The sequence below is a fragment of the Bufo bufo genome, chromosome 1 (genome assembly GCF_905171765.1).
Source record: "Bufo bufo chromosome 1, aBufBuf1.1, whole genome shotgun sequence".
NCBI classification, from domain to species: Eukaryota; Metazoa; Chordata; class Amphibia; order Anura; family Bufonidae; genus Bufo; species Bufo bufo.
Genome location: NC_053389.1, coordinates 91,617,687 through 91,689,775, shown reverse-complemented (window position 1 = coordinate 91,689,775; position 72,089 = coordinate 91,617,687).

Genomic DNA, 72,089 nt, shown 5'->3' with positions numbered 1-72,089 from the left:
AGCCCTTAGGCTGAGTTCACACTTCAGTTATTTCCATCAGTTATTGTGCGCCAAAAAAGATGCAGGTCAAAAACACAGAACAGGAGGAAATCTTTCCATTTAACCTTATCTCTGAGTAGCCTTCACTACTGGTTTAGTCTCACAATAAATGTGACTGTTGATACAGTACTTCAGAATTTGGGGCCCCACTTTGAATTTCGCCCAGGGCCACATTTTGTCTAAAACCTGCCCTGGTCCCAAGGACTGGAGTGGGTCAGTGTGCTATCAGCAATAAATGCAGATGGCACATGGGTGAAGTCTAAGGCCTCTTTCATACATCCCTGTCTGTGGAGCTGTCCGCGACAAGACGGCCAGCGTTACATCTGTGAAGAGCCTGTTGTTGGTTCGTGTCCCTGTGTTTTTGCTGTCCATGTGTCATCCATATTCCATATGCACTGCTAGACTCAAAAAGATTTCCAGAGCATCTCCAACCAATGGTCATCGAAAACAACCGACAGAACACAGATGCCATCCATATTCTGGCAATAGTTTTCATAGACCCATCTGCATCATGGACTAAAGTAGTGCATGTCTCTTTTGTTTTTTTCACTTATGCCAAAATCTCAGACTCTTCTTCTGCCATTCAAGATAGCCGCAACGCTTCTCAGACTGCCTGATACATACTGTACATCTGGTAGCCCAATACACGTCCTGCTGCTCTTGAATTTGCCAATGTTGCTCATGTGAACAATTCTAACCTGCTTTTCACTCCACTTTTAAAGTAGCGAGGCTCACCAAACATTGCATCATTTATGTCGCATCAGTTGACCGAATATATGTATGTATGGAACCAAATATGCAATAAATGTCGAACGCAGGTAAAATTGTGTCATATAGGACTTGCTAAATGCCCCCCTCTGTTTTTTTCAGTTGTTTGTTCCAAGTATCTGAATATTGAGGTCTGAATCCTAGTTTTCTATGTTAAATAAAAATAGTTTGTATAAAATGCGAAAAGAGGAATAAATTGTACTAGAGATTTTGAAAGCTACAAATCATGGGCACAGCTGTCCAGTTTACGAATAAATGGATGTACTGTTTAACAAATGGTTGTTTAGAGGTCGCTTAGCCCAACCTGGCACTTAACTGCTTCAGTTGTTTATCAGGTACCTACCTTGTCAACTGTGATTATAAAAATAAAACAGGTTAGTGGTTCTCACACCAGAATGTCTTTGCAGGCTACATCAAGAGTGGTCCTAATTGCATTTTTAGTACATTCCTTTTTACAATTATGTAACAAAGTACTGCTTTTAAGGGAAAAACAGGCGCTTTTGTTGTCACTAACACTGAGAGTGTCAGACATTTGAGCAGCAAGAAATTGCATTAACGACTTATTATTTTAACACTGAGGGAAAAAAAGTTTTCACTATGTCAAAAGGACCTTTACAGCAATTACCTGGGTTAAAAGAAGCACATACACAAAGAAAATGGATGGGGTGTGAGGAAGGTGAATGAATTACCGGAAAAGTTTGTTTTGTTGATTTGATTTTTTTAATTTGCATTAGTATTAGTGTGTGTATATATATATAAACCTAAAGAATTATTAGGAACACCTGTTCTATTTCTCATTAATGCAATTATCTAGTCAACCAATCACATGGCAGTTGCTTCAATGCATTTAGGGGTGTGGTCCTGGTCAAGACAATCTCCTGAACTCCAAAATGAATGTCAGAATGGGAAAAAAAGGTGATTTAAGCAATTTTGAGCGTGGCATGGTTGTTGGTGCCAGACGGGCCGGTCTGAGTATTTCACAATCTGCTCAGTTACTGGGATTTTCACGCACAACCATTTCTAGGGTTTACAAAGAATGGTGTGAAAAGGGAAAAACATCCAGTATGCGGCAGTCCTGTGGGCAAAAATGCCTTGTGGATGCTAGAGGTCAGAGGAGAATGGGCCGACTGATTTAAGCTGATAGAAGAGCAACGTTGACTGAAATAACCACTCGTTACAACCGAGGTATGCAGCAAAGCATTTGTGAAGCCACAACACGCACAACCTTGAGGCGGATGGGCTACAACAGCAGAAGACCCCACCGGGTACCACTCATCTCCACTACAAATAGGAAAAAGAGGCTACAATATGCACGAGCTCACCAAAATTGGACTGTTGAAGACAAATTTTGCCTGGTCTGATGAGTCTCGATTTCTGTTGAGACATTCAAATGGTAGAGTCCGAATTTGGCGTAAACAGAATGAGAACATGTATCCATCCTCTGATGGCTACTTCCAGCAGGATAATGCACCATGTCACAAAGCTCAAATCATTTCAAATTGGTTTCTTGAACATGACAAGGAGTTCACTGTACTAAAATGGCCCCCACAGTCACCAGATCTCAACCCAATAGAGCATCTTTGGGATGTGGTGGAACGGGAGCTTCGTGCCCTGGATGTGCATCCCTCAAATCTCCATCAACTGCAAGATGCTATCCTATCAATATGGGCCAACATTTCTAAAGAATGCTATCAGCACCTTGTTGAATCAATGCCACGTAGAATTAAGGCAGTTCTGAAGGCAAAAGGGGGTCCAACACCGTATTAGTATGGTGTTCCTAATAATTCTTTAGGAGAGTGTATATATATATCTTATATGCCTTAGTGTTGTCCTGTGTCGTGTTGTCCTGTAGTTGGGTGACCGCGTGACAAGCTAAGGCATTACCAGTTTCCTTAAAGGGGTTCTCTGGGCAAATATTTATCAGCTATCCTCAGGATAGGTCATCAATATGAGATCGGCGAGCGTCCAACACCCCTGCCGATCAGCTGTATGAAGGGAAGGCATGCGCTGTGTGCATGTCTGCACGTGCGTCCCCCGTTCTCTTTCTTCCCGCTGCTGCTTTGCCATAGACATAAGGACAAAAAGGAATATTTTTCCTGTTTTTGTTTTAATTAAAGTAAAAAGGTAAATAAATAAAACTCTGACAGTGCAGTGTGTTTTTAGACAGTCTATTTGTTACCGTCTGCTACCACTTGTTTACCCTTAGTTATATATACTGCTCTCCCATCAACAAACACAACTATTAGAGATAGCAAGATATCAGTATAATAGATTACCCAAAATTCTAAATATCATGCTGGAGTGGCAATCCATTCATAAATGGATAAGGTTATTACAGGAAATATGATTTGTTATTAGGTACTATAGTACCCGGCGGTACTTATGACAAAGAAACGTGGTCCTACCGTTCAGATGTCGTCTGGTTCCAGGATGCAGCTGTTGTCCAGGGAAGCAGAGATAAACTTCCTTATAAGGTTAAAGATGCTGCAATGTAACGTTGGATGGAGAAATAAGTCCCTATTGTGGTCCTATGGTATGGATCATAGGCTAGGCCTAACAGCTTTAAATGAGGGCAGCCTAACCACAGGGCACTTGTCCTTAAAAGGGCGACCCTGTCTGGAACCTTTCCCTAAAGTACTGGCCCTGGTTAAGCCCTATCCTGTTCCCTACAGGCACGTTTTATTTTCATTAAAGAAAAATCATCAGGGGAAATAAACAGGACAAAAGGCAAAAAATATGCTGGCAAGAGAATGGTATAGTCAAAAATACATAAGACCCAATAACCTCATCCTCACCAGGTATGAACAGGTTCAAGATAAATTAACCTATTCTGAGAATTCTGAGATGCTTCAGGTGCAGTGGCTGTGTTGTAAAAAAAGGGGGTCAGTCAGCACATCCCATAGCACCGCATTATTGCAAATGCTATACCAGCAAGTTAGAGATATTTGGCAAATCATTTTGTACAAAATTATCTGAGCCCGTCTGCCGAACGTCAAGGCAATCTCTAGTTAGACGGGTTCCTAACACTATATACCTGTTATGTGCCATGGCGGCTAACATACAATTCAGAAGGTGTAGGTTCCACTCACATGCTGGGCTCACCTGAATTTTTGTCATTTTCGGTGCCAAAATGGCCTCCATTGAATCCAGGGAAGACATGAACCAGCATGCACGCTGGGCCCACTCCACACCACCCCCGGCGCCACATGGTCACCAAGGACTGCAATGAGAGTCCACACACACTATCTCTCTCCTGGTGCCAGTGGCTGTGTTGCCTGTAGTACTATAAGACCAAGCAAAACCTTCTATAGTACCAACTTACGACGCACTTTCCGTATCAGGGACTTTATCACCTGTCGCACTCGCGGTGTAATCTATAAAATTATGTGTGAATGCCAAAGTGAGTATGTTGGCAAAACCCAACATGAACTGCGCAGACGTGTGGGTGAGCATCTGGGGGACATCGCCAACAAAAGAGATACGGCAGTGTCTAGACACGTGCATGAGTTTCATCAAGGAGACCCCCAGGTGTATTCACGTAACAGGCATTGAGGTGGTTAAACCACCCACCAGAGGAGGTGACTGGTATCAAACATTATTGCAACATGAAGCACGTTGGGTTTTCCTGTTACGCACGGTCTCTCCTTCAGGAGCCCATCCGCCTCAAGGTTGTGCGTGTTATGGCTTCACAAATGCTTTGCTGCATAGCTCGGTTGTAACGAGTGGTTATTTCAGTCAACGTTGCTCTTCTATCAGCTTGAATCAGTCGGCCCATTCTCCTCTGACCTCTAGCATCCACAAGGCATTTTTGCCCACAGGACTGCCGCATACTGGATGTTTTTCCCTTAACACACCATTCTTTGTAAACCCTAGAAATGGTTGTGCGTGAAAATCCCAGTAACTGAGCAGATTGTGAAATACTCAGACCGGCCCGTCTGGCACCAACAACCTTGCCACGCTCAAAATTGCTTAAATCACCTTTCTTTCCCATTCTGACATTCAGTTTGGAGTTCAGGAGATTGTCTTCACCAGGACCACCCCCCTAACTGCATTGAAGCAACTGCCATGTAATTGGTTGACTAGATAATTGCATTAATGAGAAATAGAACAGGTGTTCCTAATAATTCTTTAGGTGAGTGTATGTCAAAAAAATTATTGCTTTGGGGGGTCGGGTGCTGGGGGGGAGGGGGTGACACCATTTTCTACCGCACTGGGTGACACCAGCCCTAGCAACGCCACTGCATAGCACTGCCTCCACAGCAGTCAGGCAGACCTTGGCCCCGCCCCCTTCCTCTCTCTCTCTCTCACCAAGGCCCTGCCCTGTAAATGTGATGGACTCCTCTAGCCTGCTCCTGTGGTTTACTGGTGAGTTCAGAATGTTACCCTCTAATGACCTGACATATGTGCTGCGGGCCCCTCTCTCTGTGCTGCAATAAATGACCAGGGCTGCTAGTTGGCAGACATAACCTGATAGGTAAAGCTGGACAGTCTAGGCTCTGGACTAACAGTAGGGGAGATAGCCTAGAGCATATACAGGACCCCCCTTCCCCCCACCGTAGCTGTTCCCTATCCCCTTTCTATCTAAAATTATGGAAGAAAGGCAGCATTCTGACTTCAGTGAGATAAGTGGATTCCTTTATTCACCCAACAGTCAATGCCATTATTTACTTTTTTACTTTGAATGCAGAGAACACATACTGTATCTCTATGTTCCTGCTGTCTCTATATACAGAGCACTGGTAATAGTGATTCTTTTTAGGTGTTTTCTGATTATTTAAGAGAGTTAAGCAAGTCTCCTGGGCACACTTGCTAAGGAAAGCACACTTAGGCCTCATGCACACAAATGTGCCGGCCGTTCCCTGCGTTGGTGGCCGCAATTTGCAGTCCCCAATGCACGGGCACCGTCCATGCGGTTTCCGCAGATGGATCCAGACCCATTCAACTTGAATGGGTCCGTGATCCGTCCTCACCGCAAAAGAATAAAACATGTTCTATTTTTTTTTGCGTTGTGGAGGCACAGAGAGAAACCCTACGGAAGTTCTCTGTAGTGCTTCCATGGGGTTCTATGGCTCAGTTCCGCACTGCTCCTTCTGGATTGCAGACCCATTCAAGTGAATGGGTTCGCATCCGTGATATGGTGAGCACACAGCCGGTGCCTGTATATTGCAGACGAGCAACGGCCGTCTGCATGAGCCCTTAGGCTGAGTTCACACTTCAGTTATTTGCATCAGTTATTGTGTGCCAAAAAAGATGCAGGTCAAAAACACAGAACAGGAGGAAATCTTTCCATTTAACCTTATCTCTGAGTAGCCTTCACTACTGGTTTAGTCTCACAATAAATGTGACTGTTGATACAGTACTTCAGAATTTGGGGCCCCACTTTGAATTTCGCCCAGGGCCACATTTTGTCTAAAACCTGCCCTGGTCCCAAGGACTGGAGTGGGTCAGTGTGCTATCAGCAATAAATGCAGATGGCACATGGGTGAAGTCTAAGGCCTCTTTCATACATCCCTGTCTGTGGAGCTGTCCGCGACAAGACGGCCAGCGTTACATCTGTGAAGAGCCTGTTGTTGGTTCGTGTCCCTGTGTTTTTGCTGTCCATGTGTCATCCATATTCCATATGCACTGCTAGACTCAAAAAGATTTCCAGAGCATCTCCAACCAATGGTCATCGAAAACAACCGACAGAACACAGATGCCATCCATATTCTGGCAATAGTTTTCATAGACCCATCTGCATCATGGACTAAAGTAGTGCATGTCTCTTGTTTTTTTCACTTATGCCAAAATCTCAGACTCTTCTTCTGCCATTCAAGATAGCCGCAACGCTTCTCAGACTGCCTGATACATACTGTACATCTGGTAGCCCAATACACGTCCTGCTGCTCTTGAATTTGCCAATGTTGCTCATGTGAACAATTCTAACCTGCTTTTCACTCCACTTTTAAAGTAGCGAGGCTCACCAAACATTGCATCATTTATGTCGCATCAGTTGACCGAATATATGTATGTATGGAACCAAATATGCAATAAATGTCGAACGCAGGTAGCATTGTGTCATATAGGACTTGCTAAATGCCCCCCTCTGTTTTTTTCAGTTATTTGTTCCAAGTATCTGAATATTGAGGTCTGAATCCTAGTTTTCTATGTTAAATAAAAATAGTTTGTATAAAATGCGAAAAGAGGAATAAATTGTACTAGAAATTTTGAAAGCTACAAATCATGGGCACAGCTGTCCAGTTTACGAATAAATGGATGTACTGTTTAACAAATGGTTGTTTAGAGGTCGCTTAGCCCAACCTGGCACTTAACTGCTTCAGTTGTTTATAAGGTACCTACCTTGTCAACTATGATTATAAAAATGAAACAGGTTAATGGTTCTCACACCAGAATGTCTTTGCAGGCTACATCAAGAGTGGTCCTAATTGCATTTTTAGTACATTCCTTTTTACAATTATGTAACAAAGTACTGCTTTTAAGGGAAAAACAGGCGCTTTTGTTGTCACTAACGCTGAGAGTGTCAGACATTTGAGCAGCAAGAAATTGCATTAACGGCTTATTATTTTAACACTGAGGGGGAAAAAAGTTTTCACTATGTCAAAAGGACCTTTACAGCATTTACCTGGGTTAAAAGAAGCACATACACAAAGAAAATGGATGGGGTGTGAGGAAGGTGAATGAATTACGGGAAAAGTTTGTTTTGTTGATTTGATTTTTTTTAATTTGCATTAGTATTAGTGTGTGTATATATATATAAACCTAAAGAATTATTAGGAACACCTGTTCTATTTCTCATTAATGCAATTATCTAGTCAACCAATCACATGGCAGTTGCTTCAATGCATTTAGGGGGGTGGTCCTGGTCAAGACAATCTCCTGAACTCCAAACTGAATGTCAGAATAGGAAAAAAAGGTGATTTAAGCAACTTTGAACGTGGCATGGTTGTTGGTGCCAGACGGGCCGGTCTGAGTATTTCACAATCTGCTCAGTTACTGGGATTTTCACGCACAACCATTTCTAGGGTTTACAAAGAAGGGTGTGAAAAGGGAAAAACATCCAGTATGCGGCAGTCCTGTGGGCAAAAATGCCTTGTGGATGCTAGAGGTCAGAGGAGAACGGGCTGACTGATTCAAGCTGATAGAAGAGCAACGTTGACTGAAATAACCACTCGTTACAACCGAGGTATGCAGCAAAGCATTTGTGAAGCCACAACACGCACAACCTTGAGGCGGATGGGCTACAACAGCAGAAGACCCCACCGGGTACCACTCATCTCCACTACAAATAGGAAAAAGAGGCTACAATTTGCACAAGCTCACCAAAATTGGACTGTTGAAGACTGGAAAAATGTTGCCTGGTATGATGAGTCTCGATTTCTGTTGAGACATTCAAATGGTAGAGTCCGAATTTGGCGTAAACAGAATGAGAACATGTATCCATCCTCTGATGGCTACTTCCAGCAGGATAATGCACCATGTCACAAAGCTCGAATCATTTCAAATTGGTTTCTTGAACATGACAATGAGTTCACTGTACTAAAATGGCCCCCACAGTCACCAGATCTCAACCCAATAGAGCATCTTTGGGATGTGTTGGAACGGGAGCTTCGTGCCCTGGATGTGCATCCCTCAAATCTCCCTCAACTGCAAGATGCTATCCTATCAATATGGGCCAACATTTCTAAAGAATGCTATCAGCACCTTGTTGAATCAATGCCACGTAGAATTAAGGCAGTTCTGAAGGCAAAAGGGGGTCCAACACCGTTTTAGTATGGTGTTCCTAATAATTCTTTAGGTGAGTGTATATATATCTTATATGCCTTAGTGTTGTCCTGTGTCGTGTTGTCCTGTAGTTGGATGACTTCGTGACAAGCTAAGGCATTACCAGCTTCCTTAAAGGGGTTCTCTGGGCAAATATTTATCAGCTATCCTCAGGATAGGTCATCAATATCAGATCGGCGAGCAGCCGACACCCCTGCCGATCAGCTGTATGAAGGGAAGGCATGCGCAGTGTGCATGTCTGCACGTGCGTCCCCCGTTCTCTTTCTTCCCGCTGCTGCTTTGCCATAGACATGAGGACAAAAAGGATTTTTTTTCCTGTTTTTGTTTTAATTAAAGTAAAAAGGTAAATAAATAAAACTCTGACAGTGCAGTGTGTTTTTAGACAGTCTGTTTGTTACCGTCTGCTACCACTTGTTTACCCTTAGTTATATATACTGCTCTCCCATCAACAAACACAACTATTAGAGATAGCAAGATATCAGTATAATAGATTACCAAAAATTCTAAATATCATGCTGGAGTGGCAATCCATTCATAAATGGATAAGGTTATTACAGGAAATATGATTTGTTGGTAGGTACTATAGTACCCGGCGGTACTTATGAAAAAGTAACCGTGGTCCTACTGTTCAGATGTCGTCTGGTTCCAGGATGCAGCTGTTGTCCAGGGAAGCAGAGATAAACTTCCTTATAAGGTTAAAGATGCTGCAATGAAACGTTGGGTGGAGAAATAAGTCCCTATTGTGGTCCTATGGTATGGATTATAGGCTAGGCCTAACAGCTTTAAATGAGGGCAGCCTAACCACAGGGCACTCGTCCTTAAAAGGGCGACCCTGTCTGGAACCATCAGGGAAAATGACTTACCTGCTTCCCGGCATCGGCTCCCCGCTAGTGATGAGCGGCAGGGGTCATAATCGAATTCACAATATTTCGCGAATATTTCGTAGAATATTCGTAGAATATTCGCAAATTCGAATATTCATTATATTCTACGATTTTTTTTACTCCAAAAATCGGCAACGTAATGATCGTGTAATATGCAAATTTTCGTATTAAAATTTTAAAATTTTCGAATTTTTATTGCGAATTTTTCAACTTTTAGACAAAGAATATTATAGCACTATATTAGCTAAATTGCTCTATTCGTTTTTTTTTCGAATATTCGCTATATTGCTATAACTTAGTTTTTTCAAATATTCGTAATATTCTAAAACAAGAATATATAGCAATATAGCGAATATTCGAAAAAAACAAATATAGAGCAATTTAGCTAATATAGTGCTATAATCTTCTTTGTCTAATAGTTGTAATTTTTTTCTCATCTGAAGTTCAGATTGGAAAAAAATTACAACTATAAAAAAAAAAGATTATAGCACTATATTAGCTAAATTGCTCTATATTCGTTTTTTTTTCGAATATTCGCTATATTGCTAAAACAAGAATATATAGCAATATAGCGAATATTCGAAAAAAAAAAGAATATAGAGCAAAATTCGCAAACAACACTACTCCTAAAGTCAAGTATATTGAAGCCTTCTTATTGGCCCACAAGCTAGAAGCAGGGAGGGATCATGTGTACTGAAAAAAAAAAATATATATTCGAAATTACGAAATTACGAATATATATCACTATATTCAAAATATTTTCGAATTTTTATCGCGAATATAGGTACTTCAAAAATTTGCGATAAAAATTCAAAATTCGAATATTCGCGATCAACACTCAACTAGGCTCTATTAATGCGAACATCAGGTTTGACATCGCCACAGCCAATCACAGGCCTTTGCATGGTCTGGCTCCCCTTGCTTCTTGACAAATGGTCACATGATGAAAGGGAAGCCGAACACCACCACCGACGGTGACTTCCTGTGGCAATGTCAACCTGGATGTTGACATTGATAGAGCCCAGCAGAGCATCACAGTCACGCAGAAGAAGTCGGCACTGGGACACAGGTAATTCATCTTCCCTTTGCAGGTCCAGCAGAATGGAGAAGTTTGCAAAAAAAAAAAATATATATATGCTGTCTTGGAGTATAAGCGTTTTAAGTGCCCTCAGGTACCAAGGCCCAAATGTTTATTCTACTTCTGCACCTAATATACTGTAGCCAGTGACATTCCTTCAAGGAAAGAGGGCCTGCAGTTGACTAATTTATTTATAAATTCTTTATTTTCAATTTTTCAAAAAGAATACTGTAACAAAATATGCATTTCATGGTCATAGAAAGTCACATAAGAAACCACATAATATCCATTTTAATGCCTTACTTATGAGCAGATATGGGTTCTCATTTTATCGAATACTTAGACTTTCCCATTTAGTAAGGGAAATAGCGTATGTTTTTAATTTTGCGCTTGTCTGATTTCATTCCCTAGACTCTACATTAAAATCATGCAAGGGAACATAAGTAGACGTCAAATAGAGACCATTTGAAATAGACAGAGAGAGGATCAAGGGATCCACAGTCACAGTCTGTCTGCCCCATGGTGTTCTATGGAGCAGGCACATGACTACAATCAGGGGCATTTATATGTAATACCCCAAACCTGGGGTACTCCAATTTGTTTATTGTTATGCTTTGTATTTCACAGTTTGTTTCCTGGCTATCACTACTAGTAAGGAAAGTATGGCAAAGGTTGGGTGGAACAGGGTTAATCACCCTGCTTCTCCCCTCTTAGGAATAGTGGGCAGGTCCTGCTTCTTGCCAAGGAGAAAGTTCCTGTGTAGCTAAAAAGTGGAGAATTAAGATATAAACAGAAGGGAGGGGGGAAGGGGGGGGGGGGGGGGGGGAGAGGAGTATGGAAGGGAGCCTTGACATACATTATTTCTTCAGCTATTGGCATTACTTCTACTAGTACTGTTTCCGTCCGGAGGCACCTCCGCCAGAGATCTCCAAGGGCTCCACACCTTCAGAAACCTATCATGAGTCCTATTTATCCACCCTGTCATCTCCTCAAATTTACAGATTTGGTTGACCTTCGCTTTCCATTCAAGTATGGAGGGAGGGTCTGTATCTAGCCAATGTAGAGGAATTAACATCTTGGCTGCTGCTAGGAGATGCGAAACTAGGTTCTTTTTTGATGGCGCATAATCCGATGCGGGGAGAGATAAAACTATCATTTCTAACTTGAGTTTGAAACTTGGGGTTGTGAGTTTCTGTATTGTTGCTTCTACTTTTCCCCAATAATCTTTAATTCTGGGACATTCCCACCATATATGTGATAATGTGCCTACTCCCTCTCCACATCTCCAACACTCCCTTGTATCAGACAATCCTCTCTTGAAAAGGAAGTCAGGTGTTCTATACCACCTTGTTAGCAATTTGAAGTGGTTTTCTTTTAAGAGTGTACAGATTGAAAATCCATGTGAGTTTGCTAGTACTCTTTTGACCTCTGCATCACTTAGAGTTCTGTTCAATTCCTTTTCCCATTCCCTAAGATATAGGGGTTTCAGTGGTTCTCCCAGGCCTCCCACCAAAGGATAAAGCTTTGCAACCTTTCTTGCGACTGTGATTGGTGAGCACATCAATTTCTCAAAATCAGTCATGGACCTTTGCAGTGGCTACTGCTTTTTCAATTCCCCGCACACAGCTCTAATATGGGACTTCATGAGAAAAAATCCTGATGAGTCTACTATCTCGCTTGGAAGCAAATTGAGGATGGAAGATTCCAGCTCAGGCACGACCTCACTAAACTTAATAGATGTAAAATAAGACCATAACTGCGGTTTGTCTCTGCTGTTTTTATTAAGGAGTTCCGGAATGAGGCTTACCGGCATCAGTGGAGATGGATTAGGTGCTAGGATTTTGCTCATTTCTCTCCAGACCTCTCCTAACCCTATGAGCATGGGGTTTACATCTATATCTCTTTTTGTGTGTTTATCTGGTAGCCATAAATGTTTCTGGAAACTTTGGCCCGCACTCTGTCTGCATATAGCCTGAACATCTGGTTGTCTTTTAGGGTCTACTAGTTCCAGCCATCTATTGAGCTGTATTGCTTTATAATAGCTAGCAACATCTGGTAGTCCTAGACCCCCTTGTTCCTTATTTCTAGTCAGGATTCTATGAGAGATCCGAGGTTTCCTACCATTCCATAGGAATTTAGAAAACATACTTCTTATGCTTGAGAGAAAGGATTTGGGAAGCCATATTGGAACTAACTGCATGACGTATAAAATTTTGGGCATTACATAGGCTTTTAAAATGTTTTTCCTACCCATCCAGGAGAGATAAGGTAGGTTGTAAGTTTGCAGCAGATCCCGTATTTCTTTTATGAGGGGGGTAAAGTTATGTAAATATAAGTCTTTGGTGTCTTTGGGAATATGTATCCCTAAGTATTTAATCGGTCCCTTAGTCCACTGGAAAGGAAGCTGATTCCTCAGGGCCATTTCTTTGGTTCTCGGGAGGGATATGTTTAGGAGCTCAGATTTGGAGTGGTTAACTTTAAAATCTGACAGTGAGCTATAAGTATCTATTTTCTCTATCAAGGGGCTTAGTCCTTTTTCAGGGTCTTTCACTAGGAACAATAGGTCATCCGCAAAGGCAGTGCATTTTAGTTCTCTCTGACCGTATTTGACTCCCGAGATATCTTTTCACTGTCTGACTAACTGTAAAAGTGTTTCCACTACTAATATGAACAATGAGGGAGACAGGGGACAGCCCTGCCTAGTTCCATTGGTGATATTGAAGGCCGGCGATAAAGTTCCATTTACTTTTAGTGTGGCATAGGGATTTCTGTAGAGAGTTAGAATCGCCTGTATAAATGCATCCGGAAAGGCGAACCTCTGCAGAGTCATTTTCATGAACATCCAGTTGACCCTGTCGAACGCCTTTTCGGCGTCGATGCTTAGTAAGGCTAGGGGGAACCCTTTTTTATGTGCTATGTGTATGGCATGAAATATTCTGTGAGTATTATCCTTCCCCTCCCGCCCCTGGACGAATCCTGACTGTTCTGATCCTATCAGATTTGGCAAAAGCTTACTCATTCTGCAAGCCAAGATTTTGGCCCATAGTTTCAAGTCCAGGTTCAGGAGGGAAATTGGACGATAACTGCCACAGTTCTGGGGGTCCTTCCCTTCTTTAGGGATCAAGGTGACATGGGATTCTAGCGTCTGTCTAGGCAAGGAGTCACCCTGTAGCAGAGCGTTACAGACTTCTGTAAATCTAGGGATCAAGATGTCTTAAAATTTTTTATAATATATCAAGGACAGACCATCTGGTCCTGGGCTCTTTCCTGGTGGGAAACTTTTAAGAGTGTTTGTCACTTCTTCTGCCGTTATTGGACTAGTAAGATATGTAGAGTCTTCCTTTGTTATGTTCGGTAGATGCAGGGAGCTCAGGAACTCCTTAATATTTTGTTCTCTATGTAAGTCTCCAGCAGGTGTGCCACCCCCCGCGGAGATTATATAGGGCTGAATAGAATTCTCTGAAGGCCCTGGCTATCTCTGGTGTTTCCTGTGTCAAATTACCATTTAGTTTTTTTATAGCTGTAATATATGTTATATTTTTAGCTTTCTTTAGTAGAGAAGACATCAACTTCCCTCCTTTATCACCATGCGCGTATACTCTATGCTGAAAATTCAGCATCTGTCTCATAATCCTTTGATTGAGAAGGTCACGAAGTTGTAACCTAAGCTCTGTCAAAGCTTTTTGGTGTTCTGTTTTTAGTGAAGCTTTGTGTATCTTCTCTACTTTTGCTATCTTCTCCAAAAGTGTGTCTACTTCCTTCTGTCTCTCCTTCTTAACTCTGGAACCCAGTGAAATAAAACACCCCCTAACAAATGCCTTATGGGCCTCCCATATCATGGGCTGTGTGCGGGTGAATTGATCGCAAAATACTCCAACAATTGGGTCCTAACCTGATCTAAGTGAGATTGATTGAGTAGTAAAGATTCGTTCAGTTTCCAGCTCCATTCTCTGTTCGGTAGGGAGGCCAGGGAGAAGGTCACTGTGCATGGTGCATGATCCGACACCGTGATAGTTCCAATTTCAGCTGACCTACAGTTGGAGAGAAAAGATGCAGAAGTCAAAATGTAATCTAACCTCTGGTATGTCCCATGTGGGCTAGAGTAGAAGGAAAAATCCTTGACTGAGGGTTTGAGGCTACGCCATACATCTATTAGCTGTAGTTCATGAAGCTTCTTGTGGAGCTTGCTAAGGAGTTTTTGTGATATATGGGACTTAGTTGAGGATGAGTCCACCAATGGATCTAGCACTAGATTTAAGTCTGCGCCTAGGATTATTTGAACTTCCGCGAACAGTTTGAGGGTGTCTAGAGCCTGTAGGAGCCAGCGAACTGGTGATTTGTTAGGGACGTAAAAATTTGCTAATGTAAATTTGCTGTTTGCTATTAAGCCCTTGACTAGCAGGAGCCTTCCTTCCGCATCTGAATGTTGCTTTAGAAGGGTGAATGGCACTGATTGGTATATTGCTATGGCAACACCTTTAGAAGCTGATATTGGTTGTGTACTATGAAACCAGTGTGTAAATGGTCGTTTCGGTAGTCTTGGCATTTTCTTCTGACGGAGGTGCTTCTCCTGGAGGAACACAATCTGTGAGCCAAGTTTTTTGAGGGCAAGCAAAACCTGTCCCCTTTTCTGAGGCGTATTAAGGCCTTTTACGTTAAATGTGGAGACTACTATATCAGTCATTCTAAATAAGCTATAACCCTAGTCTCTTAGTTAAGAGTTTCTAGTAATATGCCCACCAGACAGTCGTCTACTGGACAAGTCAAGGTTGGTGAGATACAATAGGGGGAGGTTAGAGAAGATAAAGGGTGGGGGGGGGGAAGAGGACAGAATAAGAGATCAAGAAAGATATAGAAAATAAAAAAGTTGATCAATTACTAGGTTTGGAGCTAGTAAATATATGCTGTCACATAGGGAGAAATCCTCAATGTATGTGGACAGCAGGGGGGGGGGGGGGTAAACAAGAAAAACTTTAAGCCTGGTCGCATCGTCCAGACATCTTAGTAACCAGCTTCAGAACTTTCTTTCTGGTGACCTGTGTATATATATTTATACATAAGCCTTGATGGCACGTATGTCAAACATTTCACCATCTTCTGGGCCAGGAAGTGTTAATTAAGAACAACATACCTTTAACATTAAATAAGACAAAAAGGTAATTGATTGTGTTATACTAGAATACGTCTGTACCCGGGAGTCTCAGATGCAATCCCATGGAAGGACAGGCTCCAGGTTCTAGATGAAGTATATTAAACCCATTATTGAAAACATTGTTAAACACTGTGTATGGTGGTATAAACTCGAACGTGTCCTCACATAGAAGAACTCTATTAGCAAAACGCTCAAGAATCTCATATATGACTCCACATGTGTTAAGGCACTGGGTATCCCTTTAACATCAGCGTATTATCACACACCTAATCTCGTAGTGAGGTGATGGTAACCCATCTGCGACTGATGTCATCTAAAATATTACTTTAACTTACAGATGGGTGCCTTAGTATTCAGAACATAAATAGAACAAATAATGCAGCTTAAAAGCAGACAACTGAAAAAATATAAACCGCAAACATGGCATAGTGAACGCCGGAGGATTATCTAGAGGTGACACTGAGTCTTTAAGATATATGCCGACTCATCTTCTACCCCAGAAATGTGAGGGAAGGATGACCAAAGCGTCCCAAAGTGTCGACTATGATTACTAGTAAGGACTGTTCTAGTGATAGCATTCCTAACATGTCCCTCTTAGGTCCTCAATAATACTGCACCGTATCGCAGCCTTAGACGTCTTCATGTCGGAGGGTCTGTAGTTTCTATCTGGAGTTTGGGTGCCTTGGGGGTCTTGTGCCTCTGGATTTTTTTCCAGGGTTCCGTTTGTAGCAGGGTCGGGAGTGCAGCTGGACAGGACACAGGCAGCCATGAGGGGATATCCATGGGCTGAATACCGATGCGTTCCCACGCACCTTCTAGATCCTCTGGTACATGTATAGCGATGCGTTTCCCGTTTTTGAGCACTGATAGTCCAAAGGGATACATCCATGTATACGGTATCTTCTGCGCCCTTAACGCATCTAGTAGGGGCTTTAATATTCGCCTCTTAGCGAGCGTTGATGGAGCGATATCTTGATAGAGCGCAATATCTGCGCCATCATAAACAATACGGCTTCTCGTGCGCGCCGCCTCCATAACACGCGCTGTGTCTACAAACGACAATAGGCCGCAAACTACATCTCTTAGCCTCTCGTTCGGCTTCGGTTGGGGTCTTAAAGCCCTGTGTATCCGCTCAATGATAATAGAGTCAGCAGAGTCCGGGCCTAATAAATCTTCAAAGATCTCCATTGCAACTTTGCGGAGTGATTCCGCAGCCCAGGATTCAGGTAGGCCTTTTATTCTAACATTGCGCCTTCTGCTGCGGTTCTCCTGATCCTCCAGTAATGAAAATGCTCTGTTGAGCTCAGCTGTGTGACCGTTCAAGCAGTCTGCCACTCCTGCGGCGTGCGATTTCAGGTCTTGGGCCGTGTGTTCCAGGGCCTCGACCCTATAGCCAATCTGGGAGATCTCCGCTTTAATGTCTGCTAGCTCCGTGAGCACCGGTCTCAGCGCCTTGTCCAATGCTTGGCCGAGTACCTTGGTAAGGAATGATTTAGACACAGGCGCCGGATCCCGCTCGGCAGTCGCACCGCATCTGTCACTATCTGCCTCTGAGTCGTCGGCTTCTACTTCAGCTTTGCGTGCTTCGCGCGCCGCGGCCATCTTAGCATTTGCTCCCGGTGAGTGTGAGCTTCTCTTTTTGAGAAATTTCTGCATATCTTGCTGCCCTTTATGCGATTTTGGTGTGTCTGGGGGTTCTAGCCCTCTGTCTCGCCCGTATTTGACCATTATTTCACAGGTCACCGCTTTTTAAAAGGTTAAAGATGCTGGGACGTGGAGGAGCTGGTCTCTCACACAGCCATCCACACCAACGGCCAGGCCTGCAGTTGACTAATTAACCCGCCCCAATTGCATTTAATGCAGGCCCCTGTCTGGCTCCAGTCCAGAGTCCCTGTCATTAGTGCACAAAGCTAAAGGACCTGCAAGGATATTGAGGCAGGTTCGTAGGTGGCAATTCTGCACTCAGTCCATACTAGCCTAGTGGTTGTTTTAGGATGAAGGTGTCTTTGACCCGTTTTCCCTCACATCATAGAAGTGTTTGTAGAAGCTGAATGAAGCAGGTCACTCTGTAGTCTCTTATCTCCTCAAGGCTAACTTGAGGCAATTTGATAATGGTTCTCTCCGTAGAAATCTGTCACAGGAGATGGAGCAATACAGGCTGTGTCCTCTCCACTTTTTAGCTACACAGGAACTTTCTCCTTGGCAAGAAGCAGGACCTGCCCACTATTCCTAAGAGGGGAGAAGCAGGGTGATTAACCCTGTTCCACCCAACCTTTGCCATACTTTCCTTACTAGTAGTGATAGCCAGGAAACAAACTGTGAAATACAAAGCATAACAATAAACAAATTGGAGTACCCCAGGTTTGGGGTATTACATATAAATGCCCCTGATTGTAGTCATGTGCCTGCTCCACAGAACACCATGGGGCAGACAGACTGTGACTGTAGTATGGATCAATAGGGAACCCCATGTACTGCCATACATCTTCACATGGTTTTGCCATGTGCATGCATCCTAATTCCAGCAGGCTGAGTCTATTTTCATTCATTTATCTTAATACTCTGCAAACCATACAAGTACAGTAGTACTGTTTGTGCAGAAATATCCATTATCCTGGAAGGTTCATTTATTACACAATGAGAAAGTGACCTGTCTGTGGTCTGAAGAACACAATGAATATAGCTGCTGAACTCATTGAATCAGTCAATTGACCGTAATTTGTGCCTCATCTACCTTTCTGTACATGTAACAGTGCCAGTAATATAGCTTTGTACTTGAATGAATGGAGGTTGATATACACTTATTGGAATAGATTAACTTTTAGGCTTTGGCTGCTACAATTATCCCCCAACACAAAATTAATTAACTACATATACATATACATACATACACATACACATAAAAGGAATATATTGAACTGATAACGATCCTCTGGATTAGACATTAGAGGAGCACTCAAGATTAGAGTTGAGTGGACACCTGGATATACAGGTTCGGCAGGTTTGGCCGAACTTGAAAAAAAAGTTTGGGTTCGGGACCCGAACTTGACCCCGAACCCGAACCCCATTGAAGTCAATGGGGACCCAAACTTTTGGGCACTAAAATGGCTCTAAAATAGTCCTGGAAAGGGCTAGAGGGCTGCAAAAGGCATCAAAATGTGCTTAAGAGCATGGCAACTGTTCTGAAAACAAATGTGGATAGGGAAATGACTTAAAATAACAATCTAGGAGTAGGAGGTTGAGGAGGCGATGGATGGGTGGATGTGGCGGTGTAGGTTGATGTGGCGGTGTAGGTGGAAGCTGCGATGAAGGAGGAATAGGTAGCCAACACTGATTTGTGTATTTTTAAATTGGGGTATCCCCAAAAATATTGGGACATATAACAAAATAAAACAAAAATGAAGTGAGTACAAGAATGGATGGTTGAGGCTGGTATAAATGTCTATTCTGCACAAGGTACGGACAAGTCCTGTGGGATCCATGCCTGGTTCATTTTAATAAACGTAAGCTTGTCCACATTGGCAGCAGCCTGTGATAATGCTCTCTGCCGTGCTAAACACACGTTCACACTATACACTGGCTGCAGGGCAGGTCAGCACCTCCAAGGCTGACAAAGCTTTTCCACATTTTGGCCATGCTAACCCTGCCTTTAAAGGTGCTGGCGGTGCCCTAATTGAGTTGGCGACCTCTTCCTCCTCCTCTGCCTTCGCCTTGTGCTTCCACTGTGCCCCCGCTGTCAGGTGGGAATGCTATCATCAGCGTGCGCTTGTAGTCGCGCATCTTCCGATCAGTAACAGATGTTTTCACTAAATTTAGTTCCTTGTCAGCAATGCAGAGCAGGGGTTCATTCACGGCAAAAGGGGGTTCATGTCACCCAGCAATAGAACAGAGGATTTTGAGAGATTTGGGCCCCTGTCACCCAGGCACAGCAGGGGTTCATTCACGGCAAAAGGGGGATCATGTCACCCAGTAATAGAACACAGGATTTTGAGAAATTTAGGCCCCTGTCACCCAGGCACAGCAGGGGTTCATTCACTGCAAAGGGGGGTTCATGTCACCCAGCAATACAACAGAGGATTTTGAGAGATTTAGGCCCCTGTTACCCAGGCACAGCAGGGGTTTGTATACGCCAAAAATGGTAAAATGTCACCCGACAATTGAATATAAGAATTTTTTCAATTTAGGGCACTAAAATTAGCACTTTTTAAATTAAAATGGCTCTAAAATAGTCCTTGAAAAGGCTAGAGGGATGTAAAAGGCAGAAAAATGTGCTTAAGAGCATGGCAATAGCTCTGCAGACAAATCTGGATAGGGAAATAACTTAAAATGAAATAAAATAACTAAAGATTACAAATTATTAACCTGCAAATCAGAGAAGGAGGTGAATATGGAGTCGGAGGTTGAGGAGGCGGTGAATGTGGTGTTGTAGGTGGAGGCAGCAATGGAGGAGGAGGAGGTAGCCAACAATGTTTTTTTATATTTTTTATTGGGGTAGGTAGCCCCAAAATATTGGGACAAATAAAAAAACAAAAAACAAAGAATCATTGCACTTGACTTGAGTACAAGAATGTATGTTTGATGGTGGTATAAATGTCTATTCTGCACAAGGTACAGACAAGTCTTGTGGGATCCAAGCCTGGTTCATTTTAATGAACGTGAGCTTGTCCACGTTGGCTGTGGACAGGCGGCTGCGTCTGTCTGTAATGACACCTCCTGCCGTGCTAAATACACGTTCAGAGAGTACACTGGCTGCAGGGCAGGCCAGCACCTCCAAGGCATACAGGGCAAGCTCTGGCCATGTGGACAATTTGGAGACCCAGAAGTTGAATGGGGCAGAACAATCAGTCAGTACGTGTAGTCGCGTGCACAGGTACTGTTCCACCATGTTGTTCAAATGCTGCCTCCTGCTAACACGCTCCATATCAGAAGTTAGGGCCGGTTGTTGCGGCGAGGTGACAAAGCTTTTCCACATGTCGGCCATGCTAACCCTGCCATCTGAGGTGCTGGCGCAGACACAGCTGCGTTGGCGACCTCTTCCTCCTCCCCTGCCTTCGCCTTGTGCTTCCACTTGTCCCCCGGCGTCAGTCGGGAATGCTCTCAGGAGCGTGTCTACCAGCGTGCGCCTGTAGTCGCGCATCTTCCGATCACGCTCCAGTGAGGGAATTAAGGACGGCACATTGTCTTTGTAACGGGGGTCCAGCAAGGTGGCCACCCAGTAGTCAGCACACGTTAAGATGTGGGCAACTCTGCAGTCGTTGCGCAGGCACTGCAGCATTTAGTCGCTCATGTGTGCCAGGCTGCCCAGAGGTAAGGACAAGCTGTCCTCTGTGAGAGGCGTATCGTCATCGTCCTGCGTTTCCCCCCAGCCACGCACCAGTGATGGGCCCGAGCTCCGTTGGGTGCCACCCCGCTGTGAACATGCTTCATCCTCATCCTCCTCCACCTCCTCCTCATCCTCGTCCTCCTCGTCCTCCAGTAGTGGGCTCTGTCTGGCCACATTTGTACCTGGCCTCTGGTGTTGCAAAAAACCTCCCTCTGAGACACTACGAAGAGACTGGCCTGAAAGTGCTAAAAATGACCCCTCTTCCTCCTCCTCCTCCTCCTCCTGGGCTACCTCCTCTTCCATCATCGCCCTAAGTGTTTTCTCAAGGAGACATAGAAGTGCTATTGTAACGCTGATAACGGCGTCATCGCCACTGGCCATGTTGGTGGAGTACTCGAAACAGTGCAACAATGCACACAGGTCTCGCATGGAAGCCCAGTCATTGGTGGTGAAGTGGTGTTGTTCCGCAGTGCGACCCACCCGTGCGTGCTGCAGCTGAAACTCCACTATGGCCTGCTGCTGCTCGCACAGTCTCTCCAGCATGTGCAAGGTGAAGTTCCACCTGGTGGGCACATCGCATTTGAGGCGGTGAGCGGGAAGGCCGAAGTTACGCTGTAGAGCAGACAGCCGAGCGGCGGCAGGATGAGAACGCCAGAAGCGCGCACAGACGGCTTGCACTTTATGCAGCAGCTCTGACATGTCGGGGTAGTTGTGAATGAATTTCTGCACCACCAAATTCAGCACATGCTCCAGGCAAGGGATGTGCGTCAAACCGGCTAGTTCTAGAGCTGCAACGAGATTTCGCCCATTATCGCACACCACCAGGCCGGGCTTGAGGGTCACTGGCAGCAACCACTCGTTTGTCTGTTGTTCTATACCCCGCCACAACTCCTGTGCAGAGTGGGGCCTGTCCCCCAATCACATCAGCTTCAGAACAGCCAGAACAGCCTGCTGATGTTTACCCCGGGCTGTGCTGAAGTTGGTGGTGAAGGTCTGTCGCTGACCGGATGAGGAGGTGGTAGAAGAGGAGGAGGAAGCCGAGTAGGAAGAGGAGGCAACAGGAGGCAAAGAATGATGCCCTGCGATCCTCGGCGGCGGAAGGACGTGCGCCAAACAATTCTCCGCCTGGGGCCCAGCCGCCACTACATTTACCCAGTGTGCAGTTAGGGAGATATAGCGTCCCTGGCCGTGCTTACTGGTCCATGTATCTGTGGTTAGGTGGACCTTGCCACAGATGGTGTTGCGCAGTGCACACTTGATTTTATCCGATACTTTGTTGTGCAGGGAGAGCACAGCTCTCCTGGAGAAGTAGTGGTGGCTGGGAACGACGTACTGTGGGACAGCAAGCGACATGAGCTGTTTGAAGCTGTCCGTCTCCACCAGCCTGAATGACAGCATTTCAAAGGCCAGCAGTTTAGAAATGCTGGCATTTAGGGCCAGGGATCGAGGGTGGCTAGGTGGGAATTTACGCTTTCTCTCAAAGGTTTGTGAGATGGAGAGCTGAACGCTTCCGTGTGACATAGTGGAGATGCTTGGTGATGGAGGTGGTGTTGTTGGTGGCACATCCTCTGTTTGCTGGGCGGCAGGTGCCAACGTTCCTCCAGAGGTGGAGTAAGAGGCCAAGGCAGCAGCAGAAGAGGGAGCAGGAGGGGCCTGAGCCCTTTCTTGGTTTTGAAGGTGCTTACTCCACTGCAGCCCGTGTCTCGCATGTAGATGCCTGGTCATGCAGGTTGTGCTAAGGTTCAGAACGTTAATGCCTCGCTTCAGGCTCTGATGGCACAGCGTGCAAACCACTCGGGTCTTGTCGTCAGCACATTGTGTGAAGAAGTGCCATGCCAGGGAACTCCTTGAAGCTGCCTTTGGTGTGCTTGGTCCCTGTTGACGGTGGCCAATAGCAGGCGAACTGTTTTGGTGATGGCTGCTCTGCTTTTGCACCCTGCTTCCGCTTTTGCTACGCTGTTGGCTTGGTCTCACCACTGCCTCTTCCTCCGAACTCTGAAAGTCAGTGGCACGACCTTCATTCCATGTGGAGTCCAGGACCTCATTGTCCCCTGCATCGTCTTCCACCCAGTCTTCCTCCCTGACCTCCTTTTCGGTCTGCACACTGCAGAAAGACACAGCAGTTGGCACCTGTGTTTCATCATCATCAGAGACTTACTGAGGTGGTATTCCCATGTCCTCATCAGGAAACATAAGTGGTTGTGCGTCAGTGCATTCTATGTCTTCCACCCCTGGGGAAGGGCTAGGTGGATGCCCTTGGGAAACCCTGCCAGCAGAGTCTTCAAACAGCATAAGAGACTGCTGCATTACTTGAGGCACAGACAGGTTGCACGGGGGTGATGTGACAGACTGATTGGCATGGGTTTCAGACGCTACCTGTGCGCTTTCTGCAGAAAACTGGGTGGGAGATAATGTGAACGTGCTGGATCCACTGTCGGCCACCCAATTGACTAGCGCCTGTACTTGCTCAGGCCTTACCATCCTTAGAACGGCATTAGGCCCGACCAAATATCGTTGTAGATTCTGGCGGCTACTGGTACCTGAGGTAGTAGGTTCAGTAGGATGTGTAGCTGTGGCAGAACGGCCACGTCCTCTCCCTGCACCAGAGGCTCCACCAACACCACGACCACGTCCCTTATTAGATGTTTGCCTCATAGTTAGCGTTCACAAAGCAAAGTAAAAAGTGGTTAAAGTATGTTATAAATAATTAACCGCCAATATAAACCCTGATGTAGGGTATTGCACTTTATTAGTTTTTTTAAACTCTATATGACAGCGGTATTTGTGGCCTAAATGTGACACTAACTTATGCACGTCTTATCCCAGATGTGCAGTATATCAGAGGGTTTTTTCACCCCAGTAACCAAAAGCCGTATTTCTGGCCTAAATCTGACAGTCACTGATGCTTGTCTAATCCCAGATGTGCAGTATGTGGCCTCATACACACGACCGTTTTATTCCGTGTCCGTTGTTCCGTTTTTCGTGATTTTCTGCGGACTCATTGACTTTCAATGGGTCCGTTGAAAACTCGGCTAATGCACCGTTTGTCCGTGATCCGTGGTTCTAGTCCGTCAAAAAAATATAACCTGTCCTATTATTTTTGCGGAAAACGGTTCACAGACCCTTTCAAGTCAATGGGACCGCTAAAAAACACGGAGGCACACAATATTGTCATCCGCGTCCGCGCTTCCACGTCCGTTTTTTCTCCTATCATTTGCATGGCAAACCTGTCTTAGATTTTTTTTTACTTTCCTTTATGTCTGGTGATCCTCCAAAAAAAAAGGAAGACACACGGAATTAAAAACGGAAACGGATCACGGAACAACGGAACCCCATTTTGCGGAACGGAGCACAACAACGGTCGTGTGCATGAGGCCTATTAGAGGCTTTTTTCACCCCAGAAACCAAAAAGCCGTATTTCTGGCCTAGTTCAGGGATCCCTTGAGGGTTAGTAGGGACCCGAGGTACCTGAGGATGAGCCTTCCTACCATCAGGGTTGGCTCATTCAGCTAGGAGTCAGGGTCAGATTTAGGCATGTGTTAGGAGGTGACCTGCTCCCTATTCTGTTGTCCTGGCCGAGCAGCTTCCATACGTTTAACATCACACGGATTAGAGTTACCCCCACTCTGATCCGTGACACCGTATTTATTGCCTAAATGTGACAGTCACTTATGCTTGTCAAATCCCAGATGTGCAGTATATTAGAGGTTTTTTCACCCTAACCAAAAAGCTGTATTTCTGTTCTAAAAGTGACAGTGACTTATGCACGTGTAATCCCAGATGTGTAATATAGTTGAGGCTTTTTTCACCCAAGTAACCAAAAAGCCGTATTTATGGCCTAAATGTGACAGTCACTTATGCTTGTCTAATCCCAGATGTGCAGTATATTAGAGGGTTTTTTCACCCGAACCAGAAAGCTGTATTTCTGCCCTAAATGTGACAGTGATTTATGCTCGTGTAATCCCAGATGTGTAGTATATTAGAGGGTTTTTTCACCCTAACCAAAAAGCTTTATTTCTGTCCTAAATGTGACAATCACTTATACACGTGTAATCCCAGATGTGCAATATATTAGAGGATTTTTTCACCCTAACCAAAAAGCTGTATTTCTGTCCTAAATGTGACAGTGATTTATGCACGTGTAATCTCAGATGTGCAGTATATTAGAGGGTTTTTTCACCCTAACCAAAAAGCTGTATTTCTGTCCTAAATGTGACAGTCACTTATGCACGTGTAATCCAGATGTGCAGTATATTAGAGGGTTCTTTCACCCTAACCAAAAAGCTGTATTTCTGTCCTAAATGTGACAGTCACTTATGCACGTGTAATCCCAGATGTGCAGTATATTAGAGGGTTTTTTTCACCCTAACCAAAAAGCTGTATTTCTGTCCTAAATGTGAGTCACTTATGCTTGCCTAATCCCAGATGTGCAGTATATTAGAGGTTTTTTTTCACCCCAGTATGCCAAAGCTGTATTTCTGGACTTGCAGATAGCCTATGCTGATGTACTATCGTTGCATAAAATGGCTGCCGATCATGTATTGATATTGACTAACTGAAGAAAAAAAAGTTTGTTTTCAGCAGTAGTTGGCTCAGGGCAGGCTTAAAAAAATTGTGCACTGCACCCACAAAACACTTTTTCTGTAGATCGCTGAGTACATAAACCAGTTCTTGATAAGATTTCTCCCTGATCTCTCCCTCACAGCAGCTGCAGCCTCTCCCTACACTAATCCGAGCAGAGTGACGGGCGGTGCTACGTGACTCCAGCTTAAATAGAGGCTGGGTCACATGCTGCAGTTGGCCAATCACAGCCATGCCAATAGTAGGCATGGCTGTGATGGCCTTTTGGGGCAAGTAGTATGACGCTTGTTGATTGGCTGCTTTGCAGCCTTTCAAAAAGCGCCATAAAAATCGCCGAACACCGAACCCGAACTTTTACGTAAATGTTCGGGTTCGGGTCCAGGTGACGAAAACCCTTAGGCTCAGTTCAGACCTGAGCGTTTTACAGCGCGTTCCTACGCGCTGTAAAACGCTCAACAAGGAGAAACCAATGCTTCCCTATGGGAATGGTTCTCACCTGGGCGTTTTACAGCGCGTACGATCGCGCTGTAAAACGCCCGACGCTCAAACAAGTACAGGAGCGTTTTTTTGGGCGCTTGTCGCGCGTTCCCGTACATAGACTTTCGGGAACGCGCGACACTGTGTGTACACTTGTCTCTGTATGCGCGATTGTAAACGCCCGTACAATCGAGCATACAGAGCGCTCCTTTCAGAACGCTCAGGTCTGAACTGAGCCTAAAGTTCGGTACGAACCCGAACTTTACAGTTCGGATTCGCTCAACTCTACTCAAGATTCATTTTGGGTTTGGTTCGGACCCAAATCAAATTGGCCCAAACTAAAGTTGCTCCAATTGCCCTGAAAGTTGGTATACTGTATAACACTCTCTAGCCTACTAGGAATCAGAATTTTTAGGAAAAAGTGATATGACTTTTCTGTTAATTTTTATGAATTCCCCCCTCCCAAAGCTCTGGAACACAATGACAGCAATGTTGAATGATGTTGCTAAGGGAGCGGGGGCTATAAATTCATGTTAGCACAAAGGCAGCAACTTGATGGAGGCAGCAGCAGCCTTAAAAGAGATGATGGTCAGCAGGCTGCAGCAGTGGCATGATGGCGGCTGGAGTATGATGGAGGCAGCAGCAGCTGTACAAAACATGATGGTAGGCAGGTTGTAGCAGTGGCATGATGGCAGCAGTGGCAACTGCAGCCATACAGAATGTGATGGTAGGCAGGACGCAGTAGTGGTAAGATGGTGGCGACAGCAGCAGCCGTACAGAAAGTGTTGGTGGTCAGATCTCAGCAGTGGCACAATTGGGGCATCAGCAGCAGCCATACAGGTCGCAGCAGTGGCATGCCATACAGATTGTTATGGTAGGCAGGATGCAGCAGTGGTAAGATGGTGGTGGCGGCAGCAGCAAACATACAGAAAGTGATGGTGGGCAGCTCACAGCAGTGGCACAACTGCGGCAGCAGCAGTTGTACAGAACATGATGGTAGGCAAGTAGCAGCAGTGGCATGATGGTGGCAAGCAGACAGCAACAGGGACAAGATGGAGCACCATTAGCCAGGATACATCTATTTATCGCAACCAGCCGGAGGAGTGTGAAAATATTCTTGAATACATGCTTGGTTCATTAAGACAAAAGTGATGTTTTGGACACTGGCCATGGGCAATTTGGTCTGTTTGGGTGTCACCACGCACCCCACGGCTCTCAAAACCCTCTCCGAGATGACACAGGAGGCTAGGCAAGAAAGAAGAAATAGAGAGTGCTGTCCCAGTCTGCATGCCCAGAAATCCATGGGGTCATGGAACAGGGTATGCATCAGAGACTGGCCATTACATACAGTTGTGTTCAAAATAATAGCAGTCAGACATCACTAACCTGATCAATTGCTGTTTTTGTTAGAAATTATATTTCTACATGGCAAATAATTAACTAGCAGGTGTAGTAGAGTAATATAAACCTAACAGACCCAACTCATGCATGCATGTTGCTGATTCTCTGTAATTTAATCACTTATTGAAATGGGCATATTCAAAATAATAGCAGTGTGGAGTTCAATGAGTGAGGTCATTCATTCTTTGAAAAACAGGTATCAATTATCGCCCTTATTTAAGGAAGGAAGGCAGCAAATGTTGTACATGCTGGTTACAATGCATTTCTCTCTAAAATTCTGAGGAAAATGGGTCGTTCCAGACATTGTTCAGAAAAACAGCTTACCTTGATTAAAAAGTTGATTGGAGAGGGGAAAACATATAAAGAAGTGCAGAAAATGATAGGCTGCTCAGCTAAAAGGATCGCAAATGCTTTAAAATGGCAGCCAAAACCTGAAAGACGTGGAAGAAAGCGAAAAACTACCATTCGAATGGATAGAAGAATAGCCAAAATGGCAAGGACTCAGCCATCAATTAGCTCCAGGAAGATCAAAGAAGGTCTAAAGTTACCTGTGAGTACTGTTACAATTAGAAGACACCTATGTGAAGCCAAGCTATCTGCAAGAAGTCCAAGCAAAGTCCCACTGTTGAAAAAAAGACATGTGCTGAAGAGGTTACAATTTGCCAAATAGCACATTGACCGGCCTAAAGAGACATTTTGTGGACTGGTGAAAGTAAGATTGTTCTTTTTGGGTCTAGTGGCCGGAGACAGTTTGCCAGATGACCCCCAAACACTGAATTCAGTACACTGTGAAGACAGTGAAGCATGGTGGCGCAAGCATCATGATATGGGGATGTTTCTCATACTACGGTGTTGGGCCTATTTATCGCATACCAGGGATCATGGATAAGTGTGAATACATCAGAATACTTGAAGAGGTCATGCTGCCTTATGCTGAAGAGGAAATGCCCTTGAAATGGGTGTTCCAACAAGACAATGACCCCAAACACACCAGTAATTGTGCAACATCTTGGTTCCAGACCAACAAGATTGACGTTATGGAGTGGCCAGCCCAATCCCCGGATCTTAATCCAATAGAAAACTTGTGGGGTGACATCAAAAATGCAGTTTCTGAGGCAAAACCAAGAAATATAGAAGAACTGTGGAATGTAGTCCAATCATCCTGGGCTGGAATACCTGTTTACAGGGGCCAGAAGTTGATTGACTCCATGCAACACAGATGTACAGCAGTTCTCAGAAACAGCGGTTATACTACTAAATATTAGTTAAGTGATTGAAAGGAAAGCAAAATCTTCAAACATTTTTTAGTTTATATAGTGAATCTTTATAAACTTCTTTAGTTTGTAAAGAAGAATACAAACACTGCTATTTTTTTTGAACAGACTAATATTCACTTTTCTTCAATTTTTTTAGAGGAACAACACACATTTAATATGCACTGCTCAAAAAAATAAAGGGAACACAAAAATAACACATCCTAGATCTGAGTTAATTAAATATTCTTCTGAAATACTTTGTTCTTTACATAGTTGAATGTGCTGACAACAAAATCACACAAAAATTAAAAAATGGAAATCAAATTTTTCAACCCATGGAGGTCTGGATTTGGAGTCACACTCAAAATTAAAGTGGAAAAACACACTACAGGCTGATCCAACTTTGATGTAATGTCCTTAAAACAAGTCAAAAAGAGGCTCAGTAGTGTGTGTGGCCTCCACATGCCTGTATGAACTCCCTACAACGCTTGTGCATGCTCCTGATGAGGTGGAGGACGGTCTCCGGAGGGATCTCCTCCCAGACCTGGACTAAAGCATCTGCCAACTCCTGGACAGTCTGTGGTGCAACGTGACGTTGGTGGATAGAGCAAGACATGATGTCCCAGATGTGCTCAATTGGATTCAGGTCTGGGGAACAGGCGGGACAGTCCATAGCATCAATGCCTTCGTCTTGCAGGAACTGCTGACACACTCCAGCCACATGAGGTCTAGCATTGTCTTGCATTAGGAGGAACCCAGGGCCAACCACACCAGCATATGGTCTCACAAGGGGTCTGAGGATCTCATCTCGGTACCTAATGACAGTCAGGCTACCTCTGGTGAGCACATGGAGGGCTGTGCGGCCCTCCAAAGAAATGCCACCCCACACCATTACTGACCGGTCATGCTGGAGGATGTTGCAGGCAGCAGAACGTTCTCCACGGCGTCTCCAGACTCTGTCACGTCTGTCACATGTGCTCAGTGTGAACCTGCTTTCATCTGTGAAGAGCACAGGGCGCCAGTGGCGAATTTGCAATCTTGGTGTTCTCTGGCAAATGCCAAACGTCCTGCACGGTGTTGGGCTGTAAGCACAACCCCCACCTGTAGACATCGGGCCCTCATATCATCCTCATGGAGTCTGTTTCTGACCGTTTGAGCAGACACATGCACATTTGTGGCCTGCTGGAGGTCATTTTGCAGGGCTCTGGCAGTGCTCCTCCTGTTCCTCCTTGCACAAAGGCGGAGGTAGCGGTCCTGCTGCTGGGTTGTTGCCCTCCTACGGCCTCCTCCACGTCTCCTGATGTACTGGCCTATCTCCTGGTAGCGCCTCCATGCTCTGGACACTACGCTGACAGACACAGCAAACCTTCTTGCCACAGCTCGCATTGATGTGCCATCCTGGATAAACTGCACTACCTGAGCCACTTGTGTGGGTTGTAGACTCCGTCTCATGCTACCACTAGAGTGAAAGCACCGCCAGCATTCAAAAGTGACCAAAACATCAGACAGGAAGCATAGGAACTGAGAAATGGTCTGTGTAACCACCTGCAGAACCACTCCTTTATTGGGGGTGTCTTGCTAATTGCTTATAATTTCCACCTGTCTATCCCATTTGCACAACAGCATGTGAAATTGATTGTCACTCAGTGTTGCTTCCTAAGTGGACAGTTTGATTTCACAGAAGTGTGATTGACTTGGAGTTACATTGTGTTGTTTAAGTGTTCCCTTTATTTTTTTGAGCAGTGTATTTTTCTTCATGTTTTGATTTTGCAGTAGAATGTGTAGTGTTTCCAATGCATTTGTGTGTATGGAAATAAAAGCTATTAGAAGGATTTTGAGCTTTATTCCCTTTTTTAAACACACTGATATTATTTTGAACACCACTGTAGGTAAGCCTGAACCTGGACGTTGAGGATGAAGCTGTCGGCTTGCTGACTCGCCTCATCCTAGTTTGACACATAGAAAAACTGTTCCATCATGTTTAGGAGACTGAAATAGCTGCTGCTGTGGCTTCTGCTGCTTGTGGTGGCGTGAGGGGGAGACTCTGTGGGGGATGGAGAGGGGCCTCCCTTTCAAACACACTCGCGGCAGGCATCTGCTTGCCATAAGCTGTGTGCACAGTGTTTCCTGCTAATAATGTAATTTTTCCTCCCTTTTCACAAGGGAGAAAACATTCCCCCCATTTTCCTTTGATACTGAGAGTTTAAAAGCATGGCTATGCGATAATTATCAGACTACTTGATGTCAACTATATGCCTGTCACTGCGTAAGCATTCTGGCCAGCGTATTCATCATCATTAGAGATGAGCAAATTTTAAAAAGAATTTGATTTGTCCCGTTCGCAGAATTTTTCGGAAAAATTTGCTTCGATCTGAATTTATTTGCGTGGAATTGCGTTAAAATATGGATATTTTCTGCCTGCTGAGAGCCTTTATAGTGGTGTAGAACACTGTGCCTTGTAGTAACACGCATAGGGAGTCTGCTTTGGTAGTGAAATAATACTGAGTCTGTATCACATGCAGATAACAGGCGTCGTTCTTAGAATCACTGCACACTTAACTTATTTGGGCAGTCATGGGGCCAACACTGACCAAATAACTCAAGTGTGAACTCAGCCTTACAGGTTGATGTTAGTGCCAGGTATAAAGAACTGTGCAGAGGCCCAAGATCCTACTGTAGCGTGAAAGAGCGCACTCCTTTTACAGCACGTCAGCTGATTCCACATAGATGTCTACAGAACCTGTTCTATTAAACGCTTATACAAGTAGAGCCCCCTTGAAAGAGTGGAGAGGGTGTCAGAAGTAAGTTTGTGTTGACGTCACTGATTAATATGCCCTTTCTCTGATCCATCAGAACAATAACCCACAAAAAACGGATCCAGTTTGTGGACCATACGCCTTCACTCAGTCAGCATTTGCTCAATAATCCATCAGTATTGCTAATGCCAAAAAAAAAACAAAAAAAAAAAACAGGATTGGATGTAAAACAGAGATGACACATGAATGGAATATTTACATGTCTTCTGTGTTTTCTACCCACTCCTGCTTTTGGCTACCAAATCATAAGCCAATTCTGATGGCACCATACAGGCCTTACAGCTGCTACACAGACAGGATCCATTGTGCGTCTCATTTTTCCTTCCTTTTGACAGATCAGAAGAAAGGTCAAGTAAATGATGATGTTAGCCAGGCCGAAAGGCAAAATAGTGGACCAGTCAGTGTGGGGGATGGTAACAGCATGAGAAGTCAACAGAGTAGACCTATGACGTAGTGGAGAGGTGGAAGCAGCATGAGGAGACCACAGAGTGGCCCAATGACAAGGTCTGGATTTGGCAGCAGTATGAGGAGGCCACTGAGTAGCAAAATGACAGAGTCTGGGGTTGGCAGCAGTATGAGGAGGCCACCGAGAGGCACAATGACTGAGTCTGGAGGTGGCGGCATCAGGAGAAAGCCACCAAGTGGCACAATGACAGAGTCTGTAGATTGCAGCAGTATGATGAGGCCACCGAGTGGCACAATGACAGAGTCTGGAGGTGGCGGCAGCATCAGGGGGTTGTCATTGTTTTCATGTTATTTTTGCATATTTGTTGTTTCATAATATATATTTTCCTCACACTTTCAGATGTCACACGACCTCACACGACGTAATTCGGTCGATATAGCAAAAGGAGTTTTTCAGTCACCCATCATTTTTACCGAGAAAAAAAACCCAACACTTTGAAAGAGTGGCACAATGACAGAGTCTGTAGATGGAAGCAGCATGAGGAGACCACAGAGTGGCAAGGTGACATAGTGTGGAGATGGCATCAGCAACCGGAGGCCACAGAGTGGTAAGAGAGGAGGGAGACATGAACCGTGAACAGGCGGCACTGCATGCACTGAATACGCCTTGCAAAAACCGAGCCAGATGCAGTCAGGAACACTTCTAAACGTGGTGCTCAGCAAAATAGTGTATAGTATACAAATGGCAACTTGGAGAGAGAAGTGAAAAACAAAGTTGCGGCACTCACCGAAGTGTATCAAAAAGTATCCTTTATTGTAGCTTCCTCAACAGGTAGCAGTGGGGATCCAGGGCGGACACATAGTTGCGAGCAGCGACGGCCGTTTCGCGCGCTCAGACGCGCTTCCTCAGGCCACTGGCCTGAGGAAGCGCGTCTGAGCGCGCGAAACGGCCGTCGCTGCTCGCAACTATGTGTCCGCCCTGGATCCCCACTGCTACCTGTTGAGGAAGCTACAATAAAGGATACTTTTTGATACACTTCGGTGAGTGCCGCAACTTTGTTTTTCACTTCTCTCTCCAAGTTGCCACAGAGTGGTAAGATGACATAGTTTGGAGGTGGTGGCAGCATCAGGAGGCCACAGAGTGGCAAGGTGACATAGTGTGGATATGGCAGCAGCAGGATACCACAGAGTGGCAAGGTGACATAGCGTGGAGATGGCAGCAGCATGAGGAGACCACAGAGTGGCAAGGTGACATAATGTGGAGATGGCAGCAGCAGCATCAGGAGACCACAGAGTGGCAAGGTGACATAGTGTGGAGGTGGCGGCAGCATCAGGAACCCACAGAGTTGCAAGGTGACATAGTGTAGATATGGCAGCAGCATGAGGTGGCCACAGAGTGGCAAGGTGACATACTTTGGAGATGGCAGCAGAAGCTGCATCAGGAGACCACAAAGTGACCTGGTAAAAGAGTGGGGCTGTGGGTGGCAATACCAGTACCCGTAGAGGAAGGTAGATGCAAGAAGGAGCATCATATGTTTGGCATCAGGCGGGTTGAAGCATTAGAGTAGTAGCTGAGGGAATTAGTCAGAAGAAACCGGTCTCTTTTATCAAAGTGTTGGTGTGGCACAATGGATAATCTAGTCTGATGCATCAGGAATTGGTGGTTGGAAATCCTGGCTGATCTACGCCTGATTCATCTTGACAAAGAACAGTCTCTCCACATTTTAGGTGGACAGGTCAGTTCTCCTTGGGGTAACTATGGCCCCCACCACACTAAACACCAGCTCTGATACCACACTACTGGCCGGGCAGGACAGCTTTTCCAGGGCAAACTCTGCTAGTTGCGGCCACAAATCCAGTTTGGCTACCCAGTAGTTCAGTGGATCTTCAATGTGGGGTGGCAGGGTGCTCCAGGTCTACCTCCTGGTGCTGCTGGTGAGTAGTTTTTTCACTATGAAGGTGAAGAAAGCTACTTATCAGCGACTGTAGACTCAGGCTGCTCCTGATGGAGCTGGTACTGCTCCTTCCACCCATCCCCAGCAGCCATGGCAGTGGAACATGAGTGCAGAGGGCCCCCCCTGTCAGACCTGCGAGAGGATGGACGATGGCGCAGATAGGCAGCGCCCAAATGACTACATAGGATGTCTCTGTAGTAGTTCAGTTTGTCCTCCCTCTTGGGTGTAAAAAAGGCCCCCATTCTGGACCGGTAGCAAGGATCCAACAAGGTGGAGAGCCAGAAGTCATCCCTCTGCTGAATGTTGACAATTCGGCTGTCACTATGCAAGCAAGTGAGTGCACATCGTGCCATTTGTGCAAGCCACTGCCTCCATCTCCACTGCATACTGTCACGGTGTGTCCGGGTCCTCTGTCTCATCTTCCTCATTGCCCTGTAGCTCCTCTGGCTACTCCTGCTCCTCCTGTCCGCTCAGCTGAGTAGAATAACCGCCCATTTGGCTACACATTGCCTGTGCTCCAATGTCCTCCTCCCCCTCCTCCTCTTCCAGTTCAGCCCCCACCCAGGGCCGTCTTTAACAAGGCTCAAAAGGGGCAGCTTCCTCGGGCCCAGTTGCTCCTGGGGGGCCCAAGGCAGCTGCCTCTTGAGCACTGCTGGCCACTGCCCCGGGTGTCAGGCTTTCAGCTACACAGGGGGGTGCTGCCATGCCTGCCGGCACTCCAGGCAGCGAACTGTGAGAGCTGTGTTTCTCTTAGGAGAAAGGACCTTAGATGCCATCATCACCATGTGACTAGTAGCCTAGCAATATTACTGGTCACATGGCTATGAGGTAATCAAAAGTCCTTTCTTTATACCAGGAGTGTTGCTGCAGGAGAAGTTTGCCTTAACTGTGGAGCTTTTTTGTGTGAAGATAACATCAGGAAAAGGTGTCAGGGGCTGTTATACTAATATACTATAAGCTACTGTACACTGTGGGGTGCTGTATGCTGTGGGGTGCTGTACTGCTCTGCTGTATACTGTGGGGTGCTGTACTGCTCTGCTGTATACTGTAGGGTGCTGTATACTGTGGGGTGCAATACCTCTCTACTGTATACTGTGGGGTGCTGTATATTGGGGGGTGCTATACTGCTCTACTGTATACTGTGGGGTGCTGTATATTGTGTGGTGCTATACTGCTCTACTGTATACTGTGAGGTGCTGTATTCTGTATAGTTTGGGGTGCTGTATACTGTATACCGTGAGGTGTTGTATACTGTGGGGTGCTGTATAGTGTGGGGTGCTATACTGCTCTACAGTATACTGCGGGGTGCTGTATACTGTGAGGTGCTGTATATTGTATAGTTTGGGGTGCTGTATATTGTGGGGTGCTGTATATTGTGGGGTGCTATACTGCTCTACTGTATACTGTGAGGTGCTGTATACTGTGGGGTGCTGTATACTGCGGTGTGCTATACTGCGCTACTATATACTGTGGGGTACTGTATACTGTGGGGTGCTGTACTGCTCTGCTGTATACTGTGGGGTGCTGTGTACTTTGGGTTGCTATACTGCTCTACTGTACACTGTGGGGTGTTGTATACTGTGGGGTACTGTATACTGTGGGGTGCTGTATACTGTGGGGTGCTATACTGCTCTACTGTATACTGTGGGGTGCTGTATACTGTGGGGTGCTATACTGCTCTACTGTATACCGTGGGGTGCTGTATACTGTGGGCTGCTATTCTGCCCTACTGTATACTGTGGGGTGCTGTATATTGTGGGGTGCTATACTGCTGTACTGTAAACCGTGAGGTGCTGTATTCTGTATAGTTTGGGGTACTGTATACCGTGAGGTGCTGTATACCGTGGGGTGCTGTATAGTGCTGGGTGCTATACTGCTTTACTGTATACTGTGAGGTGCTGTATACTGTATAGTTTGGGGTACTGTATACCATGAGGTGCTGTATACCGTGGGGTGCTGTATAGTGCAGGGTGCTATACTGCTTTACTGTATATTGTGGGGTGCTGTATATTGTGGGGTGCTGTATATTGTGGGGTGCTATACTGCTCTACTGTATACTGTGAGCTGCTGTATACTGTGGGGTGCTGTATACTGCTCTACTATATACTGTGGGGTGCTGTATACTGTGGGGTGCTGTATAGTGTGGGGTGCTATACTATATAATGCATGCTGTGGGTTGCTGTATACAATAGGGTGCTATACTGCTTGTATACTGTGGGTGCTGTATACTATAGGGTGCGATACTGCATACTGTGGGGTGCTGTATACTATAGGGTGCTATACTGCATACTGTGGGGTGCTGTATACTATAGGGTGATATACTGCATACTGTGGGGTGCTGTATACTATAGGGTGCTATACTGCATACTGTGGGGGTGCTGTATTCTATAGGGTGCTATTCTGCATACTAAGGGGTGCTGTATACTATAGGGTGCTATACTGAATACTGTGGGGGACTGGGGTGCACTGTAATGCTAGGGTGAGCTGAGCCCCGGTCTCGTTCCTGCAGAGCGGTGCCCACTTCCTGCCCTGAGCCTAGCTGCCCAGAGCACTGATCCTGAGCTGCTGCAGTCTTCAGAACTAGAAGTATTTACAGTCATTCACTGTACTCTACAAGGTGTGTGGATTTTCTTTGTGTGTGTTGAGGTGGAGGGCGTGATTGCATGCTAGGGTGTGGGAAGGCGGGATCCAGGGGGCCCAAGTAAATTTTGCCCAGGGTCCAATCAATATTAAAGACGGCCCTGCCCACAGGGCTCATGTGGCCGTGAGATCGAGGCACCATGTCTCCTATCCCCTGACCAGCCATTGTTGCCAGTTAGGGTTGAGCGAACCCGAACTGTAAAGTTTGGGTTCGTATTTAACTTTAGGATTTTTGGACCCCGGACCCGAACATTTTCGGGTTCGGTGTTCAGCGCTTTCTTGGCGCTTTTTGAAAGGCTGCACAGCAGCCAATCAACAAGCGTCATACTACTTGCCCCAAGAGGCCATCACAGCCATGCCTACTAATGGCATGGCTGTGATTGGCCAGAGCAGCATGTGACCCAGGCTCTATATAAGCTTGAGTCACGTAGCAATGCACGTCACTCTGCTGTTACAAGTGTAGGGAGAGGATGCTGCTGGACTTGTGATTTCAGGGAGAGCATAGGAGAGAATCTAACTCAGCGATCTACAGACAAATAGTTGTGTGGGTGCAGGGCACTATCGTTTTACCCTGCCCTGAGCTTATTGTCCAAAAAATACAAACTTTTAGAATTCTGTTAGTTAGGTGGGTGGCGGCCATTTTATGCATGCTCAGTGCACCAGCACTGCATCTGAGCTTTTGGGACATTGAAAATCACCATTTTTTGGGGGCAATCTACAACATCTGTAATAGTCAGTGTTCAATTTAAGGTAGAAATACACCCATCATTTTCTGGGGTTTTAAAAACATACAATTTTTTTTCAAAAAACAGTATTTTCCAGATCTGCAAGTGTTAAATTCAAATTTAATATATACAGTTTTCATATTCTGTTAGCAAAAAAATACATTTTTTGGCAATGTACAACAACTGTATTAGTCAGTGTGCAATTTAAACACCTCAGCTCCCCTAGCTTAAACACCCTTAATGACCAGACCACTTTTTACAATTCTGCACTACACATTGCTCGGTCATACAACTTACCACCCAAATGAATTTTACCTCCTTTTCTTCTCACTAATAGAGCTTTCATTTGGTGGTATTTCATTGCTGCTGACATTTTTACTTTTTTTATTAATCAAAATTTACCGAAATTTTTGCAAAAAAATGAAATTTTTCACTTTCAGTTGTAATTTTTTTTTAAAAAACTACATTTCTATATAAATTTTTCTCTAAATTTATTGTTCTACATGTCTTTGATTAAATAAATGCAATAAGTGTATATTTATTGGTTTGGGTAAAAGTTATAGCGTTTACAAACTATGGTACAAAAATGTGAATTTCCGCATTTTGAAGCAGCTCTGACTTTCTAAGCACCTGTCATGTTTCCTGAGGTTCTACAATGCCCAGACAGTAGAAACACCCCACAAATGACCCCATTTCGGAAAGTAGACACCCTAAGGTATTCACTGATGGGCATAGTGAGTTCATAGAACTTTTTATTTTTTGTCACAAGTTAGCGGAAAATTATGATTTTTTATTTATTTTTTCTTACAAAGTCTCATATTGCACTGGTGAAGTGGTGCTGTTCCGCCGAGCGAGTCACCCATGCGTGCTGCATCTAAAACTCCACTATTGCCTGCTCGCACAGTCTGGCCAGCATGTGCAAGGTGGAGTTCCACCTTGTGGGCACGTTGCATATGAGGCGGTGAGCGGGAAGGCCGAAGTTACACTGCAGCGCTGACAGGCGAGCAGCAGCAGGGTGAGAATGCCAAAAGCGCGCACAGACAGCCCGCACTTTATGCAGCAGCTCTGACATGTCGGGGTAATTTTTAAGGAATCTCTGCACCACCAAATTCAGCACATGCGCCAGGCAAGGGATGTGCGTCAAACCGGCTAGTCCCAGAGCTGCTACGAGATTTCACCCATTATCGCACACCACCAGGCCTGGCTTGAGGCTGACTGGCACAAACCACTCATCGGTCTGTTGTTCAAGGCCCGTCCACAGCTCCTGCACGGTGTGGGGTTTGTCCCCCAAACAGATAAGTTTTAAAACTGCCTGCAGTCGTTTACCCCTGGCTGTGCTGAAGTTGGTGGTGAAGGTGTTACGCTGAACGGATGAGGAGCTGGTAGAGGATGAGGAAGCAGAGTAGGAGGAGGAAGCAACAGGAGGCAAACTGAAGCGCCCTGCAATCCTTGGTGGTGGAAGGACATGCTCCAAACTGCTATACGCCTCAGGCCCAGCCGCCACTGCTTTTACCCAGTGTGCTGTTATGTAGATATAACTGCCCTGAGCGTGCTTACTGGTCCACATATCCGTAGTCAGGTGCACCTTGCCACAGATGGCGTTGCACAGTGCACACCTAATTTTGTCCCCTACTTGGTTGGGAAGGGATGGCTCGCCTTGAAAAGTAGTGGCGGCTGGGCACGCCATACTGTGGGACAGCCACCGCCATAAGGCCTTTAAAACTATCCGTCTCCACCAGACGGAATGACAGCATTTCTAAGGAAAGTAATTTTGAAATGCTGGCATTCAGGGCTAGGGATCGCGGGTGGGTAGGGGGGTACTTCCTCTTCCTCTCCAGCGTTTGGAATATGGAGAGTTGAACGCTTCCGTGTGACATTGTGGAGATGCTTGGTGACCCAGGTGTTGGTGATGCTGTCAGATCCTCTGTTTCTGGGGTGCCAGGTGGCACTATTACTCCAGAGGTGGATGAAGAGGCCGTGACTGCAGCAGAAGAGGAAGCAGGAGGAGCCAGAGACATTTCTTGGTTTTTGAGGTGCGTTTCTTTTTGTTAAACTACACCCACTTCACCATTGGGACCTGCGACGCTATTAGGCAACGTACTTTTTGAGGCTTTTTTATTATTATATAAATTGGTTTTTGAGGTGTCTACTCCACTGCAGCTCGTGCTTTGCACTTAAATGCCTGGTCATGCAGGTTGTGCTCAGGTTGAGAACGTTTATGCCTCGTTTCAGGCTCTGATTGCACAGCGTGCAAACCACTCGTGTCTTGTCGTCAGCACATTGTCTGAAGAACTGCCACGCCAGGGAACTCCTTGGAGCTGGCTTTGGTGTGCTCGGTACCCTTGCTGCGGTGGGCAGTAGGAGGCGTACTGTCTAGAGGATGGCCGCTCCACTTTTGCACCCTGCTTCCTCTTCTGCTGTGCTGGTGGCTCTGTGCGACCACGGCCTCTTCCTCCGAACTAAATCGGTCACTCGCATGACCTTGATTCCATGTGGGGTCGAGGACCTCATCGTCCTCCACATCATCTTCCACCCAGTCTTTACCCCTGACTTCCTTTTCGGTCTGAACACTTTCGAAAGCCCCAGCAGTTGGCACCTGTGTTTCGTCATCATCCGAGACGTGCTGCGATGGTCCTCCCATGTACTCATCTTGAAAAATAAGTGTTTGGGAATCGGTGCACTCAATCTCTTCCACTTCCTGGGCAAGGCTAGGTGGATGGCCCTGGGAAACCCTGCTAACAGTCATTAAAAAGCAGAAGAGGCTGGGGGGGCGGAGCTTGCGCCGGTCTGAGATGGCCGCTTGATTCCGAGCTCCGTCTTACTGACAATAATCAGCACAAGCAATCTTTTGCCTTCCACCCGAAAATGGTGAAAATAGGGAACCGCAGGCAGGGGAACACTCCAGCTCTAATAAGAACCATGCCCAAGGAGGTGACATGGACAGATTTATTAAAAAGGCGGCTGCAGCTTTTGTCGCAAGAGACCCCAAGATGGCGCCGACTCAGCAACAGAAAGCAGGCCAGCAGGATAAATAGGACGAGGAGAGCGAAACCGAAAAACTACAAGGTAGAGGGGCTCTTCCGATTACTAGAAACTACCTGAAGAACACTTTAAACAAAGCGCTGGAGCCCTTACTCAGCGAATTCGCAGCGATGCGACAAGTTATGAGGCAAGTGGGCGAGCGGGTCGAAACGCTAGAGAATAACCAGGCCCAGATGCTGGATCACCAGAGGGCCACAGCAAGTTCATTCCGAAGATGCAGTACCTACCTGAATGAGATGCAGAACGCCTTGGAGGATCAGGAGAATAGGGGACGCCGGAACAACCTGCGGATAAGAGGGATCCCTGAAACCGTCCTCCCTTCTGATGTTCCTGCGGCTGTAGTTTCCCTTTGTACCTCCCTCCTAGGCCCTGAATTCACCTCAGAGATTACAATTGAGAGGGCACATAGGGCATTGCGGCCTAAACTGAAAGTGGATGAACCCCCAAGGGACATTATCTGTAAGTTTTTGAACTTCCAGGTTAAGTCTGCTGTCCAAGAAGCAGCCAGAAATAAATCCGACATTTTATTTGAAGGTGCGCTAATTTCGGTTTATCAAGATCTGGCCCCATCCACCTTGAAAAAGCGAAAACACCTTAAGCCTCTAACGGAGTGGCTGAGGGCCAACAGAATCTTATACAAGTGGAACTTTCCTTTTGGCCTTTCCTTTTCCCAAGGAGGCAGGCGTTTCAACATTGCCTCACATGCTGACCTAGAAGCCGTTTATGACCATCTTCAAGTCCCACCTATGCAAATAGAAAATTGGGATCAATTCCAAGACCTCTGCGCCTTACCAGAAGTCCCGGAGGTGGCAGCCTTCTCCCTTCAACATACTCCTAAGGCTCAGAAAACAGGGAAGAGAAGCCGTCAACTGACACCTAAGAGACTGGCTCAAGTTTGACTCTCCTGCTCTCCTAGCTACAACCATGAACAGGGGTGATATTCTTTTGCAAGACCTTAGTGGATCTATCCAGAGCTTTAGCCTTTTTCTACATAGTTTTATCCATTTCTGCTAGTAGATCCACTATATAGCCTCTTATTAGTCATGTATAAGATAGCTATTGTTAGACATTGTTCACATAACACATGTCTATCTGTTATTTACCCCTGTCCATCATCAATACTTATTAGGCCTTCTCCAATACTTATAACCTAAGGCTCCTTTATTATAGCTAAACAAGGCCTTTATTTCTTTCTTTCTTTCTTTTACCCACCAGGGTTCCTTTCAGTTATTATTGTTTAAAATAACAATCCGTTACTGGGTTGCACCCATATGTGCTGAATGTCATGTAAACTGGTCTTTGACCAAATATCCCCCATGCTTTACATTAGTGGTCTTCACTCCACTTCATGTTATTTTTTGTATTTTTCTTTTGTTCTCATTGTTTCCCTTGTCCCGTTACTTTATTTTAGGTACCCGACACAGACTTCTTTGATCAATCAGCGGTACATGCAGGTTGGCGGTTTCCCAGCTTCTCCTCCAGATGGGGTAGGACCTCTTCAGATCGTGAGTGTCCTCTCTTGGAGGTTCAGCACACATGATACCCTAATGTTCACAATAATATTCAATTATCGCTGACATCCATATAGCTTCTTATAATGTGAAGGGGTTCAACTCACCCTCTAAGAGAAGCCAGATCTTCTCCATCCTGCGTAAGGAGGGAGCAGATGTGCTGTTCCTCCAAGAGACACACTTCAGATTTAACCACTACCCCAACATGGAATTTTCTCACTACCCCATTTGGTTTCATAGTGGGGGGGCTACTGCCTCATCTGGAGGAGTCAGTATTGGTTTTAAGAGGAAAATACCTTTCAAACCAACCAATCACCTCCTAGACCCAGAGGGCAGATTTGTCATGGTGAAAGGTTACATAGGTTCCCAAATGTATTCTTTCGTCAACTTATATGCCCCTAATAGTAACCAGGCTAAATGGCTCTCTTCCATTGCTCAAACAATCTCCTCTTTTAGGGAAGGTATAGTCTTAGTGGGAGGAGACCTTAACACAGCCCTTGACCCGCAGTTAGACTCTTCCTCACATAAAACCCCCCCACTCTAGGCGCTCCCTAAAGTTCATTAAGAACATATTCTGGGATCTTCACTTGATAGATGTTTGGTGTACCCTATATCCTAGCACATTGGACTACACATTTTACTCACATGTCCACGGTTCATATCACCGTATAGATTACATTTTTGTATCTAAAGAGCACCTACAACTATGCCAAAAAGCTACCATAGGGTCTATACACTTATCTGACCACGCTCCTATATATCTAATGATAACTTCCCCTATGCAAAAACCCAAAAGCTTCAGCTGGAGACTAAATGAATACGTCCTTGGTAACGCTGAATCGGTTAAAAAAGTAACCACGTTATTGGATGAATACTTTAAATTTAACTCCCTTCCAGAATTATCTCCACAAGTCACTTGGGATGCTCATAAACCCTTTATTAGAGGCGAATTTATTAGCATTGGCTCCCACTTAAAGAAACTGCAGGAAGGCAAAATAAACAGCCTCCTCTCCACAATAAGAAAGCTTGAAGCAGGCCATAAAAAAAACAGGTCTGAGAACCAACTTCAAGAATTGTCCAAAGCCAGAGCAGAACTGAAGGCCTTATTACAGAGTAAATCCGCAAAGTACTACCTTAACTCCCAATTCAAGTTCTATGCACACGGCGACAAAGCCACCAAATTTCTAATAAGTAGGATCAAGGCCAGGAGGGCAGACAATTATATACACCAACTCTCCTCACCAAAAGGCGAGTCAATCTTTGCCTCATCAAAAATAGCGGCCCAATTTAGAGACTTTTATGAAGCTCTTTATAATATCCCTTCCTCATTTTCCCCGTCTGCTCACTCTTCATTAATTGACACCTTCTTGAAGCCCCTATCATGCCCATCTCTATCTGTCGAACAGAAACATTCCCTAGAGGCCCCATTCTCCATCAAGGAGCTATCCATAGCTTTGGCCCAAATGCCCCAGGGTAAAAGCCCAGGACCAGACGGTCTCCCTGCATCCTATTACAGGACTTTTAAGACACAACTCCTACCCCATCTACTCAAAGTCTGCAATCATACCTTGCAAAATATCCCCCTTTCTAGGGACATGACGACTGCACATATCGCCTTGATTCCTAAAGAGGGGAAGGACCCCAATGTGTGTGCTAATTATAGGCCCATATCTTTACTCAACATTGACCTTAAGCTTCTAGCGAAACTTTTGGCTAACCGCTTGGCGGTCCTTCTCCCTCTTTTGGTACATGTGGACCAGGTGGGCTTTGTTCGTGGTAGGGAAGGTAGGGACAATACGGCCAGAGTTATTAATATCTTGGCCATGCCAAATGCACTTCTTCCCCGCTATTACTCCTCAGTACTGATGCGGAAAAAGCGTTTGATCGCATAAACTGGAACTATTTAAACCGCGTTCTAGATCTGTTCGGCCTGCCTGGTCCATATATCAAGGCGGTATTTGCCATGTACGAGCAGGCCACAGCTCAGGTCATGGTCAATGGTGATCTTTCTACTCCCTTTCGAATACACAATGGTACACGCCAGGGATACCCATTATCCCCCCTCCTATTCATCCTAGCTATGGAACCTCTCTTAATAAAACTTCGAACAGACACTAGGATTGAGGGAACGTTTCTGGGAGGTAGAAGCCATAAACTAGCCGCCTTTGCAGACGACGTCATGATTATGACCTCCAACCCTAAGGTTTCCCTTCCTTTAATCCAGGAGCATCTAAGGAAATACAGTGAAGTCTCAGATTTCAAGATCAATGAAAGCAAATCCATCATTATTAGTACGGGTCTATCTTCTCAACTTAAACGCTGCTTGATGGTAGACTCCCCATTCAACTGGTCATCCCCCACTGTAACTTATTTAGGTGTAAAGATCAGTCCAAACATCTCCGATCTCTTCTCACTCAACTTTACCCCCATGAAGTCCATCCAATTTTAATGCATTAGATAAACTCAACAAATCAGCCCCGACACTTTCTTGGTTTGGCAGGAAAAATCTTCTCTCTTCCCTTGTCATCCCCCGCCTTACTTATCTTCAGCAAGTCCTACCAATTCCTATCCCAAAATCTTATTATACCGCCCTCAGACAAAAATTCAGTGCATTCATATGGAACGGCAGAAGAGCAAGACTCTCCTACTCCTTCCTATCTCGATCGAGAGCTACAGGTGGAATTGGCTTGCCAGATCCCGAACTATATGGGAGAGCCATATCAATGACTAGAGTCATCGATTGGTTGAGAAACTCAAAAAACAAATTTTGGGTCGCCCTTGAACAAAACATCATTGGCATGCCAACCAGAGCTATATGCTTAGGCTCTGACCTTCCTCCCTCCACCAGCCTTCAGTTATATCCAATAATTAAAGCCACCATTGAAACATGGAAATGGTGGAACCAGTCACATTGCTCAGTCCCCTTCCCTTCCCCTCTGACCACGATTAGTGATATTCTAGGTTCAGCCTCTTCTGGACCTCGCAACACCTTCTCCAATTCAATCAGATCTTCAACAGTCCCTATATTATATCTTTTAGAGCCTCAAGGCTTAATGCCCACGTCCGACACCATCAAATCACTACTTAAACCTCAACCCTGTGATCTTACACTTATTCCGCTTATTAAAACCTTCATTCGAAAAAATAACTCAAAAGGTGAGCTCCAACGACCCCTTACATGGTTTGAAGCGATAATTATAAACTCGAACCCACCAAAAAAACCTATCTCTCTTATCTACAACAAACTGAGATCCCCTCCCCTAACTTCCAAACCGGCTTTTATCCTTAATTGGGAGAAGGAGACGGGTCTAGAGATTCCTTTTCCAACCCTGCCTTTATTATTTGAAACCCCTCATAAATTATCTAGATGCGTAAGAGCCCAAGAAAACGGTTACAAGATATTATCGCAATGGTATATTACGCCTATTAAATTAGCTCACTTTACCAGACCCTCCTCTAATATATGCTGGAGATGTCAAGAAGAACCAGGCACCTTCCTTCACATATGGTGGTCATGCACCCCCATTAACAATTGGTGGAAAGAGATCTTCAAATTATGTAACCAGATTTGCTCTTCAAATGTGGCCATCTCTCCATATGGGGCGCTGCTTACTCTTTTTGACAAAGAGACCTCCTTAGTTCCCTCCTACCTTTTTAAGCAACTCTTGTTAGCAGCTCGCTTATTAATCCCGAAATACTGGCTACAAACAATTGTTCCCACAATAGAACAGTGGAGGCTTAAGGTCGATCAAATGCATCGATTTGAAGAGCTAGCCTCATGGGAATCAAGAACGCACTTGATATTTATGAAAAAATGGTCACCTTGGACACAATACAGGTTCCCTTCTGCCGCTATAAATTCATCATAAACCTAAGAATATAAACTCTATAGGTCATACTAAACTACCCCTGCAACCTCCAGTCCTACCACTTCAAAAGTTTCTGGTCATGGGATTATTATCTATATATATTATCTATATATATTATAACCCACCCTTCCATAAAAGATGGTAGTGTCCATCCACATGAAACTATGATCCTTTTTCTGCCATATGCTGATTGTGATAAACAGTATAATTAGGCTGTGTTTCCTACATTCTGAACTGTAACAGCTATATGTCTGTGCTCGCACTGTCTACTGTATACCATAAATGCTATGTATGTGCTCGGTACCATATTACACCACTGTTGGTGTTGTTCATATTGTATTTTCTTAATTTGAAAATAAAGCTTTTTAAAACAAAAAAAAAAAGCAGAAGAGGCTGCTGGATGACTTGGGGCTCAGACTGATTGGCTGATTTGCAAGGGGGTGAGGTGATGGACATCGGCAGCAGGTGCCAACTGTGGTCTTTCAGCAGGAGACTGGGTGGGAGACAATGTGAAGGAACTGGATCTACAGTCAGCAACCCAATTTACTATCGCCTGTACTTGATCAGGCCTCACCATTCGTAGAGCAGCATTAGGCCCGACCAAATACCGCTGCAGGTTTTGTCGCCTACTCGCACCTGAGGAAGGGGTTTCACTTTTGCGTGTAGCTGGCACAGATCGACAACGTCCTCTCCCTGCAACAGGAGCTCCACCAGCAGCACCTCGACCTGGGCAACGTCCCTTATTTGACGCTCTCCTCATATTTTTTTAATTTAGGATCTTACCCTAAATGGGTGTTTAATTAATAGAATAGAACGACAGTATGTAAAGGGTGTATCTCACACGGCCTGAACCAGACTAGGCCTCAATAAAAGATTTTTTTGCCCAAAATGGCTGTATTTCAAATGCCTAATTCAAACCCCTGTATGTAGAGGTAGTATCTCAGAGGGCCTGAACCTCTGTAGGCCTGCAGTAAATATATCTTTGCACAAAATGGCTGTATTTCAAATGGGTGTATTTCAAATGCCTAATTTAAACCCATGTATGTATAGGTGGGATCACACACGCCCTGAATCAGTGTAGGCCTGAAGTAAATATATCTTTGCACAAAATGGCTGTATTTCAAATGGCTGTATTTCAAATGCCTAATTCAAACCCCTGTATGTAGAGGTGGTATCTCAGAGGGTCTGAACCTCTGTAGGCCTGAAGTAAATATATCTTTGCACAAAATGGCTGTATTTCAAATGGCTGTATTTCAAATGGCTGAATCAAACCCCTATATGTATAGGGGGGATCACACACGCCCTGAATCATTGTAGGCCTGAAGTAAATATATCTTTGCACAAAAAGGCTGTATTTCAAATGCCTAATTCAAACCCCTGTATGTAGAGGGGGTATCTCATAGGGCCTGAACCAGTGTAGGCCTGAATTCAATATTGGTGCACCAAATGACGGTATTCAAAATCTCTGAATGTCACCCAAATGTACACTGCTCAAAAAAATAAAGGGAACACTTAAACAACACAATGTAACTCCAAGTCAATCACACTTCTGTGAAATTAAACTGTCCACTTAGGAAGCAACACTGAGTGACAATCAATTTCACATGCTGTTGTGCAAATGGGATAGATAACAGGTGGAAATTATAGGCAATAAGCAAGACACCCCCAATAAAGCAGTGGTTCTGCAGGTGGTCACCACAGACCACTTCTCAGTTCCTATGCTTCCTGGCTGATGTTTTGGTCACTTTTGAATGCTGGCGGTGCTTTCACTCTAGTGGTAGCATGAGACGGAGTCTACAACCCACACAAGTGGCTCAGGTAGTGCAGCTTATCCAAGATGGCACATCAATGCGAGCTGTGGCAAGAAGGTTTGCTGTGTCTGTCAGCGTAGTGTCCAGAGCATGGAGGTGCTACCAGGAGACAGGCCAGTACATCAGGAGACGTGGAGGAGGCCGTAGGAGGGCAACAACCCAGCAGCAGGACCGCTACCTCCGCCTTTGTGCAAGGAGGAACAGGAGGAGCACTGCCAGAGCCCTGCAAAATGACCTCCAGCCGGCCACAAATGTGCATGTGTCTGCTCAAACGGTCAGAAACAGACTCCATGAGGGTGATATGAGGGCCCGACGTCCACAGGTGGGGGTTGTGCTTACAGCCCAACACCGTGCAGGACGTTTGGCATTTTCCAGAGAACACCAATATTGGCAAATTCGCCACTGGCGCCCTGTGCTCTTCACAGATGAAAGCAGGTTCACACTGAGCACATGTGACAGACGTGTCAGAGTCTTGAGACGCCGTGGAGAACGTTCTGCTGCCTGCAACATCCTCCAGCATGACCGGTTTGGCATTGGGTCAGTAATGGTGTGGGGTGGCATTTCTTTGGAGGGCCGCACAGCCCTCCATGTGCTTGCCAGAGGTAGCCTGACTGCCATTAGGTACCGAGATGAGATCCTCAGACCCCTTGTGCTCCTCAGACCCCATATGCTGGTGCGGTTGGCCCTGGGTTCCTCCTAATGCAAGACAATGTTAGATCTCATGTGGCTGGAGTGTGTCATGTGGCATTGATGCTATGGACTGGCCCGCCGTTCCCCAGACCTGAATCCAATTGAGCACATCTGGGACATCATGTCTCGCTCTATCCACCAACGTCACGTTGCACCACAGACTGTCCAGGAGTTGGCAGATGCTTTAGTCCAGGTCTGGGAGGAGATCCCTCAGGAGACCGTCCGCCACCTCATCAGGAGCATGCACAGGCGTTGTAGGGAGGTCATACAGGCACGGGGAGGCCACACACACTACTGAGCCTCATTTTGACTTGTTTTAAGGACATTACATCAAAGTTGGATCAGCCTGTAGTGTGTTTTTCCACTTTAATTTTGAGGGTGACTCCAAATCCAGACCTCCATGGGTTTGAAAAATTTGATTTCCATTTTTTAATTTTTGTGTGATTTTGTTGTCAGCACATTCAACTATGTAAAGAACAGAAGTATTTCAGAAGAATATTTAATTAATTCAGATCTAGGATGTGTTATTTTTGTGTTCCCTTTATTTTTTTGAGCAGTTTATTAACGGTGTATCTCACAATGACATCTGCATAAAAGGCTGCCAACTAATTTTTTTGTGCCCAAATGAGTGTTTGTTTAAAAACTGATTTTGACAGCAGTATATAAGCATGTAATTTCAGACGTGCTGATGCTGCAAGGCCTGAAAATAGTGTTTTTTGTTAAAAAAGTGTGTTTTTCAAACCCCAGAAAATGATGGGTGTATTTCTACCTTAAATTGCACACTGACTAATCCAGATGTTGTAAATTGCCCAAAAAGTCTTTTTTTTGCTAACCGAATATGAAAGCTGTATATATTAAACTTGAATTTGTGGTCGGGGCTATATGTGGAAAGAACCTATCCCTCTAAGGTATGTCCCAACAGAAACAGCGGCTTGAGTTGTGCCATAACCGCTTCCGTCGAGAGTACACCTGAAAGAGGGCATACCCTATGGGAGAGTAAAAGGAAAAGGGCGGGCTTGGAGGGGAACACTGCTGCCGTCCGTCCCCTGGAGAGAGGTGCGTGCAAGATATAGGGCAGGGCGCCCCTCCCACAAATGCAGGCCAATGAATCGGCCTTAATACTTGTGGTCGGGGCTATATGTGGAAAGAACCTATCCCTCTAAGGTACGTCCAAACAGAAACAGCGGCTTGAGTTGTGCCATAACCACTTCCGTCGAGAGTACACCTGAAAGAGGCCAAAAACCCAGCATGAGAATACAAAGCGTGTTTATTGACAAATCACAACACCAAATTCTGAAAGGCACAATAAATCTCGCTAACGGGGTTTGGAACATATCGGCTGTAACAAGAGGAGCGCCACCGACCCAACTTACGTATGATGTGCGTAGGCACCTGATTCCTGGAGGCGGCCGAGGCTGCCCCTATCCTATACGAATGTCCTGACACCATGAGGGGGTCCAGCCCTAGGTTGGCCGCGAGTATACGCGTGTGCGCTATGAATTGGGAGGTGGACAAAGCTGCTGACCCGAAGGGTAACAAGGGGGTATCAGCGCCGCGATCGGCCAGTGCCCCTGATAATTTCTGCGGGGAAGACGAAAAGGGGCCGATGATGTACCCTTTGTCTAACTCCAACTGGAGGAGCCTGTCTATGGACCCTGGGTTGTGTGACGCAGATTGCAGGTTTCTACACTCATAGGTGTCGTCTGGTAACGCTACAAGACCTGTATGAAAACCATTACTGAAGCCTGACACAAGAAAGTCGCGAAAGGAAGCATCCTCATGCTCCTGCAAGTAAAGTTCAAGGAGGTCTACATTTACCACACTCATGTAATGTTTATCGGTTTTTAATGAGCACGCAACCTTCGGGTGGGCTCGGAAGCAGTTAACGCAAATGTGTAACAGACGGCACTGACTATAATTGCAAGTAGCAAAATTAAAGTTATTACAAATTTGTGACCTGCCTAGGTACTTGATTGGGCGGCCGAGTTTGTCTACCGTAGGATTCTGCTGGACGCCAGTCGACGGACCAGGGATTGGGGGAGAAGAATTGGACCTCGGGGCACTCGCGGCATTATGACACCATTCTCCTGTGTGATAGATAGATTGGCACGAAGAACACGCTGGGGCTTTAAGGCCAGCGAAGTGCCTGCAGAAAATTTCTGTGTCAATGTTTGCCCAGTTGGTGGTAAACTGGAACTGACAGAGCGCAGCTGCCGCCTTTGCAGAGAACGAGCAATGGTAGTCATAAAACCCGAAGCCTGCGTACTTATATCCCAATTCAGTGACCCTGAACAGATAGAGGTCCAATTCCTCTCTCCTGTCTGGCCGTACTGAACAGACGATATCTCGGTAGAGACTAAAGGCGAGTACAAACTCCGGAATAGTTAATTTCCTGCTAAGCCTGAGATCGCGCCCCTTCAGGACAACAGAGACATCGCCGCATGCAATGACGCTGTTGTCTGACAGGTCACGAGTGGCAATTAGGAGGGAGGCTAGGTTCACGTCTCTGCCATCGAGGATGTCCTTCTTGATATTAGCAGGAATGAAATGGGCTGGAGTGACGTTGGGCACTGTAACAAAGTTACCTGAGGTACTGGCAACAGGTGCCGTTGCTACTGGCAACAGAGTGGCGGGTGCAGATAAGCCAGTGACCCTAGTCTCAACCGACTCCAACCTGGATTGCACCCCAGACATAGAGGAGGTGAGGCTGTTCAGCATGATATGGAGCTGCGTCAAGGAGGTCTGAACCGTGGCCATAGAGACCTCTCGATGACTAGGTCCTGCAGGGGTGGACCCCAGCAGCCTGTACAACTCCGCCTTCCGGGCAGTGGCCGGAAAAGGAGTGCCTCTCTTGCTTAGTTCAGACATGAGTTTGGGCACAGTTCAATTACGCAGAGATGGAATGCTGCCGGATTCCGATTTCCTGGAACCCAAGTCTTCACCCGAAGCATCCACGATATCTGACACATGAGACATGAGCAGACTGAAAAGCAAGCAAAACGACGGACCGTCACTAACACCGTTTGGCACAAATTTGACTAACACCCGTGTTTAGACACCACCACCGGCACTGCAGAAACCGTCATGCAAAGGTAGCTAACCCTGGTGACCACCTGACAGCGGATGTACGGAGAAAAAGGAGACGTGTGACAGTGAAACAATTGGAGTCAAAGAAGGAGGACCTTACCGAACCGGACACGATGCTGATGTGAGAAGAACAGAAGGAATCAACCGTGGAAATCGACCTGTTCGCACGAATTAAGCAGAATAAGTATATATATCTAAATGTATTATCTATTATTTATTTATTTTTTTGTAAAGGTGCTTGCGCCTGCGTTTAGGCGGCCCGAAGCTGGGCGACGAGACACGAAAATCGGATTGCCGCGGTGCCGTGTAGTTGGCTGAATGGCTGACGGGCCGACGCCCAAATAAAACACACAACTACCTATGTAGCAATCAAAACGGCAGGTGTATAGGAAAATGAGAAAATCTGCACACCATCAGACAGAGGCAATGGGAGAAGCATGCCATGCAATGTGAAGGGTCTGGTGCGTCCCTGCTAGCCAGGCCTAGGGGCGCCTGTTACTGTGGGGCTACCCCCACCAACTCCTCACCATCACATTGCACGGCATTGCCCCCTATCTAACTGATAGCACGGCGGCCCGTGCCAGACTTTGACCCCCAACAAGAAACTAACTGCGTGTAGCTCCTCAGTGCCAGTTTTCCAGCCACCATTAGCTCAAACGAAGTACAATTGAGGCTGAAAAAGTAACCACTGTGCACCCGTGGACATGCCTCCGGCAGCCACACGTGGCCTGCCGCCAAAGTACTATTAAGAGGCCCACTACTCAGCTGTATAAAACCGCCCTTCCCCCCCCCATTCCTTCCCTGCTCACAACCTTTTGTTTCTACTCCCTCCTTCCACCGAAACTCCCCAAGACTCCACTATGTAGCTAAACGCTGTAAATGCATGAACGAGGACGGAGCGCCGCTGTCTCCTGCTACCTACGAGCCAGTCACGTGGGAGCAGGGCGTGCTGCCAGACGGCCGTTCCGGTGTGGGGATGTCCCTCTCCTACCTTAGATAGACCGACCCCACCGACCGGACTTAATCAAGGTGACGTACGATAAGGCAGCAGTTAACTTACCCGCCGCACGAGGAGGACCAGGACGCCGGAGTGCGGGAGGATGCGCTGGCCGGAAGTGACGCGCTGGCCGGAAGTGACGTACTGTTGCCTGGGAAACGCTGACGCTGACGGCCGGAACAGGAACACTGCTGAACACTGCTGCCGTCCGTCCCCTGGAGAGAGGTGCGTGCAAGATATAGGGCATTGCGCCCCTCCCACAAATGCAGGCCAATGAATCGGCCTTAATACTTAACACTTGCTGATCTGGAAAATAATGTTTTTTGAAAAGAAAAAAAAGTGTGTTTTTCAAACCCCAGAAAGTGATGGGTGTATTTCTACCTTAAATTGCACACTGACTAATCCAGATGTTGTAGATTGCAAATCACCATTTTTTGGGGGCAATGTCCCAAAAGCTCAGATGTAGTGCTGGTGCACTGAACATGCATAAAATAGCCTCCGCCACCCACTCTAAAGTTAGTATTTTTTGGTCAATGAGCTCAGTGCAGGGTAAAACGATAGTGCCCTGCACCCACACAACTATTTCTAGGTAGATCGCTGAGTTAGATTCTCTCCTATGCTCTCCCTGAAATCACAAGTCCAGCAGCATCCTCTCCCTACACTTGTAACAGCAGAGTGACGTGCAGCGCTACGTGACTCAAGCTTATATAGAGCCTGGGTCACATGCTGCTCTGGCCAATCACAGCCATGCAATTAGTAGGCATGGCTGTGATGGCCTCTTGGGGCAAGTAGTATGATGCTTGTTGATTGGCTGCTGTGCAGCCTTTCAAAAACCGCCAAGAAAGCGGCGAACACTGAATCCGAACCCAAACTTTTATGGAAATGTTCGGGTTCAGGTCCTTGGTCCCAAAATCCTAAAGTTTGCTTAACCCTACTTCTAAGCCTTCTAAAGTCCCAAAAAAATAAAACATAATTTTCAAAATGATCCAAACATGAAGTAGACATATTGGAAATGTAAAGTAATAACTATTTCTGGAGGTATTACTATCTATTTTAAATGTTGAGAAATTGAAATTTGCTAATTAAAACTAAAAATGAAATATTTTGACTCAAGTTTACCAGTGTCATGAAGTACAATATGTGACGAGAAAACAATCTCAGAATGGCCTGGATAAGTAAAAGCTTTTTAAAGTTATCACCACAGGAAGTGACACATGTTAGATTTGCTAAAAATGGCCTGGTCCTTAAAGGGAACCTGTCACCAGTTTTATGGTGTCCTAACTAAGGGCAACACAAATAAGTGACTGATTCTCTTAGCAAAATGCTGGGTCACTTTCTTTAATTGACCCAGTCAATCTGCCAACATCTTGTATTGAAAAGCTCCAGCTGATAATGATGAGTCATGAATATTCATGAGCTCCTGACTCTGCCCGCCTACCTGCTGCTGATTGACAGTTATTTTCCATATGAATCAGCAGCAGGTGGGCAGGGGAGTGGCTATAGCTGTCAATTAAATAAACGCTGAACTCAATGACATCACGCTGGACTCAAATCAGCTCATTAGCATGTGGCATCTTTGTGTGTATATTATGAGATAACCATCTGTCACACCAGTAAGTGAATACATCTAAGGTACTTTTTAGTAGTTAATGATTGTATATAATTAGTTAGATTATATAATCAAATAGCCACATGACAGGTTCCCTTTAAGGTGAAAAATGGCAGGGTCCTGAAGGGGTTAAAGAGACCATGTGTTTATGGAGATTTTTTTTGCAGTGTATTTTCATTTTTGATATATACAAGTCTTGTTTGCTTCTCTTATATTTCTTATTTTGAACACAATGCAAAGCAGAATCCTGAGAAGAAAAGCACCAAGGGATAAAGATCACCTCCCGTAAGGTGTTTGATTGTGAGTAGAGTTGAGCGAACACCTGGATGTTCGGGTTCGACGAGTTCGGCCGAACTTTCGAAAAATGTTCGGGTTCGGGATCCGAACTCGACCCGAACTTCATCCCGAACCCGAACCCCATAGAAGTCAATGGGGACACGAACTTTTGGGGACTAAAAAGGCTGTAAAACACACCCGGAAAGGGCTAGAGGGCTGCAAAAGGTAGCAAAATGTAGTTAAATCCCCTTCAAACAAATGTAGATAGGGAAATGATGAGTTAACATAAATAAATAAAAATTAAACAATATTAATTGGAGTGAGGTCCCATAGCACAGAATCAGGCTTCAAGTCACCCACCAATGGAGAAGGTCACTTACTATTATTTTGACCACAGCACCCAGACAAAGGAGAGAGGTCCCACAGCAGAGAACCAGGCATCATATCACCCACCACAGGAGTAGGCCACCATTTAGTTACTTTGACCCCTACACCCAGACGGAGGAGAGAGGTTACACAGCAGAGAATCAGGCATTTAGATCACCCACCACAGGAGTAGGCCACCATTGAATCAGACCCCGGCAACCATGTCAGATGGCACAAGCATAAGCTTTATATCAATCAGCACAGGAGAAGGCGACTTTGACAGACTTTGACCCCTACACCCGGACGGAGGAGAGAGGTTTCAAAGCAGAGAATCAGGCATTTAGATCACCCACCACAGGAGTAGGCCCCAATTTAATGGGACCCCGGTAACCATGTCAGATGGCACAACCATCAGCTTCATATCAATCAGCACAGGAGAAGGCGACTTTGAAAGACTTTGACCCCTACACCCAGACGGAGGAGAGAGGTTTCACAGCAGAGAATCAGGCATTTAGATCACCCACCACAGGAGTAGGCCCCCATTGAATCAGACCCTGGCAACCATGTCAGATGGCACAACCATCAGCTTTATATCAATCAGCACAGGAGAAGGCGACTTTGAAAGACTTTGACCCCTACACCCAGATGGAGGAGAGAGGTTTCACAGCAGAGAATCAGGCATCATATCAGCCACCACAGGAGAAGCCACCATTGAGTTACTTTGACCCCCGCACCCAGGAAGAGGAGAGAGGCACCACAGCACATATTCTGGCATCATATCAGCCACCACAGGAGAAGCCACCATTGAGTTACTTTGACCCCTGCACCCAGGAAGAGGAGAGAGGCCCCACAGCACATATTCTGGCATCATATCAGCCACCACAGGAGAAGCCACCATTGAGTTACTTTGACCCCTTCACCCAAACAGAGGAGAGAGGTTCCACATCAGAGAATCAGGCATCATATCAACCACCACAGGAGTAGGCCACAATTTAATGGGACCCCGGCAACCATGTCAGATGGCACAACCATCAGCTTCATATCAATCAGCACAGGAGAAGGCGACTTTGAAAGACTTTGACCCCTACACCCAGACGGAGGAGAGAGGTTTCACAGCAGAGAATCAGGCATTTAGATCACCCACCACAGGAGTAGGCCCCCATTGAATCAGACCCTGGCAACCATGTCAGATGGCACAACCATCAGCTTTATATCAATCAGCACAGGAGAAGCCACCATTGAGTTACTTTGACCCCCGCACCCAGGAAGAGGAGAGAGGCACCACAGCACATATTCTGGCATCATATCAGCCACCACAGGAGAAGCCACCATTTAGTTAATTTGACCCCTTCACCCAAACAGAGGAGAGAGGTTCCACATCAGAGAATCAGGCATCATATCAACCACCACAGGAGTAGGCCACAATTTAATGGGACCCCGGCAACCATGTCAGATGGCACAACCATCAGCTTCATATCAATCAGCACAGGAGAAGGCGACTTTGAAAGACTTTGACCCCTACACCCAGACGGAGGAGAGAGGTTTCACAGCAGAGAATCAGGCATTTAGATCACCCACCACAGGAGTAGGCCCCCATTGAATCAGACCCTGGCAACCATGTCAGATGGCACAACCATCAGCTTTATATCAATCAGCACAGGAGAAGCACCATTGAGTTACTTTGACCCCCGCACCCAGGAAGAGGAGAGAGGCACCACAGCACATATTCTGGCATCATATCAGCCACCACAGGAGAAGCCACCATTGAGTTACTTTGACCCCTGCACCCAGGAAGAGGAGAGAGGTTCCACATCAGAGAATCAGGCATCATATCAACCACCACAGGAGTAGGCCACAATTTAATGGGACCCCGGCAACCATGTCAGATGGCACAACTATCAGCTTCATATCAATCAGCACAGGAGAAGGCGACTTTGAAAGACTTTGACCCCTACACCCAGACGGAGGAGAGAGGTTTCACAGCAGAGAATCAGGCATTTAGATCACCCACCACAGGAGTAGGCCCCCATTGAATCAGACCCTGGCAACCATGTCAGATGGCACAACCATCAGCTTTATATCAATCAGCACAGGAGAAGGCGACTTTGAAAGACTTTGACCCCTACACCCAGATGGAGGAGAGAGGTTTCACAGCAGAGAATCAGGCATCATATCAGCCACCACAGGAGAAGCCACCATTGAGTTACTTTGACCCCCGCACCCAGGAAGAGGAGAGAGGCACCACAGCACATATTCTGGCATCATATCAGCCACCACAGGAGAAGCCACCATTGAGTTACTTTGACCCCTGCACCCAGGAAGAGGAGAGAGGCCCCACAGCACATATTCTGGCATCATATCAGCCACCACAGGAGAAGCCACCATTTAGTTACTTTGACCCCTTCACCCAAACAGAGGAGAGAGGTTCCACATCAGAGAATCAGGCATCATATCAACCACCACAGGAGTAGGCCACAATTTAATGGGACCCCGGCAACCATGTCAGATGGCACAACCATCAGCTTCATATCAATCAGCACAGGAGAAGGCGACTTTGAAAGACTTTGACCCCTACACCCAGACGGAGGAGAGAGGTTTCACAGCAGAGAATCAGGCATTTAGATCACCCACCACAGGAGTAGGCCCCCATTGAATCAGACCCTGGCAACCATGTCAGATGGCACAACCATCAGCTTTATATCAATCAGCACAGGAGAAGCCACCATTGAGTTACTTTGACCCCCGCACCCAGGAAGAGGAGAGAGGCACCACAGCACATATTCTGGCATCATATCAGCCACCACAGGAGAAGCCACCATTTAGTTACTTTGACCCCTTCACCCAAACAGAGGAGAGAGGTTCCACATCAGAGAATCAGGCATCATATCAACCACCACAGGAGTAGGCCACAATTTAATGGGACCCCGGCAACCATGTCAGATGGCACAACCATCAGCTTCATATCAATCAGCACAGGAGAAGGCGACTTTGAAAGATTTTGACCCTACACCCAGACGGAGGAGAGAGGTTTCACAGCAGAGAATCAGGCATTTAGATCACCCACCACAGGAGTAGGCCCCCATTGAATCAGACCCTGGCAACCATGTCAGATGGCACAACCATCAGCTTTATATCAATCAGCACAGGAGAAGCCACCATTGAGTTACTTTGACCCTCGCACCCAGGAAGAGGAGAGAGGCACCACAGCACATATTCTGGCATCATATCAGCCACCACAGGAGAAGACACCATTGAGTTACTTTGACCCCTGCACCCAGGAAGAGGAGAGAGGTTCCACATCAGAGAATCAGGCATCATATCAACCACCACAGGAGTAGGCCACAATTTAATGGGACCCCGGCAACCATGTCAGATGGCACAACCATCAGCTTCATATCAATCAGCACAGGAGAAGGCGACTTTGAAAGACTTTGACCCACGTGGACAATTTCGAAACCCAGTAGTTGAATGGGGCCGAACCATCCGTCAGGATGTGGAGGGGTGTGCAGACATACTGTTCAACCATGTTAGTGAAATGCTGCCTCCTGCTAACACGTTCCGTATCAGGTGTCGGTGCAGATAGCTGTGGCGTGGAGACAAAACTTTTCCACATTTCTGCCATGCTAACCCTGCCCTCAGATGAGCTGGCCGTGACACAGCTGCGTTGGCGACCTCTTGCCACTCCTCTGCCTTCACCTTCCACCTGTTCCCATGTGACATGTGGGAATGCTCTCAAGAGCGCCTCTATCAGCGTGCGCTTGTACTCGCGCATCTTACGGTCGCGCTCCAGTTCAGGAATTAAAGTGGGCACATTGTCTTTATACCGGGGATCCAGCAGGGTGGCCACCCAGTAGTCTGCACACGTTAAAACGTGGGCAACTCTGCTGTCGTTGCGCAGGCATTGGAGCATATATTCGCTCATGTGGGCCAGGCTACCCATGGGTAAGGACAAGCTGTCCTCTGTGGGAGGCGTATCGTCATCGTCCACCGTATCCCCCCAGCCACGCACCAGTGATGGGCCTGGGCTGCCACCCCGCTGTGAACTTGCGTCATCCTCGTCCCCCTCCACCTCCTCCTCCTCATCCTCCTCGTCCTCCAGTACAGTGCCTTGGCTGGCGACTTGTGAACCTGTCCTCTGCTGCTTAAACAAACCTCCCTCTGAGCCACTTCGAACAGACTGGCCCGAAAGTGTTAGAAACGAGCCCTCATCCTCCTCCTCCTCCTCCACCTGGGCCACCTCCTCTAACATCATTGCCCTAAGTGTTTTCTCAAGGAGACATAGAAGTGGTATTGTAACGCTGATAACAGTGTCATCGCCACTGGCCATGTTGGTGGAGTACTCGAAACAGCGCAGCAGGGCACACAGGTCTCGCATGGAGGCCCAATCATTGGTGGTGAAGTGGTGCTGTTCGGCAGTACGACTGACGCGAGCGTGCTGCAGCTGAAACTCCACTATGGCCTGCTGCTGCTCGCACAGTCTCTCCAGCATGTGCAAGGTGGAGTTCCACCGGGTGGGCACGTCGCATATGAGGCGGTGAGCGGGAAGGCCGAAGTTCCGCTGTAGCGCAGACAGGCGAGCAGCGGCAGGATGTGAACGGCGGAAAGCGCGCACAGACGGCCCGCACTTTATGCAGCAGCTCTGACATGTTGGGGTAGTGGTGAATGAACCTCTGCACCACCAAGTTCAGCACATGCGCCAGGCAAGGGATGTGCGTCAAACCGGCTAGTCCCAGAGCTGCCACGAGATTTCGCCCATTATCGCATACCACCAGGCCTGGCTTGAGGCCCACCGGCAGAAACCACTCGTCGGTCTGTTGTTCAATACCCCGCCACAACTCCTTTGCGCTGTGGGGCCTGTCCCCAAACATATGAGTTTCAGAATGGCCTGCTGACGTTTACCCCGGGCTGTGCTGAAGTTGGTGGTGAAGGTGTGTGGCTGACCGGATGAGCTGGTGGAAGCAGTGGAGGAGGAAGCCGAGTAGGAGGAGGAGGCTACAGGAGGCAGAGAATGATGCCCTGCGATCCTAGGGGGCGGAAGGACGTGCGCCAAGGAACTGTCCGCCGGGGGCCCAGCCGCCACTACATTCATCCAGTGTGCAGTTAGTGAGATATAGCGTCCCTGGCCGTGCTTACTGGTCCACGTATCTGTGGTTAGGTGGACCTTGCCACAAATGGCGTTGCGCAGTGCACACTTGATTTTATCGGACACTTGCATGTGCAGGGTAGGCACGGCTGTCTTGGAGAAGTAGTGGCGGCTGGGAACCACATACTGCGGGACAGCCATGGCCATCAGCTGTTTTAAGCTGTCTGTGTTCACCAGCCGGAATGACAGCATTTCAAAGGCCAGCAGTTTAGAAATGCTGGCGTTCAGGCCAAGGGCTCGAGGGTGACTCGGGGGGAATTTGCGCTTCCTCTCTAAGGTTTGAGATATTGAGAGCTGAACGCTGCTGTGTGATATAGTGGAGACGCTAGTTGACGGTGGTGGTGGTGGTGGTGTCGGTGGCACATCCTCTGTTTGCTGCTCGGCAGGTGGCAACATTCCTCTCGAGGCGGAAGCCGAGGCAGCAGCGGTAGAGGGAGCAGGGGGAGCCTCAGCGAGTGCCTGGTTTTTTAAGGTGTGTACCCCACTGCAGTTCATGCTTTGCATGTAGATGCCTGGTCATGCAGGTTGTGCTGAGGTTCAGAACGTTAATGCCTCGCCTCAGGCTCTGATGGCAGAGCGTGCAAGTCACTCGGGTCTTGTCGGTAGGACATTGTTTAAAGAAGTGCCATGCCAGGGAACTCTTTGAAGCTGCCTTTGTGGGGCTGGGTCCCTGTTGGCGATGTCCAGTAGCAGGCGAACTCTGGGGGCGGCGGCTCGTCTGCTTTGGCCCCCTGCTCCCTCTTTGGCTTCGCTGTTGTCTCGGTCTCACCACTACCTCTTCCTCTGAACTGTGAAAGTCATCGCCACGACCTTCAGTCCATGTGGGGTCTAAGACCTCATCGTCCTCTGCATCGTCTTCCACCCAGTCTCCCTCCCTGACCTCCTCCTGTTCAGTCTGCACACTGCAAAAAGACGCGGCAGTGGGCACCTGTGTTTCGTCATCATCAGAGAGTCGGTGACTCTGCTGTGGTGGTATTCCCATGTCCTCTTCATCTGGAGACATAAGTGGTTGTGCGTCAGTGCATGGTATGTCTTCCTCCACTGGGAAGGGCTAGGTGGGACGCCCCTGGGAACCCTGGAAGCAGAGTCTTCAAACAGAAGAAGAGACTGCTGCATAACTTGTGGCTCAGACCGTTTCCCTGATATGCTTGGGGGTGATGTGACAGACTGATGGGCTTGGTTTTCAGGTGCCACCTGTGCGCTTTCCACAGAAGACTGGGTGGAAGACCATGTGGTGAACGTGCTGGAAGCACTGTCGGCCACCCAATCGATTAATGCCTGTACCTGCTCAGGCCTTACCATCCTAAGAGCGGCATTGGGCCCCACGAGATATTGCGGTACATTCTGCCGGCTAGTTGAGGGAGTTCGTTCCCTACTGTGTGCGCCTGGGGCCGAACGGCCACGTCCTCTACCAGCAACAGAGGCTCCACGGACACCACCACGACCGCGTCCTCGTCCCTTAATAGTATTTTTCTTCATTGTTGCGATTCAACTCGCACCACAATGAAATATATTATTTTTTATAAGCAAAATCCCCTCACTGGAATACTTTCAGTCTTTTGACTGTATGGATTACAGATGGAATGACTGTTATATGAGAGTACCGCTTTCTTTGACAGATTCTAGTATGGGTACATATATGTTTTCCCAACCCCAGCACATTAGTTTGCTAATTCCAGATGTATGAAACGCAGGCCTAACTGTATCTAGTATATTGAACGCCAGATAAACTAACTTGGCCTTTTTTAAATAAAAAAAATCCCCTCACTGGAATACTTTCAGTCTTTTGACTGTATGGATTACAGATGGAATGACTGTTATATGTGAGTACCGCTTTCTTTGACAGATTCTAGTATGGGTACATATATGTTTTCCCAACCCAGCACATTAGTTTGCTAATTCCAGATGTATGAAACGCAGGCCTAACTGTATCTAGTATATTGAACGCCAGATAAACTAACTTGGCCTTTTTTAAATAAAAAAAAAATTCCCTCACTGGAATACTTTATGGCTTTTCACTGTATGGATTACAGGTGGACTGGTATTAGTAGGGGTGACACAAGCACACCCAAGTCCCTGATGTAGGATTTCTATGGCACAGACCACTATTACAAGTGATTAATGGACGTTGGGAGAGATTGTGCTGCAGCACTAGTCCCAAGATGGCCGCCGCCTATCAGCCCAGTAACATGTGCCACAAAATGGTCTGCACAACCTTTAAAAAAAATAGCCTTGGACTGTGCTGCTAAATCGCTATTGGTCTGAATCCCAGGTGTAGATGTCTGACTTGTTGTGAGCTTTGGAATGCACACTGTGGCAGCTTCTGCTGCAGCACTACAAGTCGCAAAATGGCGGCCGGCGGTCAGCCCAGGTACATGTGGATGGAAAAATCACTCTGGCCACTCTAAAAATAGCCAATCCCTATCAAAAAAGCAGCTCAGCTCAGATGAATCACAGGTGGAGGAGAGAAATTTGCTTCCAGTTATTCAATTATCCCTGCCTATTCTCGCCCTAGCATCAGCTGCGTCTATCCCTGTTCTATTCACATCGGGAGTGAGCACGTCCCGACGTGCGCACAAGCTTATAAAGAGGCTGAGTCACATGCTGCACTTGGCCAATCACAGCCTGCCAATAGTAGGCATGGCTGCGATGGCATCTTAGGGCAAGTAGTATGATGCATGTTGATTGGCTGCTTTGCAGCCTTTCAAAATGCGCCAAAATACATGCCGAACGACGAACCCGAACCCGAACTTTTACGAAAAAGTTCGGGTTCGGGTCCGTGTCACGAACACCCCAAAATTCGGTACGGACCCGAACTATGCTCGAACTGTTCGCTCAACACTAATTGTGAGCTCTACAGAGTGTGTCTATTTGTTCTTGCTTTAATATATCCACATTAATAATTTGATCCTGCAAAAACCATTATCTTTTTACAAGAGTTATTTCAGTCGTTCTGCATATCATCAGCAGTTTGTTTATCCAGTGAAAGTGCTTGCTGCAAAATTATTTTGTGCTAAATGGGAGATAATTGAATATTTATGTTTGAGGCATGTTTTATCTGCCACAAATAGCTACCAGCACAATAATGCCCTTGACATAAAATCCACACATTAAATGGCTTTTAGACAAAATGTATAGGCGGCTTGATTGCTATTCAAGTACCGCATGAATACATATTTTTCATTTAATGACCACTGTAGATTTGAGCATTTTTTTTGCCATCTCTGCTGCACAATAGATTTGTTGGCATCAAGTTAATTGCCTGTGTTTACCACTGTGTATAAAAGTATACATTGACATTAGTGATGAGCGGCAGACGCAATATTCGATTTTGCGATATTTTGCGAATATATGCCGGCATCATCAATAATCGGCAGTCTTCTCTTCCGGGTGTAGTGTAACGTAATCGGCGCAGGCGCACTGAGGAAGGGGCTGGCAAGCGCGCGACCTTCACTCAGTACACCTGCGCGATCGAGGAACGTTAATCCAGCAGCAGACAGGGCCAACGAGAGGCGGACAGCGCTCGCCGGCCCTGTCTATCAAGAGGAGATGGGGCGTGTCTACAAGCGGCAGATGCGGCGGCTACCAGCAAGTACACGCCCAACTTGCTGGTAGTGAAGAAATTTGCATATGATAAAAGTTTGATTTTTTACAAGAAATAAGCCACAGACAAAGGTAGGACATTTATGATTGCACTCAGCTGACATTAGCAAATAGCTAATGTCGGCTAATGAAAATTGCACAATGGGGGGGGGGGGGGTGACAGAAGCCCTTTAAGGGCAATCACCCTAGGATGGCCATATTTAAAAAAAATGGTCAGATTTGAAGAGGAGGAATTCAGAGCGGATCAGAGAGATCAGTGACAGAATATACCCAGGTACAATGCTTACATTACTTTTGTATCTCTTGCCAACACTCTGTAGTGTGTGTGTGTGTGTATACAGTGGGGGAAATAATTATTTGACCCCTCACTGATTTTGTAAGTTTGTCCAATGACAAAGAAATGAAAAGTCTCAGAACAGTATCATTTCAATGGTAGGTTTATTGTAACAGTGGCAGATAGCACATCAAAAGGAAAATCGAAAAAATAACTTTAAATAAAAGATAGCAACTGATTTGCATTTCATTGAGTGAAATAAGTATTTGAACCCCTACCAACCATTAAGAGTTCTGGCTCCCACAGAGTGGTTAGACACTTCTACTCAATTAGTCACCCTCATTAAGGACACCTGTCTTAACTAGTCACCTGTATAAAGACACCTGTCCACAGAATCAATCAATCAAGCAGACTCCAAACTCTCCAACATGGGAAAGACCAAAGAGCTGTCCAAGGATGTCAGAGACAAAATTGTAGACCTGCACAAGGCTGAATGAGCTACAAAACCAATAGCAAGAAGCTGGGAAAAAAGGTGACAACTGTTGGTGCGATTGTTCGAAAATGGAAGGAGCACAAAATGACCATCAATCGACCTCGCTCTGGGGCTCCACGCAAGATCTCACCTCGTGGGGTGTCAATGGTTCTGAGAAAGGTGAAAAAGCATCCTAGAACTACACGGGAGGAGTTAGTTAATGACCTCAAATTAGCAGGGACCACAGTCACCAAGAAAACCATTAGAAACACATTACACCGCAATGGATTAAAATCCTGCAGGGCTCGCAAGGTCCCCCTGCTCAGGAAGGCACATGTGCAGGCCCGTCTGAAGTTTGCCAATGAACACCTGAATGATTCAGAGAGTGACTGGGAGAAGGTGCTGTGGTCTGATGAGACCGAAATAGAGCTCTTTGGCATTAACTCAACTCGCTGTGTTTGGAGGAAGAAAAATGCTGCCTATGACCCCTAAAACACCGTCCCCACCGTCAAGCATGGGGGTGGAAACATTTTGCTTTGGGGGTGTTTTTCTGCTAAGGGCACAGGACAACTTATTCGCATAAACGGGAAAATGGACGGAGCCATGTATCGTGAAATCCTGAGCGACAACCTCCTTCCCTCTGCCAGGAAACTGAAAATGGGTCGTGGATGGGTGTTCCAGCACGACAATGACCCAAAACATACAGCAAAGGCAACAAAGGAGTGGCTCAAGAAGAAGAACATTAAGGTCATGGAGTGGCCTAGTCAGTCTCCGGACCTTAATCCAATCGAAAACCTATGGAGGGAGCTCAAGCTCAGAGTTGCACAGAGACAGCCTCGAAACCTTAGGGATTTAGAGATGATCTGCAAAGAGGAGTGGACCAACATTCCTCCTAAAATGTGCGCAAACTTGGTCATCAATTACAAGAAACGTTTGACCTCTGTGCTTGCAAACCAGGGTTTTTCCACCAAGTATTAAGTCTTTTTTTTGTTAGAGGGTTCAAATACTTATTTCACTCAATGAAATGCAAATCAGTTGCTATCTTTTATTTAAAGTTATTTTTTCGATTTTCCTTTTGATGTGCTATCTGCCACTGTTACAATAAACCTACCATTGAAATGATACTGTTCTGAGACTTTTCATTTCTTTGTCATTGGACAAACTTACAAAATCAGTGAGGGGTCAAATAATTATTTCCCCCACTGTATATATAGTTATGAAAATAAGTATTTCATCCCTTTACAAATGATTACTTAACTGGTGTGACATGTAGCAAATCAGCCGGTTACATCGTACAACCGTTCATCCCTACCTCGCGATGTGTGTGTGTGTATATATATATATATTTATACACACAGCGAGGTACAGATGTATGATGTAACCGGCTAATTTTGTGCGTTTTACACACACAGAAATATATATGTGTATGTGTGTGTGTATACATAAACTGCAATCATCATTCTGTATTCCAGTAAAAGACCCCGTACATCATTACATTAGATACATCCCCCACTTAACTAACATGTACGTCATATCTGGACGTGACTTAAAGCCCAGTGACGTAAATGTACTGCATGGTGATCGGGCGGGTGCAGGAGTGCTGACTGCGGCACGTGTGAGCTTCAGACATGTGCGGGGTGTCCATCAGCTCCCCGCGCTGCTGTGACGGAGACCCGATGGCAGGGAAGGTAGCCCGATGCCTTCCTTAGATATCATGGCTGTCCGAGGGCTTGTGAGATCTAGCCCCCTGTATTACACTGGTAATACACGTACAGCCAATGCATTACAATACAGAAGTATTGTAAAACTTTTTATAGGGGATCAAACCCCCAAAAGTTGAAGTCACAGAGTGGGACAAAAAATTTACTGAAAAAAGTTTAAAAAAAGAAAGGTTCCAAAAAAAAAAAAATTCTAGTAAAAAAAAGTGTCCTTTTCCAAAATAAAGTATATAAAAATAAAAAAAAATAGGGGAAAAAAAGAAACATAGACATATTATGTATCATCGTGTCATATTTGACCGGCTCTATAAAATTATCACATTACCTAACCCATTGGTGAACACCGTTTAAAAAAATAATAATAATAAACTGTGCTAAATAAACCTTTTTTTGGCACATTACAACACTAAAAGTGCAACACCAAGCGATCAAAAAGGCATATGACCAACAAAATAGTACCAGTCTAGCCGTCACCTCATCCCGCAAAAAATTAGCCCCTACCTAAGACAATCACCCAAAAAATAAAACAAATATGGCTTTCAGAATATGGAGACACTAAAACAAGATTTTTTTCGGTTCAAAAATGCTATTATTGTGTAATACTAAAATAAATAAAAAGTATACATATTAGGTATTGCCACGTCCATAATAACCAGCTGTATAAAAATATCACATGACTTCAGTTGAGTGGACACCTGGATGTTTAGGTTCGGCCGAACTTCACAAAAAAGTTTGAGTTCGGGACCCGAACTTTACCCGAACTTGAACCCGAACCCTATTGAAGTCAATGGGGACCCGAACTTTTGAGCACTAAAATGGCTCTAAAAATGTCATGGAAAGGGCTAGAGGGGCTGCAAAGAGCATCAAAATGTGGTTAAAAGCATGGCAAGTGCTCTGCAAAAAAAAGTGGATAGGGAAATGACTTTAAATAACATAAAATATGTTAAAAAAAATACTAATCTTGATCTAGGAGGAAGAGGTCCATATGGAGTAGGAGGTTAAGGAGGCAGTGGATGTGGCGGTGTAGGTGGAAGCGGCGGTGGAGGAGGAGTAGGTAGTCTACACTGCTTTTTGGTTTTAAATTTATTTTTATTTTTTTAGATTAGGGTACACCCCAAAACATTGGGAAATATAACCTGAGATAACCCCCTCCAGTCGTGCTAAATACACGTTCAGACAATACACTGGCTGCAGGGCAGGCCAGCACCTCCAAGGGGTAAAGGGCAAGCTCAAGCCATGAGCCCAATTTGGAGAGGAATCAGTCAGTTCGTGTAGGCGTGTGCACACATACTGCCCCACCATGTCACACGTCACTGTGACGTCCACGATCCATTTGGATATCTAATCTATCAACTTTCGATGTTGTTTTCTGAGCCTAACATGTTGATCACGGTTATTGGCGAATCAGGGTTCCACGCCGGAGAGGGAGCGTGATAGAGAGACCACATCCAAGGGATGTTAATTTTTTTTTATTAAATATGATCGAGCGGAAAAGTGGGACAAATTATTGAAGCGCAAATGTGGGACAAGTTATTAAAGTTTAAGCATTGAATGAAAGGAGGGGGCGGGCATCAATTAAAGAAGAATTTTTGAAATTTAATTCCCTATCACCTATGCAGAGCAGGGGTTTAATTACGGCAAAAATGGTCAAATGTCACCCAAGAATGTAACAGACAAATTAGTGAATTTTTTTTACCTGGCTACTAGGTTTAGCAGTGAGATAAACAAAAATGACCCAGGGTATCCCCGGGACGGGTAAGGAACAGTGCCCACCCAATATAACCACAGGGGATACACCTAAAGTATAACTCGGTAGAAGCTCCCGAGTGAGACAGCAGAAACAAATAGAAAGAGAGCTCATAGTACCAAAAATATGTATAAATTTTATTGAAGCATGTTGAAAATGACAGAAAATGGGTAAAATTAGTACATAAGATGCCGTAAAGCAAGGTGATGAGAGCGGAGAACAAAAAAGAGCGCCACCCTGGGAAGAAAAACACACGGATATACAGATGGAAAGATATGGTATATAATGATGTATAACATGGGAACAGAAAGTACTGGGTACAGTGCCCAACCCATGAAATGAGTAGATAAATGATCAAACCATAAAGTGCCAGGTAAAGCCAGGTCAACTCATGCACCCCCAATGGCAAAAAATGCAAGCACATAAGAGATGGAAGTATGTTGCATGAGGAAAGCCAAGTGCAAGTGAACAAAAGGATCACACAGCCAGAGGGGGGCAGCAGGAGACCGGAGCTCACCTGAACAGACCGTGTGCAGAAAGACCCAGGGTGGCGCTACCCCAACGCGCGTTTCGGCGTGCCTTAGTCAGGGGGTAGCGCCATCACTGTGAACCAAGTATAAATAGGCTCTCTTAGCCAATGAGATTGAGTACTTACTCGTCCCCAGGTGTGCATGTTGGAGAGGCGCGCAGAAATCCAGGTGACCCGCATCCAGCCGCCCCACGGCCGCCGTCCCGCCGGCACGCCCACACCATGTGACGAAGTCACATGATCGGGCGGCTCTGGCGTAAGGACGCACGGGCGTGAGGCGCCGGAGGCGGCACCTGGATGACGCGCGCACACATCACAGAGGGGGAGGAGAGTCAGGAGACCAGCGAATAGCCCAATCATTCAAAAAAGAAAAAAAGAGACAAGCTACCTCTCAAATCAGAAACAGTAACCATGCCATATTAATACATAATAATACAGCCATGCCATATCAATGCATCGATACGGCAGTGTAACTCTATGACAATATATGTATAAATAAACAGTTCAAAGGATAATATAAGGTTTAGCAGTGGTATATCACACCCAAAAATTGGTGAATTTCACCCGAATATGTAACCGACAAATTAGTGAAATTACATAAAATAAATTACATACAAATAAAAATAAATAAACTTGATTTATGAGGTGGAGGTCCATATGGAGTAGGAGTTTGAGGAGGCGGTGGACATAGCGGTGTATGTGGAAGAGGCGGTGGAGGAGGACGAGATAGCCAACACTGGTTGTTGGTTTTAAATTTTTTATATAATTTTTTTTAATTAGAGTACACTCCAAAATAGTGTGAAATATCCAAAATACATCATTGAGCAATTGCGCTGCAGTATAACAATGGCTGGTAGGCCGGTATACATGTCTATTCTGCACAAGGTACGGACAAGTCCTGTGGGATCCATGCCTGGTTCATTTTAATGAACGAGAGTTTGTCCACATTGGCTGTGGACAGGTGGCTGCGCTTGTCTGTGATAATGCCCCCTTCTGTGCTAAATGTTCAGACAATACCTGGCTACAGGGCAGACCAGCACCTCCAAGGCGTAAAGGGCAAGCTCAGGCCAAGTGCCCAATTTGGAGACCCAGAAGTTGAAGGGGGCAGACCCATCATTCAGTACGTGTAGGCGTGTGCACACACTGCTCCACCATGTTGCTGAAATACTGCCTCCTGCTAAGACATTCCATATCAGCTGGTGGTGCTGGTTGTTGTGGCGTGCTGACAAAGCTTTTCCACATTTCGGCCGTGCTAACCCTGCCTTCTGACGTGCTAGCGGTGCCCCAGCTGCGTTAGAGACCTCTTCCTCCTCCTTTGCCTTTGCCTTGTGCTTCCACTGTGCCCCAGCTGTCAGGTGGGAATGGCACCAGCAGCGCGTCTACCAGCGTAAGCTTGTATTTGCAGATCTTACGATCAGGCTCCAGTGACAGAATTAGGGATGGTACGTTGTTCTTTTAACGGAGATCCAGCAGGGTGGCCACCCAGTAATCAGCACAAGTTAGAATTTGGGCAACTCGGCGGTCGTTGCGGAGACACTGCAGCATATAATCGCTCATGTGTGCCAGGCTGCCCAGAGGCAACGAAAAGCTGTCCTCTGTGGGAGGTGTATCATCTGTGTCCTCTGTTTTCCCCCAGACATGCACCAGTGATGGCCATGAGCTGGTTTGGGTGCCACCCTGCTGTGAAAACGGTTGCTTCTTCTCCATCTCCTCATCCTCCACCTCGTCATCCTCCAGAACTGTGCCCTGGCTGGACAATTGTGTACCTGGCGTTTGTGGGTGAAGGAACCCACCCTCAGAGCCACTTGTGAATGACTGGCCTGAAACCCTATGAAATGATCCCTCCTCCTCCTGTGCCACATCCTCTTCCATCATCGCCCGAAGCGTTTTTTTCAAGGAGGCATAAAAGTGGGATAGTAATGCTGAGAACTGCGTCATCGGCACTTGCCATGTTGGTGGAGTACTCAAAACAGCGCAACAAGGCACACAGGTCTCGCATAGAGGCCAGGTCATTGGTGGTGAAGTGGTGCTGTTCTGCAGATCAACTCACCCGTGCGTGCTGCAGCTGAAACTCCACTATGGCCTGCTGCTGCTTGCACAGTCTGGCCAGCATGTGAAAGGTGGAGTTCGACCTTGTGGGCACGTCGCATATGAGGCAGTGAGTGGGAAGGACGAAGTTACGCTGCAGCGCTGACAGGCGAGCAGCAACAGGGTGAGAACGCCGAAAGTGCGCACATATGGCCTGCACTTTCTGCAGCAGCTCTGACATATCGGGGTAATTTTTAAGGAATCTCTGCACCACCAAATTCAACAAATGCTCCAGGCAAGGGATGTGAGTCAATCGACTAGTCCCAGAGCTGCTACGAGATTTCGCCCATTATCGCACACTACCAGGCAGGGCTTGTGGCTCACTGTCACCAACCAGTCATTGGTCTGTTGTTCCATGCTCGTCCACAGCTCCTGCGCGGTGTGGGGTTTGTCCCCCAAACAGATAAGTTTTAAAACTGCCTGCTGTCGTTTACCCCTGGCTGTGCTGAAGTTGGTGGTGAAGGTGTTACGCTGACCTGATAAGGAGGCGGTAGAGGATTATGAAGCTGAGTAGGAGGAGGATGCAAAAAGAGGCAAACTGAAGCGCCCTGCAATCCTTGGTGGTGAAAGGACATGCGCCAACTGCAATCCGCCTGGGGGGGCGGAGCTAGCGCCAGAGCCGGATGGCTGTGTGATGTGAAGCTCTGAGGTGACGATTCTCTTCATAAGCACGGATTTTCAGCTAAACAAGCCTAAAATGGTCAAAATTGGAGGCCCAAGGTCAGCTGACACTCAGGAGCCAACCGATCATCATCTCAAGCCGGCGACATGGAGAAATTCATTAAGAAAGCGGCACAGACGTATGCCACCAGAGAATCCAAAATGGCGCCTGAACCACCTCGCACACCGAAGAGCAAACAGCAAGCTGGAAGCGCTGCTGAGAAGGTAAGAGAGGAATCCCCAGGGCCGATGCACTCCCGCTGTCTAGATCCTTTCTAAAGGAGGCTCTATCGGAAGCCCTGGAGCCTATTAAAACTGACCTCAATTCCATCAAGGAGGACATGAGACACATAGAGAGAAGGGTAAGAAGCGCTGGAGGAAGCGCATACCGCCCTCACTGCTCATCAAAATGCGATCACCTCCAATCTGAGCGTACACCAAAAACACCTGAACTCTCTAACATGCAATTAGAAGATCAGGAGATTAGAGGCAGGCGTTAATAACCTGCGTTTCAGGGGTATTCCTGAATCGGTGGCTCTGATGAGATTCCAGAAACAGTGATGCAAATATGCTTGAAACTCTTGGGCCCAGACTCCACACATGAGGTTATTATTGAGCGTGCCACTAGAGCACTGCGTCCCAAGCTCAGCCCCACAGATCCTCCTAGAGACATAATCTGTAAATTTTTTGCATTTTCGGCCAAAGAGGCAAGCCTAAATAGCGCAAGAAATACCCTCCAGCTGTCATGGGATGATAACCCAATTTCAATATATCAGGACTTCTACATTATAACAGCCCAATCTACATAAAAAAAACATCAATCTATCAAACCACTCACTGATTTGCTGAGGAACAGAAAGGTCTTATATAGGTGGTTATTTCCGTTCGGGCTTTCCTTTTTTCATAACGGACGCAGGATCTCCATCCAACCCTATGGTGACCTGGATAAAGCTTATGACACCCTGCAAATTCCACCGTTTCCTATTGAAAACTGGGAAATAGTTCAGGACTTATCGATATACCTACCCTGTCTTCAGAAGAACCGTGGGAGACTCCTCGCACTCAAAAGTCTCAAAGAAGCAGAAGAAACCGCCAAGCCTCCTCCTCCAAGCGCCTGTCACTTACAGGCAACTGACCAAAATCACAATAGTCCTTCTAATCTCTCACTGGATGAGGACACTCTATTCAAGAGACCCCTGGAGAAAGAAAAGGGTGGACACGCCTTCCTTATACGGAAGTCGATTTAGTGAGAGTGCCTACTCAGAAACCTTAAAGTCCTAACATCTTAATGTTTTGTAGTAAAGTATTGATATAT